The sequence below is a fragment of the Gobio gobio genome, assembly GCF_949357685.1.
Source record: "Gobio gobio genome assembly, chromosome: 14".
Lineage (NCBI taxonomy): Eukaryota > Metazoa > Chordata > Actinopteri > Cypriniformes > Gobionidae > Gobio > Gobio gobio.
Window position 1 is genome coordinate 42,301,887 of NC_137107.1, and position 60,948 is coordinate 42,362,834.

Here is a 60,948-nt window from a genome sequence, read left to right on the forward strand (position 1 = left end):
TGCCAGTTGGTGGCGCTATAACTTTGACTCACAAAAGTCATATCCATGTGATCGGCCTCTTACAACAAACACACAGCTGAAGTTTCATCCAAATCAGTCAATATTTGCACAAGTTAAAACACACTTCCTGTTTCCCTTTTCTCGCCATAAATTCGTTGCTTCGCCACAGCCAAACCATTTGACATATAAAAAATCCGCTCGCAATTTAGCATCCTGGATATGTTCACTTCATGCTGACCGAGTTTGGCAATGATCGAAACAATGGCCTCGGAGGAGTATATTAAATTCCAGAGCATGGGTTTTCCGAACAACCCATAATAGCTCACTTCCTGTTGGGCTGACGCATAACTATGAGCACGAAAGTTGTTCGGCCCGATAAGGTCTATATGTGTACCGAGTTTCATACATGTACGTGCAAGTGTGTTTGATATATGGACCAAGTTTCTGAACGTGTTCTAGGGGGCGCTGTCGAGTCCCCCTGCCACGCCCAGGTACCAGCTTCAGCCCGGCTCTGATGGCCGCGCATTCCGACGCCTGTGCGAAGTTTCAAGAGTTTTCGAGCATGTTAAGTTCCCCAAAAGTACCCGAGAAGTCGAAAAAAAAAATAAAAAAAAATAAAATAAAAAGAATTAAAGCTGCGAGCAGCGATGGCGGGCCCAAGCCGGTGGCACCGCCACCCCGGTGGCATCAGTTTAACTGTGCACGGCAGGCAATAGGCATTTAAAATGGGAAAACATAAAAGGACTATGTCAAAGTCATCTGAATTCACCACATTAACTGCAGCAGTTGGTGCTGCTATGACCACAAACCACAACAGCCACATCTATGAGATCAATTAAATTTATATGAATTTCATGTCAGATTATGTCAAAGGTCAAATTGGAATGAGTTCAGAATACCATTCGAATGCTGATGTTGTTTTATTCTAACACTTCTCTTCATGTGTTTTTGAGCTACCTTAGCTACCGTTTGTGCACCAATCTTATGCACCATAAAACATGCTTTCATTTCAATATGGGTGGTCCAATAAAATTTTTTTAATAAAAAATGTATAAATGGAGCCAAATCACAGAAACTGCAAAGATGATTTTAATATCAGTGTCAGGTAAGAGTAAGATGCGTGTCTACATTTTATGGAAGTTTATTATAAATAGCCACTTTTATAAAATCATGTGAAATTTATGTTTGAATACATTTATATTATATCAGTAAATAATTAATTTAAAGACATGTGCATCATACGTGATCTTGGCAAACACATCACATGACGTTTTTATTTCAAGTGATAGTTATTTGTGATAGCCTATATGAAAGGGTTAAATTATGATCAAGAGAGAAAGTCACACACACACACACACACACACACACACACAATGATAGAGTGAGAGTGAGGGGGAGGGGAAGGACTGAGAGAAAGGCACACACACAAACTCACAGGGTGAGAGAGACCCCCCACACACACACACACACACACACACACACACACACACACACACAGAGAGAGAGAGAGAGAGAGAAACAAGTTTTTTTTTATCCTGCTTCAAAACTAACACAATGCTGCCATCTTGTGTTCATTGAGGGAAGGGCAGCACACACGGGCACAATACATTATACAAAGAAATATTTATAAAATATATATATATTCATCTGAAAAATAGTACAGTCATTTTAAATTAATCTAAGTTCAATTACCAAACATACAATCTTAATTTAATTTAAATCAAAATATTATTTTACAAGATATGAGACAATTACTGTTCCCCTTTTTTTGTCCTTATTTAATCCCTCGCCATGGCAACACCGTTTGAGATATCCAATATTCGTTCGCATTTAAGCATCTTCCGTATCTTTGTTTCATGTTGACCGAGTTTGGTGGAGATTGAATAAATCGCCTACGAGGAGAACGTAAAAACTCAGACCCTGAATTACATAAATATTCACCTTCAAACCAAAATATCTGACTTCCTGTTGGTCGGAGCTAATGACTGTAAATTAGAAAGTTGTCCGGCTCGAAGAGAACAATATATGTACCGAGTTTGGTGACTCAAGATAAAACTAACCCCCCCACTTTTGTCAAAAGGTGGCGCTAGAGAGCCCCTCATCCCCGCCCGTTTCTGAGGCTTTGTCCATGTGTACTGACTGACATCTCTGATGTGTGTGTTGAGTTTCAAGCAGTTTCAAGCAATTTCAAGCATGCTAAGAGCCTCAGAACAACACTGCTACCTTTTAGTGAGGGGAGGGCAGACAGAGAATAAATATTCAGAAGAAATATATTAAATAAAATAAATATATTGATCTGAAAAATAGTATGATTATTTTAAAGCTATTTGGTTACATTTTAATAAAACATTGTTTTAGTATGTTTTTAAACACACACACATACACGTTGTAATACCAGTGTAATACCCATGTCATTATACAAATTTGTGTCCTCATAAATCACAAACAAGAGAGAGAGAGAGAGAGAGAGAGAGAAACAAGTTTTTTTTTTATCCTGCTTCAAAACTAATACAATGCTGCCATCTTGTGTTCATTGAGGGGAGAGCAGCAGACACAGAGAATTTCTGTTCCCCTTTTTTGTCCTTATTTAATCCCTTGCCATGGAAACACCGTTTGAGATATCCAATATCCGTTCACATTTTAGCATCTTCAGTATCTTTGTTTCATGTTGACCGAGTTTGGTGGAGATTGAATAAAACGCCTACGAGGAGAACGTAAAAACTCAGACCCCGATTTAACCAAAAATTTACCTTCAAACCAAAATATCTGACTTCCTGTTGGTCGGAGCTAATGACTGTAAATTAGAAAGTTGTCCGGCTCGATGAGGTCAATATATATACTGAGTTTGGTGATTGTAGATGAAACGAAGCCCTTCACTTTTGTCAAAAGGTGGCGCTAGAGAGCCCCTCATCCCCGCCCGTTTCTGCGGCTTTGCCCATGTGTACTGACTGACATCTCTGATGTGTGTGTTGAGTTTCAAGCAGTTTCAAGCAATTTCAAGCATGCTAAGAGCCTCAGAACAGCCAAAAGATTATTAAACTTTGACACGTTGCCATGGCAACAGTATTTGAAATTTCAGGAATCCATTTCATACGTCTCTATCTGTCATGTTTTCACATTATACTGATGAAGTTTGAAATAAATCTGGTGAAAATAAGATGGTGATTCAAAGCATTTTTGAAAGTGACACACTTCCTGCTGCCAGTTGGTGGCGCTATAACTTTGACTCACAAAAGTCATATCCATGTGATCGGCTTCTTACAACAAACACACAGCTGAAGTTTCATCCAAACCAGTCAATGTTTGCACAAGTTATAACACACTTCCTGTTTCCCTTTTCTCGCCATAAATTCGTTGCATCGCCACGGCCATACTTTTCGAGATATCAAAAATCCGCTCGCAATTTAGCATCCTGAATATGTTCACGTAATGCTGACCGAGTTTGGCAATGATCGAAACAATGGCCTCGGAGGAGTATATTAAATTCCAGAGCATGCGTTTTCCGAACAACCCATAATAGCTCACTTCCTGTTGGGCTGACACATAACTATGAGCACGAAAGTTGTTCGGCCCGATGAGATCTAAATGTGTACCAAGTTTCATACATGTACGTGCAAGTGTGTTTGATATATGGACCAAGTTTTCAGACCCCACTTTAGGGGGCGCTGTCGAGCCCCCCTGCCACGCCCGGGTACCAGCTTCAGCCCGGCTCTGATGGCCGCGCATTCCGACGCCCGTGCGAAGTTTCAAGAGTTTTCGAGCATGTTAAGTGCCCCAAAAGTACCCGAGAAGTCGAAAAAAAAAAAAAAAAAAAAAAAAAAATTAAAGCTGCGAGCAGCGATGACGGGCTCAAGCCGGTGGCACCGCCACGCCGGTGGCATCAGCTTAACTGTGCACTGCAGGCAATAGGCATTTAAAATGGGAAAACATAAAAGGACTATGTCAAAGTCATCTGAATTCACCACATTAACTGCAGCAGTTGGTGCTGCTATGACCACAACAGCCACATCTATGAGATCAAATAAATTTAAATTAATTTCATGTCAGATGATGTCAAAGGTCAAATTGGAATGAGTTCACAATACCATTCAAATGCTGATGTTGTATTATTGTAACACTTCTCTTCATATGCATATCAGGGTGTCCGCGGGGTCTTAAAAAGTATTAAAAGTTGATAAATTCATTTTTGGAAAATGAAGGCCCTTAAAAGGTATTAAAAAGTCTTAATCACGATTTTATGAGGTATTACATTTTGTTCAAGCTTTGTCAAAAGAGTTTGACTCCAAAAAGTATTCATGAATATATTTATTTTCATCCCCATAACTATATAAAAAAAAAAACCGGTTTGCTCGGTCAGTGAGATCAGCTCGGGGCGCGCGCACCGTCTACGGGTGACGTCACATATTTTGCGAAATGCGCGGTTAGGTGATGTGTCGCCCTCCACACATTGCGAAACAGACTCCGAAATGGGGAAATGTAAATTTGCGGACTCCTGGTTGGAGAAGGATGAGTTTAAACAATGACCGCAGGGTTTTTCTATGGTTTTTCCTGCATAGCGGCCGCATCCGTCAAATTTCGTGCCACCGCTGTCTGTCGACAAAACTCAAGACAGGCAGTCCCTTGCTCAGATTAGGCATGTCGTGGTAATTAAATAATCATCAGAAATATATATTGTCACATGATCTTTCAGCAATCATTATTATTATTTTATGATTTGCTAGTACAAAGTCATCTAAAGCCATTCCATAGCTGAATGTCTTTCCTCCGCTGTAGCTGTCCATCATTCTCCGTTCAGAATTCAAACTGCGCGTCGCGTTTGGTTACAGTCAGTCAGCTGTTCGGTAAAGCTCACTCCAAGATGATATATTCCCGTTATAATACTTGATATGTAGATAAAATAATTTATCTTCCTGGAGTTTATCTAGCGGTTTCTGAACGATGTTGTGCTCGCCACCCGGGTGACAACACAAGGCATCACACGCACAATAACCGGAATTTAAAACTGTGAAGAAACCGACCGATATACATAGTAGACTAGGATTTGTGCGCTCAACGCTCATCGTCTCTTTATGCCGTGAACTTTTCAATGTGCACTCGCGCTGCACTGCACCCTCTGACTCCATGTTGCTTTAAGCGCATCATTTTGCACCCGGGATGCGCATAAGCACATTGTGCCGCGCTTTAATATATTTTCATAGTTTTGATTCTTGTTCTCACGTATATATCATATATTTGTTGTCCCTTTACAGAGCTGCACATTATGTTTACAATAAACTATAAATCTTGAAATGTTATATTATTTGTGTAGGCCCATATAATTATTTACATTCATATATAAATTAAATATAAATAGTTTTTTTATAAATGTATTTAATAAGAACACAAAGTAATTTGTACCTTTTCATTAACATTAGAACATTAGATTTTATAAAAATTAGTCCAGAGATGTTTTTTCAAGAATTACTTTTTGTAATTGCAATTTCTTTTAACTATCCACTCACCTAATTTAATATATATTTTTGTCATAGCTTATGATTATATATTTTTATTTTATTGCTCAACAGTAGTTCTCATCGCCGATGAGGTCTTTACATATTTTGAGAAGGTCTTAAAAAAGTCTTAAAAAGGTATTAAAATTTACTTCAGGATTCCTGCATATACCCTGCATATGCATCATACGTGATCTTGGCAAACACAGCACATGACATTTTTATTTAAAGTGATAGTTATTTGTGAAAGCCTATATGAAAGGGTTAAATTATCATCATGAAGAGAGAAAGTCACACACACACAGAGAGAGAGAGAGAGAGAGAGAGAGAGAGAAAGAGAGAGAGAGTGTGAGAGAGAGAGTGAGGGGGAGGGGAGGAGAGGGGAAGGACAGAGAGAGTGAGATTCTGATTGAATAAAAACATTTTTAAAAAAAATCTAAACAGTGGGAGAGAGTTGGTATTTCATTGTCTGAAACTATTTTACTATAGGAATAAGTTTTATCTTCAAAATAGATTCTGCATTTACATTTTTAATAAAACATTGTTTAGTCTGGGTTTTTTTTGGACACATGAAATGTCATAAACCATGTAATACCAGTGTAATACCCATGTCATACAAATTTGTGTCCTCTTAAATCACATAAACAAGCACACACACACACACACACACACACACACACACACACACACACACACACACACACACACACACACACACACACACACACACACACACACACACACACACACACACACACACACATACACAGGCAGAGATGCATGCTTAAGCGGCCAACCCCCACCCCCCTTCAAACACACACAGTGAGAAAGTGAGAGTGAGGGGGGGAGGGGAAGGAAAGGCAGAGGACATTGCATAGACTTAATGGTTTTTATACTGTACAAACTGTACATTCTATCCCCCTACACTACCCCTACTCCTAAACCTACCATCACAGAAAACATTCTGCATTTTTACATTTTGAATAAAACATTGTTTAGAAAGCTAGACAGTGAATTAAAGCATTTTTGAAAGTGACACACTTCCTGCTGCCAGTTGGTGGCCACACACACACACACACACACACACACACACACACACACACACACACACACACACACACACACACACACACACACACACACACACACACACACACACACACACACACACACACACACACTCACACTCACACTCACACTCACACTCACACAGACAAACCCCTTAGAGAGAAAGAGAGATGGGATTTTTTTATCCTGTTTCAAAACTAACACAATGCTGCCATCTTGTGTACATTGAGTTCATATATATATATATATATATATATATATATATATATATATATATATATATATATATATATATATATATATATATATATATATATATATATATATATATATATATATATATATATATATATATTCATCTGAAAAATAGTATAGTCATTCCATTTCATGTTGACCGAGTTTGGTGGAGATTGAATAAATCGCCTACGAGGAGAACGTAAAAACTCAGACCCTGAATTATACAAATATTCATCTTCAAACCAAAATATCTGACTTCCTGTTGGTCGGAGCTAATGACTGTAAATTATAAAGTTGTCCGGCTCGAAGAGAACAATATATGTACGGGTACACATGAAATGTCTACAAATGTAGGTTCTCAGAAATCACAGAAGCACACACAGAGAGAGAGAGAGAGAGAGAGAGAGAGAGAGAAACAAGGTTTTTTTTAATCCTGCTTCAAAACTAACACAATGCTGCCATCTTGTGTTCATTGAGGGAAGGGCAGCACAGACAGGCACAATAGATTCAAAGAAATATTTATAAAATATGTATATATTCATCTGAAAAATAGTACAGTCATTTTAAATTAATCTAAGTTCAATTACCAAACATACAATCTTAATTTAATTGAAATCAAAATATGATTTTACAAGATATGAGACAATTTCTGTTCCCCTTATTTTGTCCTTATTTAATCCCTCACCATGGCAACACCGTTTGAGATATCCAATATTCGTTCGCATTTTAGCATCTTCCATATCTTTGTTTCATGTTGACCAAGTTTGGTGGAGATTGAATAAATCGCCTACGAGGAGAACGTAAAAACTCAGACCCTGAATTATATAAATTTTCACCTTCAAACCAAAATATCTGACTTCCTGTTGGTCGGAGCTAATGACTGTAAATTAGAAAGTTGTCCGGCTCGAAGAGAACAATATATCTACCGAGTTTGGTGACTGAAGATAAAACTAACCCCCCCACTTTTGTCAAAAGGTGGCGCTATAGAGCCCCTCATCCCCACCCGTTTCTGAGGCTTTGCCCATGTGTACTGACTAACATCTCTGATGTGTGTGTTAAGTTTCATGCAATTTCAAGCATGCTAAGAGTCTCAAAAACAGCCAAAGACATAATTAAACTTTGACACGTTGCCATGGCAACAGTATTGGAAATTTCAGAAATCCATTCATATGTCTATATCTGCCATGTTTTCACATTATACTGATGAAGTTTGAAGTCAATCGGGTCAAAATAAGACTGTGATTTAAAGCATTTTTTTAAAAAAGTGACACACTTCCTGCTGCCAGTTGGTGGCGCTATAACTTTGACTCACAAACGTCATATCCTTGCGATCGGCTTCCTACAACAAACACACAGCTGAAGTTTCATCCAAATCAGTCAATGTTTGCACAAGTTATAACACACTTCCTGTTTCCCTTTTCTCGCCATAAATTCGTTGCTTCGCCACGGCCAAACCGATTGAGATATCAAAAATCCGCTCGCAATTTAGCATCCTGAATATCTTGTCTTAATGCTGACCGAGTTTGGCAATGATCGAAACAATTGCCTCGGAGGAGTATATTAAATTCCAGAGCATGCGTTTTCCGAACAACCCAAAATAGCTCACTTCCTGTTGGGCGAAGTTTATGACTATGAGTGCGGAAGTTGTTCGCCCCGATGAGATCTATATGTGTACCGAGTTTCATACATATACGTGCAAGTGTGTTTGATATATAGACCAAATTTTAATAGGGGGCGCTGTTGAGCTCCCCTACCACGCCCGGGTATCAGCTTCAGCCCGGCTCTGATGGCCGCAGATTCCGATGTATCTGCAAAGTTTCAAGAGTTTTCGAGCATGGTAAGGGCCCCAAAAGTGCCCGAATAGTCGATAAGAAAAATAATTAAAGCTGCGAGCAGCGATGACGGGCCCAAGCCGGTGGCACCGCCACGCCGGTGGCATCAGCTTAACTGTGCACGGCAGGCAATATGCATTTAAACAGGAGAATATTTTAGAATCGCTCGAATATGCCACATTTACCGCAGCAACTGGTGCCACTATCACCACAAGCCACACCCATGATGTAATTTAAATCTAGATTAATTTTAATATCATAGGATAAAATAAATAAAAGTTATATTTTCCTGCTCAAAATTTTGTAAGTCCAGAAGGCCAGTATTTAATTCAAGGTGTTTGTAGTTCTTTTTTACTTATTCACACTAAAGTAGGGATGAAACGGTATGGAAATTTAACATCACGATTATAGTGACCCAAATTATCACGGTTATCAATATTATCACGGTTTTGTTCAAACAAGATGAAAGTGTTCAAAAAGAACAGATGCACACACTTAAAACATTTCAACAAGTTTTATATTTGAAATTAAACAAACAACAAATAACTAAAGCAGCTCTAAGCACTTTTTTAAGCTAGATTCTGTGGGATTTCTTTACTTAATGGCCGTCGTCAATAGCAACGCATAACGCATAAATAATAATAATTTGTCGTAAATATAATCTCTAATATTATCTCTGTAAATATATTCTCAATAAATATTCTCATCAGTGTTCAGCTACGATGCATTTAAATCAAGCATATTTTGTGTTAGAGCCCAAACAGTATCCAAGTGAAATAATGCATATCCATATTTCCATATGATTTGACAGTTTATTTTATTAAATATCAAAATGTGTGCATCATACCTGACACCTAGATGAACACTTTACAGTCAGTTTTATGACTGTCATTCTCTTTAAATGCTAGTGAAGTTTGGTAACGTTATACACGTTTCAATGTTGTATGTAACTTTGCAGACGGTCCCTAACTTCGCCAGCGTTATGCCAGTCATATCAGATGCGCTGTGGTTCTGCTGTGTTTTTTTAAAACCATTTTACCTAAATCACCAAAATAATAAATGTTATATTTACCCATGGCCTTCCCTGTTATACAGAAATGTAATAGTTATCAAACCTTCCTTAACTGCATAAATAATAAATGAAATATAGATGAATCATCATTAAAGCTACAATTTTCTCTGTTCCCGTTGTTCTTTGATGAACATTAATGACAGGCATCATCAGTGCTACTGTCACTTTAAGAACAGCCGTGGATCTCACGCGCTGTCCCGCGCATCTCATTTCCTCACAACTCTTTAAGTTCATTTAAGACGTTATTTAACTAATTTAAGACTCGAATATGAGAATACTCACAATCCTCTGTGTTATTGTTTGTTCAAGAGCAAAAGAGAACTCGATGTGAGCAGGAAACTGACGCGAGTCTATCTATGCGTCGAGTGTGTGTGTGTGTGTGTGTGTGTGTGTGTGTCAGTGTCCCTTGATTAGCTGACATGAGACGCATCCACACAGATAGGACACTGACACACACACACACACACACACACACACACACACACACACACACACACACACACACACACACACACACACACACACACACACACACACACACACACACACACACACACAGCATACCAGCATAGCCATACAGTTTAAGTTCACCTACACTTTATATTAATAAAAAGGTTTACAGTGCAAATACTGTTGTTGCATATACTGTGCATAAAATTTGAAAACATTTGCAAAAAACACCACTGTATCATTAAATTTTTTTTAAACCTTTAAGTAACCATTTTTTAAACATCTATAAACATTACTTTTACATAGATAGACGGACCAGATATTCCTAACACTTTGGGAATACTTAAGGGTTACTAGTTGTTTTGTAAACTGTCTATAAACATTATCTGGATGGTTATTATAAAGTTGCAACCGATGACTATAATACCTTGTTAAATAGTTAATAAACAGTACCAGTAAAACGTGGGCAGTACCAGTAAAACATGTAAACAGTACCAGTCAAACATGTGGGTTGTCCTGATACTGTACTTCAAAATGTAACAGTGTAAAAATTGCCACAGAATAAAGTCATTGTTCAAGATCTATTGGTAACTCATAAAAATAATGTCATATTTGCATAAACTGTCACTACCGTATATATCCCGACACTAGCACATTAAGATAAGCTATGAAAAAAATCATGTTCCTCTGCCTCTTTCTGGTTAAATAATGTTTATAATAATTGTTAATATAGCATGCTATATTAACTATTCCAGGTTATTTATGCATAGCATAAATAATAGTTAGTAGAGCATGCTATGCCACTTTCATCAAAACCTATTACAAAGCTATAGCAATCTCATGTCATTCCGTCTTTTCGAAAAAAAAGTTGCTCTAACTGTGTGTGTGTGTGTGTGTGTGTGTGTGTCAGTGTCCCTTGATTAGCTGACATGAGACGCATCCACACAGATAGGACACTGACAGACACACACACACACACACACACACACACACACACACACACACACACACACACACACACACACAGCATACCGCAGCATAGCCATACAGTTTAAGTTCACCCACACTATATATTAATAAAAAGGTTTACAGTGCAAATACTGTTGTTGCAAATACTGTGCATAAAATTTGAAAACATTTGCAAAAAACACCACTGTATCATTACATTTTTTTTTTAACCTTTAAGTAACCATTTTTTAAACATCTATAAACATTACATTTACATAGATAGACGGACCAGATATTCCTAACACTTTGGGAATACTTTAGGGTTACTAGTTGTTTTGTAAACTGTCTATAAACATTATCTGGATGGTTATTGTAAAGTTGCAACCGATGACTATAATACCTTGTTAAATAGTTTAATAAACAGTACCAGTAAAACGTGGGCAGTACCAGTAAAACATGTAAACAGTACCAGTCAAACATGTGGGTTGTCCTGATACTGTACTTCAAAATGTAATAGTGTAAAAATTGCCACAGAATAAAGTAATTGTTCAAGATCTATTGGTAACTCATAAAAATAATGTCATATTTGCATAAACTGTCACTACCGTATATATCCCGACACTAGCACACTAAGATAAGCTATGAAAAAAATAATGTTCCTCTGCCTCTTTCTGGTTAAATAATGTTTATAATAATTGTTAATATAGCATGCTATATTAACTATTCCAGGTTATTTATGCATAGCATGAATAATAGTTAGTATAGCATGCTATGCCACTTTCATCAAAACCTATTACAAAGCTATAGCAATCTCATGTCATTCCGTCTGTTCGAAAAAAAAGTTGCACTAACTGTTCGTTACAAGCAGCATTTGCCGTCAGGCAGGTAACGATAGCTAACATAAACATATTTTTGCTAGCCTACCTGCTGCAAACTTACACTTTTTTTGTACAAGACAAGTAGAGCTATTTTATCCAGTGTAATTTATCACATACCACTATCTTGTTTTTTCTTATCCTCCTCTTCCTTTCTCTTTTTTCTTTTCTGGCTTCCTGAAGCATAAAATTCCGCTTCAAATCCGAAGATTTTGTATTTTGCCGCTGCAGAGATCGCGTGGTTGGCTGGCTGCTGTCAGCGACTTCTGAGAGGGGCCCCTTAAGGGGGATCCCGATAACAGTGTCATTGCACTTTACTGCATTGACTATCAATGGGGCGCTCACACAGTTTGTCGTTTCATTTTATTCTTAACCTGTCGCTGTCTTGGGGCCCCAGGCCAGCTCGAGGCCCCAAGCAATTGCTTGGTTTGCCTGCCTTGTCGCGACGGGCCTGCACACACACACACACACACACACACACACACACACACACACACACACACACACACAGACAGGACACTGACACACACACACACACACACACACACACACACACACACAGGACATTGGCATACAGCGTGTTCTCTTGTGTCTTGTCGCGCTTGGAAGCATTTACATGAATAGGAGCGTGATCATGTAACGCTAAGCAAAAATGGATATAAAAACGGCTATTTGCGTTAAATATTTTTAATGCGTTAAGCTTCCGTTTCACGTTGACCGAGTTTGGTGGAGATTGAATAAATCGCCTACGAGGAGAACGTAAAAACTCAGAAACTGAATTATACAAATATTCACGTTCAAACAAACTTTCTGTGAAAAAAGACACTTATAAACAGACACTTGTAGAAAATAATGTGAATTTTTTTTTTTTTTATAAATTTGAACTATGTCAGTAAATAATGAATTTAAAGACAAATGTGTCAAAAGTGATCTTTGCAAACACAGCACATGACCCAAAAACAAAGGTAGTCCAAGGCACTCGATGGGTGTGTTGAAAAAGTTAAAAAGCCTTTATTTTTTCATGGCTTAAACATTTAAAATTGGTGACAGGTACACCTACGCGTTGCGGCTTTACATGCCTTCGTCAGGGTGTGTATCAGCACATGACCTTCTGTAAAGCACATGTATAGAAAACACACTCACACTCCTCTGTTTTAAAAAAAGAGTTCTGTCTGAATGAGTACATGAAATCACGGCTGTCAGGTGAAAAGAATTGTAACTCAAATGTAATTTAGAAAATTAGTCCTGTATGAGTAGTGATATAGTGTCATAGTTCATGTCCACATTAACCACTACGTTGTAATACCAGTGTATGTCATCATACACATTTGTGTCCTCATAAATCACAAAAACAAGCACAGAGAGAGAGAGAGAGAAAGGGAGTTTCAAAAATAATACAACACTGCCACCTTTTGGTGATAGAGGGGAGGGCACACAAACAGCCAAAAACATTATTAAACTTTGACATGTTGCCATGGCAACATTTTTTGAAATATTAGGAATCCATTCATATGTCTCTATCTGTCATGTTTTCACATTATACTGATGAAGTTTGAAGTCAATCGGTTGCAAATAAGATGGGGATTCAAAGCATTTTTGAAAGTGACACACTTCCTGCTGCCAGTTGGTGGCGCTATAACTTTGACTCACAAAAGTCATATCCATGTGATCGGCCTCTTACAACGAACACACAGCTGAAGTTTCATCCAAATCATTCAATGTTTGCACAAGTTATTACACACTTCCTGTTTCCCTTTTCTCGCCATAAATTCGTTGCTTCGCCACGGCCAAACCGTTTGAGTTATCAAAAATCCGCTCGCAATTTAGCATCCTCTGTGTCTTGACTTTATGCTGACCGAGTTTGGCACTGATTGAAACAATGGCCTCGGAGGAGTATATTAAATTCCAGAGCATGTGTTTTCAGAACAACCCATATTAGCTCACTTCCTGTTGGGCTGACACTTAACTTAGAGCACGAAAGTTGTTTGGCCCGATGAGGTCTATATGTGTACCGAGTTTCATACATGTACGTGCAAGTGTGTTTGATATATAGACCAAGTTTTCAGACACCACTTTAGGGGGCGCTGTCGAGTCCCCCTGCCACGCCCGGGTACCAGCTTCAGCCCGGCTCTGATGGCCGCACATTCCGACGTGTGTGCAAAGTTTCAAGAGTTTTCGAGCATGTTAAGTGCCCCAAAAGTACCCGAGAAGTCGAAAAAAAAAATAAAAAGAAAAATAATAATCCTTAGGGGAACAATAGGGCTCTGCGCCCTTTCAGGCTTGAGCCCTAATAATAAGAATCCTAAGGAAAACAATAGGGCTCTGCGCCCTTTCAGGCTTGAGCCCTAAAAACAAAGAATAATCTGAGGAAGAACAATAGGGCTCTGCGCCCTTTCAGGGCTTGGGCCCTAATGAGTTCACAATACCATTCAAATGCTGATGTTGTTTTATTCTAACACTTCTCTTCATGTGTTTTTGACCTACCTTAGCTACCGTTTGTGCACCAATCTTATGCACCATAAAGCGTGCTTTCATTTCAATATGGGTGGTCCAATAAAAATTTTTTTATAAAAATTTTTATAAATTGAGCCAAATCACAGTAAAATGCAAAGATGATTTTAATATCAGTGTCAGGTAAGAGTAAGATACGTGTCTACATTTTATGGGAGTTTATTATAAACAGCCACTTTTAGAAAACCATGTGAAATTTACTTTTAATACATTTAAATTATATCAGTAAATTATTCATTAAAAGACATCTGCATCATCCGTGATCTTGGCAAACACAGCACATGACGTTTTTATTTCAAGTGATAGTTATTTGTGAAAGCAGGGCTCCAGACTAACCTTTTTCAATAGGAGCACAGTGGCCCCCAACTGAAAATTTTAGGGGCACAACCAGAAATTTTAGGGGCGCACACCGTAAATCAACATGCTAACCAAATCTACTAATTTCCACTGTATTACTAATAGGGATCGGTATCGTTAAGGTTTTAATGGTATTACTACTCTTACCGATACTGCTTATCGATCCGGTACTTTAACAGTATTCTTACCAGTTCTTTTTATTATACTTAATTTTTTTTTTTTTATAAAAAAAAAAACATAATTAAGAACATAATTAACATGGATTTATAATCTGAAAAGTAAAATATCCATAGCAAAAGAAACCGCAAAGTTTGAACAAAATATAAAACATCTATTTGTAAATGGACCAGTGTGCAGGCATTCGGAAGGTCTGTTAACATTAATATTACAGTAAAGAACAAACCTGCAAAGAAATCTAATAAAGAAATGAAATGTAAAATAACACTGCATAGTTTTCACTGTATAAATTGATAGATTAATGCTTATAAAAGCTAAAGTTATTAATTCAAGAGATGTGAATATTTTCTATTTGCCTTTTGTTCGATTTGAATGAATGGCTCAATCGTCAGCAGGTTTATTAGACGCTGCCCCTTTAAGACCGATCGAATGTAGAACTAATAATATAATTTTCTCCGATTTCTCCAAACTATTTACCCCCATTTAAGATAAAAACTGTTCAAATAACTACTCTCCAATCCGGTAATTTTGACACCGGCTATTTGTTGTTTATTTGATGGTTTAGACGCGCACACGAAGCCTAAAATATTAAGTGCAAGTCTGTCCATTTCGCAGCACACACACATAAGCCGCCTTGAAGTTGGAAACAGCGTCTCATGCGCGAATTATTGTGCATTTAATAGCTCTTTATTATCAAACACATCCCGCGGTTTAGCAACAGTAGAGACTGCAGTTTACAACTATCACTGAATCTGATGTTTAGTTTAGGTTTAGGGAGGAATGACAGCAGCTGCGAAAGGGAAGGATGAGCTCGACGAACACGGCTATAGGAATAGTTTTACCTCATATCATCTTTTTATAATTCTTGGAAGCCAAAATCGAAAATAAAATTAGATTAATATCACAGCACATCCCTAAAGTTTAAGCAGACTAAACTTTTGTTTAGTTCTTGGCCATCGTCACTCATTAAGCTGACGGTGGTGTTGTGTTCGCTCCACGTGAGAGAGCGCTCTTTCTCTCTCTCTTCTGGATTGCGAATGGCAAAAATGCATCACGGACAAATGGTTTAATATTCTCTCATATAGAAACGGCTGGCAAAGATAGAAATTTGCCAGACATAACGTCTATCAATTATAATTAGTAAGTGTATTTTCTTAATTTCTCCAGTACCGACAGCAGGCAAATTTACTGGTCGCACATGTGCGACTGGATGTAAAATTCAGTCGCACAGTCTCAAATTTTAGTCGCAAAATGCGACCATTTGGTCGCACTCTGGAGCCCTGGAAAGCCTAAGAGAGAGTGGCAGAAAGAAAGACATGGAATGTTTTTTATATCCTGTTTCAAAACTAACACAATGCTGCCATCTTTTGTTCATTGAGAGAAGGGCAGCACACACAGGCACAATAGATTATTCAAAGAAATATTTATAATATATATATTAGTGCTGGGCATCGTTAACAAAAAAATTAACTAATTAATCACATTTTTTTCTGTAATTAATCGCGATTAATCGCAAGTTTTTAATATTTTAGGTTTTTAATATTTTTATATTGTAATAATTTCAGTTACTCTCCAAATTAATTTAGAAACAATTTAAAGACAGCATATTGTAAATATGTGTTGTGTTGTCATTTTTTATGAATGAAGGCCAGTATCACTGATACTAAAGTCTCTATGAAACATTAATGACGTTACATTACAGTATAACTGAAAGCTCCCAATTTCAACATTTATTAGGCTTTAAAAAACAACTTTTAATTTAAGTGAACTTAAAACAATCTTTACATAAACCCAAAATAATAAATGTTATATTTACCCATGGCCTTACCTGTTATACAGAAATGTAATAGTTATCAAACCTTCCTTAACTGCATAAATAATAAATCAAATATAGATGAATCATCATTAAAGCTACAATTTTCTCTGTTCCCGTTGTTCTTTGATGAACATTAATGACAGGCATCATCAGTGCTCCTGTCACTTTAAGAACAGCCGCGGGTCTCACGCGCTGTCCCGCGCATCTCATTTCCTCACAACTCTTTAAAGTTAATTTAAGACGTTATTTAACTAATTTAAGACTCTAATATGAGAATACTCAAAATCCTCTGTGTTATTGGTTGTTCAAGAGCAAAAGAGAACTCGATGTGAGCAGGAAACTAACGCGTGTCTATCTATGCGTCGAGTGTGTGTGTGTGTGTGTGTGTGTGTGTGTGTGTCAGTGTCCCTTGATTAGCTGACATGAGACGCATCCACACAGACAGGACACTGACACACACACAGACAGGACACTGGCACACACACACACACACACACACACACACACACACACACACACACACACACACAGACAGGACACTGACACACACACACACACACACACACACACACACAGACAGGACATTGGCATACAGCGCGCTCTCTTGTGTCTTGTTGCGCTTGGAAGCATGTACATGAATAGGAGCGTGATCATGTAACGCTAAGCAAAAATGGATATAAAAACGGACGCTGCGTTATTTGCGTTAAATATTTTTAATGCGTTAAGCTTCCGTTTCACGTTGACCGAGTTTGGTGGAGATTGAATAAATCGCCTACGAGGAAAACGTAAAAACTCAGACCCTGAATTATACAAATATTCACGTTCAAACAAAAACTTTCTGTGAAAAAAAGACACTTATAAACAGACACTTGTAGAAAACAATGTGAATTTTGTTTTAAAATAAATTTGAACTATGCCAGTAAATAATGAATTTAAAGACAATTGTGTCAAAAGTGATCTTTGCAAACACAGCACATGACCTTAAAGCACATGTATAGAAAACACACTCACACTCCTCTGTTTTAAAAAAGAGTTCTGTCTGAATGAGTACATGGAATCACGGCTGTCAGGTGATAAGATAATTAGTCCAGAGATGTGTTTTTCAAGAATTACTTTTTGTAATTGCAATTTTTTTTAACTATCCACTCACCTAATTTAATATATAGTTTGTTATAGCTTTATATATTTTTATTTTATTGCTCAACAGTAGTTCTCATCGCCGATGAGGTCTTTAAATATTTTGAGAAGGTCTTAAAAAAGTCTTAAAAAGGTATTAAAATTTACTTCAGGATTCCTGCATATACCCTGCATATGCATCATACGTGATCTTGGCAAACACAGCACATGACGTTTTTATTTAAAATTAGAAAGTTTTAAATTAGTTAAATTAGATTAGTTAAATTAGAAAGTTGAGTCATAATGAGTTCAGAATACCATATATTACATGTAGTAATTTACATGATTTATACTTTATTTGTGGGAACACTTGTATATATAATTTGTAGTTAGTTTAAATGTAATTAAACTATTACATTCTATGTAGTTGGTACAAAATAACAAGGACACAGTAGGGAATTGAACCCCATCCCAGTAAGCCAGGAGTACCATTACCAACGCCAGTGCTTGAAGTGGAAAAAATAAAGAGCCGGTACTCACCAGAGGGGGCGGGGCTTTGTTGGGGGCGTGGTTATGGGGGGATTGTTTATTCAATAATTCAAGAAGGTCCGTATTTTAAAGCTCTTTCTAACTTGTTCTCAGCCTTAGATCTAACATATAGTTCTTGTTATTGTTTAACTATATCATTTGTTACAATAAGGGTTTATTTCCAAAGCAAGACCATTGACGGCACCTCATTAGGCTACCATGCAGGCCAATGTTCACTTTTGTCTTTCTTTTTTCTAATCAAATAGCAACACAGTTAGAAACTATAGCTGGGTCATTCCTGGTATGCGGTAACATTTTGGCTTCATAAATGTTTGAAAAAAAAGTACATGATTTTCATGTTTTTAGCATTCTACCAAAATGGTGACATGTTTAACTAGTCGGAATACATATTGGTCAAGCTCAGGGACTAAAAAAATAATAATTATGGGTAGATTCATTGTTCAGACACGGGCCGTGAAGATGTTCCACCCTTTTAGGGACATATACATAGTTATCACAAAATGTTAATGTTAAACAATAACAAGTTTTTCTTGGATAGTATATGTCCCTTATGCCATCATGGTATTTTTTTAAATTCTTGAAACAATAACAAAACTATTATTGATGAATAGAATGTCTTGATTATTAAAAACAGGTACTTTTTGTACCCATTTTTGCCAACAGGATGGTAAATAATAAAAAAAAGTGTTCAAAAACATATATTGTATATGCTGTTAATGATCCTCACCTCCCAAAATAAAACATAAGTATGTCAAATTATTATTTAAAAATGACTCGCCTAACAGGGTGGAAGACCATAACAGTGGAGGAGTTTTCCCTCACTGTCCTGCATGATTTGCCATCAGTAATGTGTGGCACTGCACCTATAACATGGTTTTATAATATTTATATATGCATATATGTGTTTATAGAATTTGCAATATACACTAAATACGATTTATTCTATTAGAATGTCCACCCTGTTAGGTTTATAGAACACTAACAGGGCGGAATCAACAGGGTGGAAAATTTTAAGATAAGTTAGCCGTAGCTCTTTCACTTAAACTTAGCTCTATCAGACCATTCTTTCCTCTGAAGTGAAAACTTTACGGCCTCCTCCAGTGGCTTGAGCTTTCTCATTTCAGCCATTATCTGATGTGTCTGCTGTCATAGAGAAAAACACCAATAATTATGAGCATTGCATTTAATTTGACATTCTTCAGCAAGATTGTTTTCATAATAAACATTAATACTTACAGTTCTATTGGTACAGAGTATATTTTATTACATTCAGGAGGAATAAAAGCATATCTTGATCGCTTTGTTTCTTAATAATAATATAATAATAATAATAACTTTAAACCAAGCTAACGTTAAACTGCAGTAATATTTAACAGTAGCATGTCAGGATACTGTATCCCCTTCACAGACTGTAGTCATGACAATGCATTGTTACGATGGCTAGACTGATTTATGTGCTCAAAATAAGTTATTTACAATTATATTGGAATCTAAAACAAATTAAATCTTACAAGCATCTCTGATTCTCTCCTGACAGTCTGGGATCAGAATGACTATGCTAGCGCCGTTAGCATCAGGCGCTAGCTGCTTTCTTACTGCAAAACGAGCAGAAAAGAGCTTATAAAACACGCACAAACAAGCCAAACTTAGCCACAAGCGATTAAACTGCAGATTAACTTACCTTTCTTTTAATAGTTGCTGCAAACAGGTCCAAATCAGAGATGTTTTCTCAGGTGCTGTTTCTATCCTGAATAAACGCACTTGTACACAGTGGTCTGACAAAATCTGACATTACGATAAACGGGAGCGAATATTCATGAGGGGCGCAGTACCACACACACACACACACACACACACACACGTTCACATTTTAGCATCTTCCGTATCTTTGTTTCATGTTGACCGAGTTTGGTGGAGATTGAATAAATCGCCTACGAGGAGAACGTAAAAACTCAGACCCTGAATTACACAAAAATTCACCTTCAAACCAAAATATCTGACTTCCTGTTGGTCGGAGCTAATGACTGTAAATTAGAAAGTTGTCCGGCTCGAAGAGAACAATATATGTATGGGGACACATGAAATGTCTACAAATGTATGTCCTCAGAAACACACACACACACACACACACACACACACACACACACACACACACACACACACACACACACACACACACACACACACACACACACACACACACACACACACACACACACACACACACACAGAGAGAGAGAGAGAGAGAGAGAGAGAGAGAGAGAGAGAGAGAGAGAGAGAGAGAGAGAGAGAGAGAGAGAGAGAGAGAGAGAGAGAGAGAGAGAGAGAGAGAGAGAGATAGACAGACAGACAGAGAGAGAGAGAGAGAGAGAGAGAGAGAGAGAGAGAGAAACAAGGTTTTTTTATCCTGCTTCAAAACTAACACAATGCTGCCATCTTGTGTTCATTGAGGGAAGGGCAGCACACACATGCAGGCACATTAGACTATTCAAATAAATATTTATAAAAAATATATATATTCATCTGAAAAATAGTATAGTCATTTAAAATTAATCTAAGTTCAATTGCCAAACATACAATCTTAATTTAATTGAAATCAAAATATGATTTTACAAGATATGAGACAATTTCTGTTCCCCTTTTTTGTCCTTATTTAATCCCTCGCCATGGCAACACCGTTTGAGATATACAAAATCCGTTCACATTTTAGCATCTTCCGTATCTTTGTTTCATGTTGACCGAGTTTGGTGGAGATTGAATAAATCGCCTACGAGGAGAACGTAAAAACTCAGACCCCGATTTAACCAAAAATTCACCTTAAAACCAAAATATCTGACTTCCTGTTGGTCGGAGCTAATGACTGTAAATTAGAAAGTTGTCCGGCTCGAAGAGAACAATATATGTACCGAGTTTGGTGACTGAAGATAAAACTAACCCCCCCACTTTTGTCAAAAGGTGGCGCTAGAGAGGCCCTCATCCCTGCCCATTTCTGATGCTTTACCAATGTGTACTGACTGACATCTCTGATGTGTGTGTTGAGTTTCAAGCAGTTTCAAGCAATTTCAAGCATGCTAAGAGCCTCAAAACAGCCAAAAGATTATTAAACTTTGACACGTTGCCATGGCAACAGTATTTGAAATTTCAGGAATCCATTTCATACGTCTCTATCTGTCATGTTTTCACATTATACTGATGAAGTTTGAAGTAAATGGGGTGAAAATAAGATGGTGATTCAAAGCATTTTTGAAAGTGACACACTTCCTGCTGCCAGTTGGTGGCGCTATAACTTTGACTCACAAAAGTCATATCCATGTGATCGGCCTCTTACAACGAACACACAGCTGAAGTTTCATCCAAATCAGTCAATGTTTGCTGACGTTATAACACACTTCCTGTTTCCCTTTTCTCGCCATAAATTCGTTGCTTCGCCACGGCCAAACCATTTGAGATATCAAAAATCCGCTCGCAATTTAGCATCCTGGATATGTTCTCTTCATGCTGACCGAGTTTGGCGATGATCGAAACAATGGCCTCGGAGGAGTATATTAAATTCCAGAGCATGGGTTTTCCGAACAACCGATTATAGCTCACTTCCTGTTGGGCTGACGCATAACTATGAGCACGAAAGTTGTTCGGCCCGATAAGGTCTATATGTGTACCGAGTTTCATACATGTACGTGCAAGTGTGTTTGATATATGGACCAAGTTTTCAGACCCCACTTAAGGGGGCGCTGTCGAGCCCCCCTGCCACGCCCGGGTACCAGCTTCAGCCCGGCTCTGATGGCCGCGCATTCCGACGCCTGTGCGAAGTTTCAAGAGTTTTCGAGCATGTTAAGTGCCCCAAAAGTACCCGAGAAGTCGAAAAAAAAAAACAAAAAAACAAAACAAAAAAAAAACAAAGAATAATCTGAGGAAGAACAATAGGGCTCTGCGCCCTTTCAGGGCTTGGGCCCTAATAAGCACATCACCATCAGAAGTGGGTAACGGTATTTTGGATCAGATTGAAAGATCCAGAAATTACTCGCAAATCAGTTCCAATGTCAAGTCAGCGTAGCATCAGCCAATGTGGAATTCAGATCCGTTAACTTTTAAGCAGGAGGAAATATTTCCTTACCATCTACAAACGCTCGACCGCCGACGAAAAAGGCCCTTTTGTTTTCTTTTCGGGCCTTTTCAACTATGGGCCAAAGCGTCATTCTCCTCGCTCTATCGGCCGGTGACAAGTCTTCCGTAATTTTCAGTCGGTTCTCAATCAGAAACGCAGCATCCTTGGCCGCATGCCAGACAGCATCTCGGTAAAAACGCGAGGTGAATTGGAAGATGATTCCACGAGCTTTATCATTTGAATGAACACGGCCAAGTCGGTGTGCCACATCAACTACTTCAGGGAATTTATCTTTAAATTGTGGTAGAAGGCGTTGGCACACGTTGATAACTTCCTGACGGACGTTTTCTCTTTCTTTCTCTGGAATTCCGTGGATTCTCAGGTTCCATCTGCGTGTGTAAGCTTCTAAATGAGCAAAGCGATTTTCTCGCTCAGTGGCATTCATTTCTTCTTTCTTTGCGCGCGAGTCAATAGAATCAACTCTTTTTTTCAAGCTTTTAACTTCGCTGCAGACAAACTCAATGGTTTCCATCATTCCAGAGATTCGTTCCGTATTCCTGCAGATCTCCTCCTTCATGTCTTTAATCACCCGCGAGTTTTCGCCAATCAACTTTTCCAGACCGTCTGATCTGTTTTTCACCAACTGTGAGAGCTCGGAGAGTTGTGTTGAGATAACTGTGGCATTTACGTTATCAGTTATCCGAAGTTTAACGGCCGGGGAACTGCATGGGGTTTCAGGAAGCGGTGGAAACACCTCTTCAGCCAGCATAATCTCAGAATCATCATTTTGTTCACAATAATCATGCAAACTGTCCTTCAATACCCCGGTTGCAGGGGTGCTGCCATGTCGTTCGACTGCTTGTTTATCGTCACCTGTGCTAGCAGATCTAGCAGGAGTATCTGACACTGTTTTCCCTGACTTCTTCGCACCTTTCCTCTTTTCTGATCCTCCCATTATTGTTGTTCCAAAAAGTCAAGGCATTAATAAACGGAAATTCTCAAAAAAATCATCTAAAGTTTCGTTGTAACTACTATAAAACAATTTGGGATTGCTGAGCTCATAAACGCACGTGTGATCAGGGCGCCATCTTGCACGCCCCCCTTAATTGTTGTTTAACAGACACAGATAGTTTATTGCATTAATTTCTTGTGTAGGTATTGTTGACTGGAAGTCTGTCAGTCCAGATGTGAGGAAGATGTACAGAGTGGAGTTCGAGCTCACAAGGTGTGATGGCTGTGGGTGCATCTACAAAAACACCACTGGATACTGTGGCAATGGAAAGAAGGGGATCTTCAGAGCTTTCTATTCAGACAGAGATTTTGCTGGATTCTGTTCTATGGACTGCTACTACAGCATGAATGAATGAATGGATGGATGAAAAAAGAGATTTATGTGGGTTCTTTCTCTCTTTCTCTCTCTCTCTTTCTCTCTTTCTTTCTACTTTTGAACCCAAGCTTAAAATTAAATTGATTTAAAAACTGAATAAATGTTTTATTGGATAAAGCTGTCTGTGTTGCTAAATGTCACTCACTCACTCAGACTTTTTCTTTTTTATCAACCATATAATTTGTCTCGGAATCAGACAAAATTGTTTTTAGGGTAACGCTTAACAAGGTTTAATGTAACTGAGCAATACATTTGATACAGTAGCCTATTTATTCATCTTTGTTGGTATTAGGTAAAACAAATACAGCTGTTCATGTTCAGTAAATAATTTTAATGTGTATTAGTTCGTTGAATTTAACATTAACAAAGAACATTTTTTTTTCATCATTAATTTTGATGGTTAATGAACTTCGACCCAAACTCGCTTTGATGACGTCAGTAATCTGCGCCATATGATGACGTCAGTAATCCGCACCATGCAGAAGTTCCGATTGTACTGTTGAAAGTATATATATAATTTTTTTTTAATCGAATATTCTTCATATCATTAACGTTGTTTTTATTTTAAAAGAATGGAATTTGTTTTAATGGGATTCGGTTTGATTTATTGCTTCCTTTTAAGAGTATAAGAACAGGCAGTTTTCGCGACCAATGAGAAACCGTCTGGCACGCACAGTACTCCAAGCTGCAGTTACCCACACTTGGAGAAACTGGATGTAATTTAAGTTCTGTTACTTTTATATGAAAATAAAATATTATGAACAAGACACCCAAAGTTTTTGTTATTTATTTCCATTCGAAAGACGTGTTTATCAATCATTTTTACTTTAATTAGGCCTACATAGGCCTACATGTTTTTATATATATATTTTTATAAATATGACAACAATCACATAACCCACAGAGAGATCGCCTTTGTTAGAGAGTTTGGGAATATTCACACATAAAAACATGATATCAGAGTTTTAAAATCAAACATTTAAAAAAAAGAACCATACATCACGGTTGTTTAAACCAATAAGCATTAAGCTGTGTCGTCAGCAAGTCGTTTCCCATCATGCTTTTGCTCCGCGCAGTCTGTGGAGAGCAACTGCGCTCGACTGCAGAATCCGACACATCCGCCTTTCGCTCGCGAGAGTTTTTTGACATACGTCAGCATGACATCAGAGCAAGGCGGACCGCCCTCGGACACTTTTCTAACCGGAATGCATCTCGCGCTGATCACCGGTGATCGGTTCTGCGCAGATTTCGCTTATCTCAAACAAGCCTATGATCAGCCTGTCTGAAAGTGGCAAGTCTTCTAGTAGTTGTGCAACATAAATCTGAATCACCGAATCTTGCAGAGAGGGTGAGCAGGAGCAACTTTTGATAATGAAGCAGGATCTGCAACATCTCTATCGGCGTTTATGCCTCCACGTCCCCCCGTTTGCCTCATAGACAGTAAAAGATTGCCTATGAGCTTCTCCTCGGGTCTATACGGTAATTTGCTCAACAGAGCGAGACAGTCGCGTGGTTATGACGCAATTGTTAGCCTATATTTTACAAAAACAGCTTCAATGGGGCGATAGTGTAAGATACAAAGTAATGGAGCCTTTTATACATTGTCGTGTTTGTTTAGAAATAAACTATGGACCAATGGAGTCTTTAAACACCTCAGATGTAGTTCAGATGTGTTTTGATGCACCTCATCAAAAACATATTGCAATAATTATTTTATGGATACAAATGTCTCTCAACACTGTTAGTCACATTAGCTGTTCATAAGTTGGAAATTGCCATTTCTATTTTGAACACACATTAGTTAACATGGACTAATAATAAACAGTTCTGCTACAGCATTTATTATTTGTTAATGTTACTATTACTAATTTACTAATACACATTAAAATCCAAATAATTTACTTTGAACATGATCAGCTGTATTTTTTATAGGGGTGTGCATTGGGACTGCCCTCACAATTCGATTCGATTACGATTCACCAGGTAACGATTTGATTCAATTCGATTCTACGATGCATTGCGATGCATCAAAATTCTACTGCACACAACAAGGCACATTTTTTATCAGTCATGAGGCAATACAAGCAGTCAGATATTGAACAACAGATTTTATTGGCTGCTATGTGTGTATTATCACTCTCCTGTATCTTTGACATAAATGTCATTAAATAAAATTGAATGGTACAGGGTATTGGATATGGCATTTTCAAACCTGAAAAAGAAAACATAAATCACTGCTTTCAGTACTTTGAATGAGAAATGTTTCTCTTCTCTGCTTTAGAACCATTTGAAATTAAATAGAGCAATAATAACAGCCAACTTTTTCCAGCAGTGAACATAAGTGTTTTAATTCTTCAAACTTCACAACTTTATTGTCCAACTCAAGGCCAGAAAATAAACGATGACATAATCGATTATGGCACTTAGCCGCATAGATGCTGAATCGTGCATGCCCCGCATTGCGATGCATTGCCGAATCGATTATTCTTGACACCACTAGTTTTTTATTACCCAATACTAACAAAGATTAATAAATACTTAAAAAATGTTTTGCTCATAGTTAATACATTAAAGGTCCCATGGCATGAAATTTTCATTTTATGAGGTATTTCAACATTAATATGAGTTCCCCTAGCCTGAATATTGTCCCCAAGTGGATAGAAATGTTGATCGGTGTAAACCCGAGTTCTGGCTGTCTCTCTCTGCCTTTGAGAAAATGACAGGCCAGACGAGCCAATCCTGAAGTCTCCTGGTTTGACGTCCAAGCAGGAACGGTTACCTCCCATTCCTCCGCCCAGAGAATCTGCCACACCCATGCAAACACTCGAGATCATTAACGTTACTTGTGAACGAGTGAACACTGGCAGTTTCTCAGTGTTTGGATGTACAAATGAAAACAGAAGTCTTTCTTCAGTTCCTTCTGATCTGTGATCATTGATTTCTTATGTGTAGCTTATTATTTATTATTTGTGGACACGCAGCGGCTTCTCTCTCTCCCGACAGAACGGTGTTTTCGTGTTTTCTATCTTGTGAGTCAGTGTTTTTGTACGTCCTTGTCGCGTCTATCTGTTCTAAAATGTGCATACAGTCTTTTCTGTTTAACATCAGCAGTCACATCTTTAGAGATAAACTTCACGCACGCCGAAGCTCGGCCTCCAACATCCCCGACCCCCAGTACTGCATCTGGCCCACAGCGGAGGCACCAAACGCGGCGTGAGATTAAGCAGAAGGAGGGTAAGCGTGAGGGTATCCGGCTAGGCTAGCCAGCTTTCCCCACAATAAACTGGATTACATTCGATTACAGCTGTTGTGTCTTTGTTTGCGCTGTGTAACGTTTCTCAATGCGCGTCAATGACGCTATTCATATGATTGGAACATATCTAGAAATAATGCTATACTCAACACTTACTAACTCGTTCATCTCGCTGTAATGGTACATTGCATGTGTTACAAAGTTGGTAGAATAATGATGAAGAGGACTCGGTGTGACTGGGACTCGTGTTTATTCAGAACTCTCAGATACAAACACAATAAACTCGCTCTGACTGACAGCGCTCTCATAACTCAGTAGTTACTATAAATATCTTTGTTAGCAATCGCTTCGTCTCCGTGATGTCCGGTTCGCGAACGAATCATTCTTTTGAATCGGTTATTTTTAGTGAACCGAACCAGTTCACCAAATCAGACTGAATCGTTCTAAACGGTTCGCGTCTCGAGTCAGCGCTGATCCATAATTTACTAAAGTTACTAACTTTCTGACATGAGTGACAGCCCCTCCGACTAGAAATAAACTAATAACCTGAAGTATATGCTAGTAACTACAACAGTTCACCCTGAACTGAGACATGCTGAGAGAACTGATAAGAAGTGAACACAGGTCCATCCGTCTCTCTGGCAGACTCGTGCCTGCTCGTGCCTCGTTAAACCACGCCCCCTCCGCTCATTTAAAATGCAAGGATGTCAGCCAATCACAACAGTGGGCGTTTTTACTGAAGTCTCACAGCAGACACGCCTCTTGAAGCAGGGCATTCAGCCACAGGGCAAACAGCAGTATAGAAAAAATGCCTTTTATTTCTAAATTATGACATTTTATGATGTAAAAATCATACTAATAATATAAGTACACCTCAGAAAACACTATAAAATAATAGAAAAATGCCATGCCATGGGACCTTTAATGTTAACCTAAAAACAATGTTTTGCCTGAGAGACAAATATTGATAAACTGTTGATAAAAGTCACAAAAAAAGAGATAAGAATTGTTTAGTAACCTTCTGTTGAGGGACAGACACAGACACAGCTTTATCCATTAAAACATGTATTTGGGTTTCAATTCAATTTCCATTTAATTTCTTTTTAATTTCATTCTTTCACATTCATTCATTCAGTCACATTAATTAATTAATTCACTCATTCATTCACTCTTCATTCGTTAACTCTTCATTCATTCAGTCATTCTGTAGTAGCAGTCCGTGGAACAGAACCCATCAAAATCTTTGTCTGAATTGAAAGCTCCACAACGCAGAACGCACCTTCATAAAATATGAAATACAAGCTGCAGCTATTGGGAATAAAAGATTACTACTCAACAGAGCGTTCTCTGAAAACAGGAAATTATCCAAAATTGATTATTTAAGCACATATTCAAGGGAGTAAGATGTAAACTAAAAGCAGTCTTTAGTGAATCAAAGTAAATCACTGTAATGACCACATTAATAGTGCTAATAATATAGTGTAATGTAGTAGAAGACAAATATAATTTTTTTTAACTTAGAATTTGTATTAGAAATGAACAGTACTTTTGAAAACTGTTATAAATCATGTGTACACACAGGATACACTCCAGTCTGGGAAAGTAACAAAAGTAGCTTTATTCTATATGCCAACAAGAATGTGATCACAGAAAGAAAAAAACGTACAGAATATAAAATATTTTGCTTGGGAACATACATTTTCCTTTACAATGAATACAAACTCATATATACACATACGACATAAGAATACTGACCTAATCCAATAACGAAAAGAAAATTCAAAGCTACAAACAGGTAACAGATCCTTAGTCTGATTATTTACACTATAGTGCCAAAAGTTTTGGGACTTCTGCCTTTACCTGCACATGAATTTTAAGGACATCCCATTCTTAATCCGTAGGCATAGGGTTTAATGTGGAGTTGGCCCAGCCTTTGCAGCTATAACAGCTTTAACTCTTCTGGGAAGGCTTTCCACAAGGTTTAGGAGTGTGTTTATGGGAATTTTGACCATTCGTCTAGAAGCGCATTTGTGGGGTCAGGCACTGATGTTGGACGAGAAGGCCTGGCTCGCAGTTTCCGCTCTGATTCATCCCAAAGGTGTTCTATCGGGTTGAGGTCAGGACTCAAGGCCAGTCAAGTTCCTCCACAACACTCGCTCATACATGTCTTTATGGACCGACGCTTTGTGCACTTGTGTGCAGTCATGTTGGAACAAAAAGGGGCCATCCCCAAATGTTCCCACAAAGTTGGGAGCATGAAATTGTCCAAAATGTCTTGGTATGCGAAGCATTAAGAGTTTATTTCATTGGAACTAAGGGCTAAGCCCAACCCCTGAAAAACAACCCCACACCATAATCCCCCCCCCCTCCACCAAACACTTGAGGTGTATCTGAAACTCTTGGCACAATGCAGTCAGGCAAGTCCCGTTCTCCTTGCGCTGTCTATTGACTCTATTGACTGTTGATTTATCATTTGTGAGGCACCATTTAAGCACTGAATGAAGGAATGACAGGCGCTCCTCACGCTCCTTTGTAACATCGCGCAAGGCCAATAAGAGGGTGACATCTTGTGGAGAAGACTAGTAATTAGATTTACGTTAATTTTATGTTCAATTTTTACGAAATAAATATGGGGGAAAAATAGATTCTTGGCCTTTGAAAATAAATTTTGAATCGACCACATTTTAAAAAACGATTAATCGGGGGGTTTTTTGCCCAGCTCTAGTGGTTTATGTAACTTCAAAGGGTTTCCAGTAAAATTACACCAAAATTGTGTATTTAGAGACCACTGTATGTGGGAATGGGAAGCTTTTCAATTTGGGTAGGCCAAATCCAGGCGGAAATCACCCAGAGCATAAGAGGTTAAACGTTTCCAAAAAAGAAATGGATGGACTTCTGTCAGTTTGTTGAACACATACTATATATATGATGCAGCAGCGAGCGTCTAACGCACAATGAACATTTTAAACAAAATTCTACAAAACTTAAATAAAATTATCATGCGATAAAATAGCTTCTCTTCCTTGCCAACGATACCATGAAGAATGTGAAGATTTAACTTCAAGGCAAAAACAAAAAGTAAGCTATCAACATTCATTTCAGTACAAGTAGCAGAGAGCGATCCTCCCAGAATGCAACGTGTTGTGACCGTGACGTAGATTCACATTCTCTATAATAGTTTATCTGGTGTTTAAAAGGGTGGGGAAAATGCAATTATAATGTTTTAACCAGTGGGGCACACTTTCATAATTTTGCAAAGCTCCACAAACTACCCGATTGAGTTTTATAACCATTTTCCTTTCAAGTACATCAGCCCAGTGATAACATGGCTGATATCTGATGAAATACCAAAAAGAATACCAGATTTTAAGGTATGACCACAGTGCCTTCATAAAAGTATGCTATAGTATAAAAAAGTAGTCAAAGTTAAATCACTTGTGAATCCTGTTCTAAAACCACAATCACAGATCTTCCACAAAAAAAGCACTTCTAGTATTAGCATCTGCATGACCCAAGAAAGACAAATGAATGGTGGGAAATGTCAAGGTTTTATTGGTGTATCATACTTAAAAGTAACTTAAACACCAAAAACCAAAACACATGATCTTACAAATAAAAACCATCTTTAAAAATAACAGTAACGTAAATTAACAATAAAATCTCAACAGAGAAGTTAACCTGGGGTTTAAATAAATGTCAAACTGTCTCCTACACATAAAGCAGTGCAGCTTTTCAATACAAAATCATCTTATCAGGAGACTTACAAACAACACTAGACTGAATCCGTGCATGAAAACAGAAACCTGATCATGAACACACTAAGTACACTTTTTTTCTCTCCCACAATGCACTGGCAGCATAATATAAGAAACTCATATCTCAGCGCTGAAGCTGTTCCTGGATCAGCTCTGGTAGTGAAGCATTGAGTCATATCAACTGAGCTCATCTCATCCTCGATCAGTATTTAGTATTTTTTGTAATCTTAATAAAGGGCAAACACTAAACAACAGGAACTGTATCTGCCTACGTCATAGATGTCCAACACAACGCTATGAGGAAGCAATAACTCAAGAGATATGTGGAAAAGTCTTACATTTCATAATTGAGTGAGACCACTAAAGTTTCAGTCCGAAGTCTCTCTCTTCTTGACCAATGACAACCTGAGTGCCTCAATCAAAAGACCCTGTCAAACTCTGATTGGCTGGTGGTGGCAGGGTTTCTGTTCTGATTGGCTGGCTGCTGGGGCATGTGACCTCTCCTGCGTGGCGGTGCCAGGTACTCAAACATGGAGGTGTTGTGCGTGGAGAGCATGTTTTTGAGGTCAGAGGGCATGGGGTCGGACCAGAAGAAGTCGTGGTTGAGAGCGTCGTCGCTGTCTATTCTCTGAGCCGGATCCAGAACCAGCAGTTTGTCGATGAGATCCAGAGCGTACGGGTCTTTCACATACGCCTTGAGTCTGTCCTTCACCTTCCGCTTCTGACCTTTAGGAAGCTCCATCTTCTGATAGAGTTCATACTTCTTATCCACACTGGGCCAAACCTGAGATGGCACAGAACACGTTAGAAATATGCAAATACATAAATTAACATGGATTCAAGTTTTATGCACAAATTTTATATTAATATATGCAAATAAATACATGGATCACTTATAGCTCAATAGGAATGAACTGACAACGCTCGCTCTGCACCAGTAGACACGCACCGTTATGAAGGCCCGTGCCCATTTTACTTTTACTATTAGTGGCAATACGGAGGCAACAATTGCTTGAATGGTGGGTTCATTGTTATTCTTAATAAAAAACACAACAAAACTGACAAACTTGCTTAAAAGGTGCAGTGTGTAATATTAAGGATCTATTGACAGAAATTAGGGCTGTGCGATATTGAAGAAAAATGTGATATGCAATACCTTGTTAAATAATGCAATATGCGATACGATATTGCTTTAAGTGTGTGAAATCTATTTAAATTATATTAAAAAAAATTATTTAAAAACTGAGAATGATACCATTTATGTATTTCACATTCTTTCTGGGGAAAGAAAGCATCACTACAATTTATGAAAGTGACCAGCAGAGATTTAGTAAAAGTTAAATGTCACAAATCTGACAATATAAAAATATAATTTTAATATCAATGTAAACAAACAAAATATGTAATGCCAATATTTAAATACCAAAAACTCTTTGCTTGACCTGGTGATATATAGGTATATCAACCTAAAACTTAACATCAATAACATCCAGATAAACAAAGAAATCTGAACTAGGGGTGGATGATTATTTTTTGTAATTTTAATTTATCTTTGTTATTAAAAATAAGAACTAAAAACAGTAGTCTTCACATTAATTAAATATACATAATAAAGCTACAAAGGTTATTCAGCGGAAACACGGATCCTATTGACACGCATTCCGTTTCTTTCCCCAACTGATATCGCTCACTTAAAGTATAACTGACTGTGTTTACATGAATACTCATCAAGACATTTTGACATAACTGTGTGTATTTGACAGTTTGAGTGTGTAATAAGACACGAAACAGAACTGAAGGGATCACACGCTTTCAGAGAGGCGGCTTGTGCACATGTTTCGGTGTGTGTGTCAGACAGCGCGAGACTGCAAGGAGTTGTTTTTCGCAAGTTATTGCGTTTAATAACTCTTTTAATGTCAAGCAACTCGCATAAGTAACAGTTGTGTGCCCAGTCTATTCTCTGCTATATGTGTCGACCTAAAACGTACACTTTTCACAATGTTGAAGTAGCATATTAAAATCATTCAGATATTGTGTGCCGTTGCGATATGCATATCGCGATATGTACATTTACGATATTGCGAAGGTCCCCTTACAGTGAAATCGCCATTTTGCTGAACACTGGTAACACTGAATATCGCAGCAAGCCTACTTCATAAATATGGCCCCATATCACAAATGGACACTTTTGAAACATGTGAATATCAGATAAAACTAAGTTGACTATTTGTGATCTGATCATCCACAATAGATGTTAATGAATTTCTAATGTTGTGTGTGTGTGTGTTACCTCAGGAGTAATGGAGCCACACAGCTGGCTTATGAGGGTGAGCTGATGTTGTTCTGTGTTGCCCTGCATGATGGGGCTTCTGGTCCACATCTCAGCCATGATACACCCTCCACCCCACAGATCTATAGGAGGCCCGTAGTCTCTTTCCCCTAAAAAAACAAAATACTCAAATTGAGAAACCATCAACTTAATCCTGTCGCGTTTGATAAACAGTGGAAAGTTCACCTGTCAACTCTCTTTTTAATTGTCTTTATTTGGTACATAGACCTCTCTTCTTCACACACATGAGTATGTGACAGAAACAGACACAGCCAGACAGACAGAGCCAAGGGATATTGAGCGTGCCCCTGGCTCGATTTTTTGGTGCTTTTAATATGCACATGACACATTTCTGAGTAGGGTTGGGCATCGAGAACCGGTTCCAACTTGGAACCGTTTAAAAAATAACGATGCCACTGGAATCGTTTAGAAATTTTGTTTTCGATTCCGATCATCGGTTCCAAACGCGCAAGTCTTCGGAAGTGCTTGCTGCGCCCGTTTGTTCTGTTGCAGCCATGGAGCACGGTAAGCGGCGCTCAAAAGTGTGGCTTTATTTCACTTAAAAAAAAAAAAGCCTGGGTCGGCACAGTGCAACACATATGACAAACTTATTTCTTGCACGGGAGGATGTACTACAAATATGTGGTGTATAAATTAACGAGTGTAGCGTGTTTGAAATGCTGCGCAGGTCCACTGTCCTCCTCGGGCAACCCTGCGCTAACCAACGTTATTAAAGGGATAGTTCACCCTGAAATGAAAATAAAGCCTTCTTTAACTTACCCTGATGTTGTCCCAGTGCCCTATGTCCTATGACATTTAAAATACTGTTCCTGCACGCGCTCCTTCCTATTATGGCAGTGAATGGCGATCAGTTAAAACATTACAAAAAATAAACAAATGTATCACGCAACGATACAGAGAGACACGCGCCATATGGAAAGTGTTCTGGGGGCACACTATAAGGTTTTGCGAGAAAGAAACCGTATTATTCAGTCAAAACACTGAGCTCGGCCGTTATTCTGAGCGCACTCCTCTGTGTACACTATGAGCTGTCAGCAGCCGCCAGAGCTCATGCCTACTATAATAACTCGCAGTGTTGTCATTGCAAACAGGATAAACACACACACACACACGCACCATTTTGAGAAATCAAGCTCAATAGAAAAAAAACGCGATTCTCGTCTTTTCTATAACGTATATGATAACAAATAATACTAATAATATAACCTCCTTAAGTGAATATTGTGTACCGGTAGTCATGACAATATTGCACGAGGCTACTGCGGCTTGAAGTGCGCACACACAGGAACACGCGCATTTGAACAACAGCTGGGTGAGTAAAAGATGGCTTTATTTTCATTTCAGGGTGAACTAACATTATCCCACCTCGTCATAATCAGGTAAGTGATTGTAGTGTAATAACAAAGCCCTTGACCAAATTGCGAATTATGGCGAACAACAACGTTACTGGAATTATTTTTCCCCCTCGTAGATAAATGTAGCTACACGCAAATTGCCCACGCTAGTAGCAGTCCTAATGTGACTGCTGTTAATGCTATTGTTAAACCGGGACACGGTGTGAAACTCCATTCACCAATTTGCAGCAAAGCAAGTGAAAATGCCAGCGGAGAAAGTCCCAAAACTAAAACTCATTATTGAATCAAAATACAATTTTCCTCTGTGAAATGAGCCTGTGACATGTTGTGACTCCACCCCTCAAAGAATCGGAATCGAGAATCGAAAAGAACCGTAATCGAAACTAAGAATCGGAATCAGAATCGTTCAAATCAAAACGATGCCCAACCCTATTTCTGAGCGTGACTTAAAGAGAATGACACATTTAATATTTTAAAAATGATTTTATTTACAACACAGAAATGCCTGGAACTCAAGGAAGTGTTGTGATGCATAACACAAATAATAAAAGACTGACAGTAGGGGTGTAACGGCACAAAACTGACGGTTCGGTACGTACCTCGGTTTTGAAATCACGGTTCGGTACGAGTTTTACAAAATTGCTTTTTATTTATTTTTTATATTTAACAGTGGTTTACTGAAGAAGAAAAAAAAGTGTCTGTCCTTGAATGAATTAAATTATATTTCAAATAACACATTGTATGCAAGCATGTAAACTTCGCAGTTTTTGCATTAACTTCTAAATCTAATTATAAAATAGTTTTTTTTCTCCAATTCGTTGTTGAAATATAATCATTTATACACGGTGTCTGTCATTTTCATGACAGGTTTATTTAACATGCATGAAATAATCAAGACATCACTAACAGGATCAGTAGAATATAATGTGTGTGTGTGTATTTATATACATACATATATATATATATATATATATATATATATATATATATATATATAGGCTAATATAGAGCATATATTTAGTGAAAGAGTTGATTTCTCTAGTGAATAAAATTCTGTGGACACTGAATGACTGCCTGAGGTAAATGTGATCCTACATGACATTGTTTAGTTTACAAGCATATTGAGGTCTTTCCGCCGTTGAAACACTGATTTAGCGATTACACCACATATATACATGACAGTAAGTTGTAATGTATCCTCAGCATACCTTCAAATGGTCATTCATGTTTATTCTTTAATAAGAGATGAATGATGAGTGTGCGTCGCGCGGCAGCTTGAACTGTGATCAGTCACGCCACATACAGCGTCAAAACAGCATTTATAATTAGAATTTCGTGATAAAATGGACTGAATACTTAATATGTTCGTGTGGGAACTCGGATTGAAGTGTGTTCTGCGCTTAAAACAAGCCGACTGTGAACTGTTAAAGATTGCACTCGGAAATCGTTCTGTAACGTTACACGCGTGCACCGACCCCCATCCCCCACACACACACACACAAAAGAAAATCTCCAGTTCTACACGATTCATGTAAATGACCCAATTGACCAAGCGATTGTCGCCGAAAAGCGACAAGTTTTCAGGGGTGTCTAATACTTAAATTCTCAGTGAGCAGGTAATATCTGCTAATTAACTTTTTTCTCATTATATTTTTGTCAACAGGATCTGGCTTCCATTTACCATTCAGAAAGGAATAAGTCAAAGGTTTAGCTTCACTTACCCAGCAGTAGTTCAGGCGGTCGGTACCACAGTGTGACGACCCGGTTTGTGTAGCGGTTCCCCTGACTGTTCTTGGCCAAACTAAACGCTCTGGCCAAACCAAAATCAGCCAGCTTCAGAACGCCATCTCTGGTGATCAGAACATTGGCAGCCTTCATGTCTCTGTGGAGGATCTGACACAAATACACAAAACACTTCAGTCTGAGCCTGTAAACGTCATGGGCCCTGTTTACACCTGGTATTAAGATGCGTTTTGATCGACCAGATTCACAAGTGGATGACACTAAATGCAGGTGTAAGCAGGGTCTAAAACGGTTTGAGTTTGATCACTTTCGACCACTTCCATAGGTAGATGAAAATGCATTCGACCGGATTGCTTCTGTAGTGTAAATGGTGGTTGAATGTATTTGAATAGCCACAAAAGACAGTCTACTCTCTGTCTACTGACCAAATGCGTAAACATAATGGGAAGCGCGCTAGCCCGACGGGCAGAAGACCCAAGTTTGGTTTGAAGATGAAAACATACCAAGCACAATGTTCTCTCTCCATTCCTGATTTCTAACACACACTCAGTGTTTGGCGAGAAACAAAGGCTGATGTTCTCTGTATGTTTTTCCATCATCTCAGTTGCGTTCATATGTAAATTGTGTGAGCTTATTTTGTCTATTAAATCAAAAGATCTGAAAGGCCCATACCTTTACCCACCCATAGACCCTCCCCTTGAAGAAATCAGGACAGAAGTGTTTAAAAGAGACGGAATAAAACACCAGGCGTAACCGGGAACGTGTCTCCCTCATCCACTTGTGATCCGATTGACCAAAACACATCTTATGCTGCCTTCACGTGCTCTCGGAATTATCGTAAATACGAGTTTCCCGTAAATATTGCACATGAACGCCCTCACATTTTGAAACTTGAATGCAATGAGCTCGTAATCACGACTTCAGAAGTCGGAATGACCAAATTTCCGATAGCACGTGAAGGCAGCATTAATACCAGGTGTAAACCGGGCCATGGTGACAATCCTGTGCTTGTTTCCTACAATATCAGGTAATGTGGGAATACTGCCATATCTTACCTTGTTTCTGTGTATGTAGTAAAGTCCGTTCAGCAGCATCTGCATGACCTTCTTAATCTCCGCCAGGGTGAATTTAACATTAGCGTTGCTCAGCAGCCCAGCGAGGTCATGCTCACAGAAATCAAACACCAGATAGATGCTGCCCTTATAGCGGTTAAACTGGGTGGCTGGAGAGAAAGAAACAAGTTCGTTGAGAATAGAGACTTTCACACTACATCTACAGGGAGTGCAGAATTATTAGGCACGTTGATTTTCTGATCATTTATTTTTTATTTTTTACTTTTTTTAGGCTCTTGAAGGACCAGCACCACATCCTCTAGTACCACTGTTTGAAGAATTCATCTTCCAGAATCTGGCAGTACGTTTTGGGAGTTAATTTTAGTCCATCCTGAAGTCCGTTTTGCAGAGATGGACTAAAAATGAACTCCCAAAACGTACTGCCAGATTCTGGAAGATGAATTCTTCAAACAGTGGTACTAGAGGATGAGGAGCTGGTCCTTCAAGAGTCACTCTCAACCTATCTGTCCATAAAGCCTATAAAAAAACCTTCTTCATGTATTTTACAACACTTCAGCTTGTGATTCTTATTTAGTGGGGGTCATTTTTTAGGATTCTTTACCTAACTGAAGTCTCTGAGATCCTGACACCTTGCACTTCTGGAGACTCCAGGTAGGTTGCAGCTTTGGAAAATGGTGGCGCTGGAGACTAAAGGGTTCCTGATGGTTTCACCCTTAATTCTTCACCTTAATTCTTAATTCTTTTGCGGTTAACAGGTGTCTTTTCTTCACCACATGTTTTTGTCTGACCCTGCTGACCCAACGAGCATTTCACTGTCCAATGGTCATGCCTTAACTGCAATGTCTAGTATTGCATTAGTATTGCATCCTTCTCATGGGCATTTAATACTTTTTGACTTTTCAGTCTGAGTTAAATCTCTTTTTTGGCTCAATTTATCTGTAAAAGAAAACATGCCTAATAATTCTGCACACCTGAATATAAGGTGTTTTTCATTTCCAGCCTTCATGAACAATTATATATCACTTATACATTATTAAATACTAAATCAATAGTAGTTATTAGGATTACTGTGGTTTGGAATTGGTCAAATGTGCCTGGAAAAAAAATATGATCAGAAAATCAACGTGCCTAATAATTCTGCACTCCCTGTATAATAATAAAGCCACAGGTGAAAGATATCGTTGGAATCACTTTCAGAACGATTCATCCAGCAGATAAACGATAAAAACATTGACAGCCAATCAGAATCCACCTGAATTTAAAGAGTTTGAGCATTTAAAGCAGCAGACGATTAAACTGCAGCAAACGTTTATAATAAACACAATGTTTTCAACCATTGCTGTGGACGCTAATGTAGTTGATATTATAGTTATCTTTACAGTTATTCTCGGTGTGAACGGGCCTTAAGGGTTAGTTCACCCCAAAATGAAAATTACTCACCCTCAAGCCATCCTAAGTGTATATGACAGCCAAACACAATCAGAGTTATTTTTAAAATATCCTGGCTCTTCCAAGCTTTATAATGTGAGTGAACAGTGTTTTTAAAGCTCAAAAAAGCACATCCATCCATTATAAAAGTAATCCATACAGCTCTGGGGGTTAAATAAAGACCTTCTGAAGCAAAGCGATGCGTTTGTGTGAGAAAAATATCCATAATTAGAACTTTATATACGATTATCACTGTTTTCCAGAAATGGCCGTACACGAGTCTAGTTCCGGCTGAAAAGTGATCTCTTACCCGACACATGTAGGAGTAGCGTAAGCTCAGGTGAGAGTAGATGCCTCTTGCGGTTCAAACAAATAGGACTGGGCAACAGACTCAAGCGCCTCTTCTCTTATTTTTTTAATATAGGTTATTTTTTAATATAACTTTGATTGTATTCATCTGAAAGAAGAATGTCATATACACCTAGGATGGCTTGAGTGCAAGTAAATCATGGGGTAATTTTCATTTTTGGGTGAACTAGTCCTTTAAGGATTTCATAAATAAATGTGTAGAAAATGCTGGGCTGGGTTTAATGTATGGTAGGTAAAAAAATCTCATAAAAAAATATTTAAACAATACTTATTAGTGTACAAATGTCTTCAGTCTGTCCATTGAGGGTCTTATTGATATTAATCACACCAGCTTGTCTAGACAAAGAAATATTTCAGTAGAACAAAACAAAAAACATTATATTCACTAAAATACCCACGACTTTTAAGATTTTACTCATTTCAATTACTTTTCCGGGTCCTTGACATTTCCAGTTTTTCTATGACTCTCTATGGATTTATATATATTAGCACACTAATGTGGCATTTGCATAATATTATTTGTGACAGCACCACGGAAAGACCATTAAACAGACTTTCACCTTTTGTTCTGCAGATCTCAATGAGGTTCACCACATTCTCGTGTTTCAGAAGCTGTAAGATCTTGATCTCCCTCAGAGCTGTGATGGGAAACTGAAGAGAAAAGCTTTTTTTAATATAGAAACATATTTTTAATATAATAAGTGTGTATATACACATGTAGGTGCATGTTCTCACCCCTTCTTTCTCATTCTCCATCAGTACTTTCTTCAACGCCACCTTCTTCCCCGTCTGTCTGTGTTTGGCCTTGAACACCTCCCTACAAAGAGGAAACCCATCAGAGATCCACTAAACCTCACCGATAATCCAGCCAGCAAACACATATAGCATGAGGTTTAATGACAATGACCCACATAACTTAGTCATTATATCAGCCATTGTTTTCCTGACACAATCATCAAATACTCACCCGAAAGTCCCCTGGCCGATCTTCGCCAGCTTCTCATATTTAGAGAACTCATCACAGAAGGGAAACTCGACCCCATCATAGTATTTAGACATGATGGCGGTCTCTCTGTCCGGCCTGACACAAACAAGACGGTTTTTAAACACGGTAAGGAGCTCTCATTGACTTGTGGCGTTCTTACATTGAGATAATTATAAATACAATACTCTTATAGACGCATTCAGGCATAAATATGATTTAATTAAGACTATAATTAGTCTTTTAAGAGGCTGTTTTGGTAGTGTGGGTGATTTCATGTTGTTCATTCGGGCCTGACAGACACAAGACCATACCCACCCACATACACAATATCCGATTTACAGCCTCGTTTAAAAGACTAAATATATTTAACCAGTACAACTGGGTGCTTGACATGTTCAAGATAAACAAAAGTGATGTTTTAACACTTAAAATGACTTATAAGAGATATAAATTTATTAAAATATTCGTACTTCTCCCCGCCGGCGGAGCTTCCGGTTTTGTCGCGCTGCATCCTTGCTGTTCCTCTGCGGTCCGCACGACGGATTCAACCACGTCAAGAAAAACTCTACCGCCACCTGCCGTCCGGAAGATACGCAGCCTTACGTAAAACTACAATTGAACGCATTTCAAAAACATAGTTATTGTACTGTGCATTCATTTCGACTCTTATGCATTATTTCTCATTAGCTCAACTGGGAATTAAAAAACGTACATTTAAAAATATATAGGAAAACATATGATTTAATACAATACACACAAAATTCTTCACATTGTTTTATTCAATTTCCATCTGGTGTGTACAGTACTTTAAGAATTTGTAATAGCACCCAATGGCACTTTAAGACAAGAGTGGTATAATCTTATAAATAGTAACATTATTGGTATAATTATCAAATCTTTCACAGAAAACAAAGATATTCCAAAATCAAGCTACCAAACTCAAACATTTTCCATTTGAAGAAAGCAGTTCATCTGTAGACTACACACTCTCCAGTCTTAACTACATTACATAAAATGCGACAAAAAAATTAAATTACACTAATATTCGGATTTGATGGAAAACAGTCCGTTTTTATACACCTCCAGTCCTCTGATGTATACACACAAACAAAACGTTTAACATATTTATTTACTAATATGAACAGATGTGGGTACCTCAGTGTTGACATGCTTTCAACATTGTTATGCATCCACTTGTGTGTATGAATGCAAACTTTCCCATGCATGTGTTAGACATTACACATTATTAGTTACTAATTATTAGTGTTTATATATGGCACAACTCTTTCAGTGCAATAAAAAGTAACAAACACTGAACGATAAGTAACCTGACTTTCTATTTCATGAACTGAAAGGTCAAAATTGTGAAGTAAATCAAAGCAGCATACACAGAAAATAAACTGAATGCACTTTAAGTACTTTGAATCAATGTAAACATGAGCAGCTCAAGTATTATTGAATTTATGTGCTCTTTACATAAACTGATGAATGCTCAATGAACTGGTCCAATGTTCAGAATGAAGAATGCATGGATTCAAGAACAAGCGGTCATGATTTCAATGCAGGTTTTAGGCACTAGGTGGCGCACTTGCAATTTGTCTGACGCTGCAGACACAATATGTCCATTACGAGTTCAAAGCAGGGTCCAAGTGTTTTAAAGCCCCTCCCACCAGGTGTAAGCTCCCCGTGATGAGGACGTGTATGTTCACAGCTTCTCGTAACGGTGCGGCTTTCGCGTTTATGCTCGGTTTGACGGGTATGATGCATTTGTTCGGGTCTGACAGAACCGAGTCCCTTCCCTGACTGATCCACTGCAGGGCGCTGAGGATGCAGGGAAACACCAGTGTGTCGCTGTGCCTTTCTGCCACTAAAGGCAAACCGGCCCCGATCAGCAGCTCCGCCTCTGGCTTCTCCTCCAGGCCATTCATAACGCGCCAGCTCTGCTGGTTGTCCAGGCAACGTGTGAGCATGTTCTCCACAGAAACGTTGAAGTTCTGTTGATCTGAAGGACAGAGTATGTTAGTAAAATACACTGCACTTTCCACACTGGCACAGAAATGACTTTGTAAAGCTAACTGAAATGAAACCTCTCAAATGACTGATTTGATATATTAATGGCCACTTACAAACAGCACGACAGACTAAAACTCACAAGTTGATTCTAATGGTCTGATGTTGACATTTTGCCAAGTAAATAACTCAATACTCTAAAAAGCAAGAAGCTAAAATAAAATACAAATATTGGGAAAAAAGTACACCTAAATTAGACCGAAATATAATAATACTTTTCTATGGAAGCTCGTTTCTAGTGCTGGGTGGTATGACCAAAAATGTATATCACGGTATTTTTCAAAATTATATCGGTTTCACGGTATATGATGGTATTTTTCTCCCCTATGCATGACCAGGTGCTGTTAACCACATTTTCTACTGATTGAGAGAGGAAATACTGCAGTAGATTGACTAGAATGAAGAACATGCATCCCGTTTTTTTTCTTTATTTAGCAAAAAGCACATTTAGTTTTTATTTTGATTGTATATAAATAAAAGTAGACTCTTTAAGCTTTGAAAAGACATATTTCATGTCTGAGTGAGTATTTTAAGTTGTTTTACACTGTCATGGGGAAAAATGCAGCAGACCACATGGGCGCGTTCGTCGGGTTCAGAGGGTTAAAATCACAATTCTGTTAATTAAAACTGCACTGTGTAAATTTTAGTGGCATAGCGGTGAGATTGCGAACTGCAACTTTGACACAGGACAAAGATGTCGTCGTCTGAGACAGCAGAGAGTTAGCGCTCATAGAGCAGTTTGTCCATATTGCATTTCTGTTAATAGATCCTAAAATATTATAAATATTGCACACTGCACCTTTAAAGTCGCAATTCTGAGAATTAAAGTCGCAATTCTGACTTCTCACAGTTGTATGTTTATAATACAATAAAATAATACAAAATAAAATGTATATAAAGTTTATTATTATTTCATAAATCTTTTTTAGAATATATTATATATTAAATAATATATTATAATATTAATAAAATCTTCAATATCATTGCAATGCATTATGGGATTGCCTGATTGTGCTGCACATTTTGGGCTTTAAAAAGGCATGCTTTTTGATCCTCACTATTTGAATTAGGAATTAAAAAATCATGCCTAAAATGTTGCCTAGGTAGACAGCATACTTGAATTTAAAAGAGTGCTTAAGCTGTGGTGGTTAAAACACACAAACACAGTTCTTTAAGCGGTCCTGATTAAAGGTCCTAAATGGTTCTGATCTAATTATAACATTTATAGTAATCACCTGTCTTTCTGATTGACTAGATCAGGGGTGTCCAATCCCACTACTGGAGGGCCATTGTCCTGTATAGTTCAGCTCCAACCACAATTAAACACACCTGAACCAGATACTAGGCACACTAAAAACTTCCAAGGGCCAGTTGGAGCCAAACTCTGCAGGACAGTGGCTCTCCCGGACCGAGTTTGGACACCCCTAAACTAGATCTCATATCATCTTCTGTCTCTGGATCTCTTACACAGGTCTGTGGCTGGAAGCATCTCTTACCTGCATTACAGGTCGCTATGGCCTCTGTGATGTTCGGACAGAACACGGCAAAGTCGAAATGACAGGGCTAAAACACACAGCATCCAAAAATGAGTCTCTGGGATACTTTAGAAGAGAAACATGATTACAAGGCATGAACTGATAACTCACCGTGAGCAGTTTGAGCATGGCAGCACAGTCTCTCTCTCCTGTAGCGTTGAATAAGAGAACCCTCACCACCGAACCCCTACAAACACACACAGCATTAAACACCAGCACATTTACCAACTATCTGCGGATATGCAACGTTTAAGAACCACTGCATGGCTGACTGTAGGTCAGTGTTATTTTAGTATAATTTATATACTATCATAGCATTAAGAATGTGTAATTTTGTTGTTTCTGTCACTTTTATTTGTTTAACGATAACACCACTGCTGTAGGTTCTTTGTTCTACTGCATGTGTAAAGATTTCAGTCTTGAAGCCATCAATCATAAAAGGTATTTTAATAAAATGCAAATAAAAAAGTAAGGCCTTCTGACCCTGCATTTCTCTCATGTTGTGTTGCGATCTCATTAAACCAGCGGACACAGGCCAGCATGCTGCGTGTGGTGTGAGCTCCGTCCAGGAAATACGTCACAGGGCCGTGTTTTAGAGTCTGATTTCGCCCAGGCCACTCGGTCTCTGCAAGACCTGTCAAAACATAATTTATATTGTATATTGAATACAATTTCTAGATGCACTCAGACCTTTCCATTTAGTAGGGGTGTTGAAATTAATCGATGAAGAATTGTCCACGTCCGCATCGCGATACGTCGATGCAGGAATAGACCATAATCGTCATTTTTCAGACATTATTCGTCACATACACGGTAGTGTAAAATGGCGAAGGGAGCCAAAACACAAAAGCGAGTATTAAAAAAAAATGCAACCACTATTTTAACATTTACAGCATGTTCCCGTGTGTGTTTGTGTGCAGGTTGCATGCGTGTTTTCTGACTAGTATTCATTGACAAAAATGTGGACATGTGCAGTAATATTGAAAATTGAGTATGCAAAGAATTGTGATGTATCGTGATATCGAATCGTTGACATGATAATGGTAATCGAATTGAATCGTGAGACCAGTGACGATTCACCCCCTAGCAATTAGTAATTTTGTAACATTGTAGTTAAATATCTGAAGTATATTTGTTTGGTGTTTCAGAAAGTTTGAAACAGCTTGCCAAAGCAAACTTTCCAGAAAAGGCTGTCTTTTTTGGCTGTCATCTTCGGTTTCTTTTTTTCAGTCAGTTGAGGTCAGACACAAGTAAAAACATGAACACACTGAAGAGCTGCTTTATAGTAAAAACTGAAGCTCTATTTAAAAGTGACACTGATACCGTCTTATCATGTTTAATACTGCACAGCGGCATGCTTTAAAGGTGCACTGTGTAACATTTTTTTTTGTAAAATATCCAAAAACCACTAGGCCAGTGTTATATATTTTGTTCAGATGAGTACTTAAAAATATTCCCCAATTGTTTTCAACTATTTGTAAATCGTTAGAAAATTGCTATTTTAACCAAGGAACCAGGACGTGTGAAGGAGTCGCCTGTCAATTGTGCATTACCCTCCTGTTCCGGTTTGATTTTGCAGAAACGCTTTACTCTTACTGCAGTGTGCAACAAGTGTCATAGCAGCCGCGGAGCAAACACACAGAGTAACGTCATAACGTCATTATCAACACATTCAGATGTATCTAATATAATAAACAGAGCTGCGTTACCTCAAAAGCAGAAGTGGCGCAGACGACTGTCATAATAAAAGTCCTGCTGCTCGTGAGGCGTGTGTTGCGTTAATCTTATTAACAATCACAACACTCGTTCCTGCTCTGCTTCATACTACAGTAACGTTAATAATCACATCCATGAACATGATTTCTTTTCCACCGGCTGTGGTGAAGATGTCCCAAGATTCTGCGCTCAAGCGTGGCGTCATCAAACTACGCCTTTGTTTTGAATACAGGGTACCCCCAGGATCCTCCAAATGAAATTCAAGGCTTTTTAAGGCCTTTTTAATGCCATTTTAAATGAAATTCAATGCCAACTTCGTACCCATTCTGACAGAAGTATGAGGGGAAAATGTCAAATCTGTATAAATTTTGAACCCTAGAAAATAATTATGTACAAGTAGGCTACTTGAATTAAATACAACATTTTATTTAAATTATCAGTTATATTTAATACATACACAACAGCGTAACACATTTGATTTGTAATAAACAAATAGATTTGATCTTGGTGTTGAACACTACAGCCTTCGCAGCTCTGCTGCCTTGGTTGCAATTTTTTCGCCCAGGCTCTCAAGTTCTGTCAACTTCTGCTTGTAGCTTCTTCTCAACGCGTTTGACTTTGACTAGGAGGACGTCCCAGGGTTAGGAAGCTTTTTGGTGCTAACAGCCTCAACATACTTCATCATGTCTGGCCAGATGACAAGGGCGATGACCACAAAAAGGCAAAGCGAAGATTTTGGACTTTGTGAGATTACAGAAATCCTCCCTTCTTGCTGGCACATTGTGAAAAATTGTATGCAGAGCTCTTAGGAACTTCTCCATATGCCAGTCGGTGAATCTACATTTGACAGCATTATGGAGAGTATGCAGGCCACAACTCCCCACCACTGCCAGCTGAGCACCCCCAAAATGCTCTGCATGCTCCTGCTGCAACATCTCAAAAAAACGCCAATTAACATTGGGTCCATCCATAGACACAGAGACCATCTTCCTCAAGTCAAGGTCACATACACACTCCTAAAAGACATGAAAAGCACATTTTAAACAAAGACATTATATAGCCTACATAATAGCTAGTGTGATGGAGGTTGGGGCCTCAAGGTTAAAGGGTTCTGTCTGAGTGGTGAGATACAGGTTCAGACATGCAAACTCACAACTGGTGAAAATGGTGACATGTTTACGAAGTAATTTGTTGTAGGGGGGTCTGGGGAATTATCCCCCATGAGACAATTTTTATGATTTAAACATGTAAATGAAGCATTCTGGTGCTTTCTGGCAAGAAAACATTGTGCTTCAAGATATTTCCTTCAAGTAAAAAAATAAACAATAAAACCAATAATTAAAATTTTTTGATATCCTATTAATTAAGTTGGGGCCTATCAAGTACAGTACATAACAAGAAAAAAATCTCTCACTGTAAAGTAAACCATAAGGAACCCCAGATGGTACATCATTCTAATATTAAAGGTTAAAAAATATTTATTTGTAAGCTACTTCCATTTAATCACACATAAGGAAGTTTTTATAATAATGTTACAATACATTTTTAATGACATAATATTTCTACTTTTTAAATAATGTCTGTCATAAATAAATCAAATTTATTTTGAAGCAATATTCTTCAGACTGTCAATCCTTCAAGACTGTTCAATGTAACATTTGCAATCGTGATATTATAGAACAGCTCACTTGCTCGTGTTATGTTACTTTACTATATCATATATTATTTATAAATTAAAAAAACTCAACATTTTTAAAATTCATAATAAAAACTTACTTTGAAATGTTTGAGCAAGTCCACCGCCGTTGCATGCCCCATGAACTGCGAGCCGAAGTATCGTGACTGGACGTGGTCTTCCACCCAGTAGCGAATATGAAGGTCCAACTGTTTACTTTTCGTCATCTTATTGAGTCGGCCACGGGTCCCACACACGAGCACACCGACGGGCACGGGTCCGGTTCACCGGGAGCCGCTTTAAACCCCGTGAGGTGAAGCACGAGCAGCGCGAGGCTCACAGCGCGAGCGGGCTGCGGCATTCTCACCCGCAACAACAAAAAATAATTTAAAAAAAGTAACCATAGTAACGGGTGCACGAGCTTTCGCGCTTACTGCTATGACGTTGAGCGCGATGTGCACTCAACATTACGCTGCATGAATTTTTAATTATCCCACACTAGTAACAGTTCATTTTGTTACGGTATGAACTTAATCCTAGGAAGAGTTAAAAAAATAAAATAAAAAATAAGACCTTTGTAACGAAATCCAAGACTTTGTATACCAAATTCAAGGCTATTAAGGCCTTAATTTTAGATTATCAAATTTAAGACTTTTTCAATGCTTTTAAGACCCCGCGGGTACCCTGGGGCGACCTCAAGTGGACGGAAAAGTTACATAGTGCACCTTTAAAGTAATCTATTGTATAAAGTACTACATACATAAATGTGACCTGACTGGAGAGCCCAATTGCAGAGCTTGTGGAAATGTATCCACATTGCTATAATCAGATGCTTTCTTTACTGCCTTTTCCTCACCGCTGTCAATTTTGTTGTGTTTATTTTGTTACTGAAAGGAAAGCATGTAGCACATATTTACATATTCATCTAAACGCAACTCTCAGCAGTGTGGACGGTGTCTGGATGTTTGCTAACTGTACACCCCTGCGAATGTATTTCAAACTTCTTTTTACCCCTAAGCAAAGAAAGTAAAGTAAAGGCTCGAGAAGCAGCTTCCTATGTAGACAATACACATCAATGCTTACTATGTTTTGGATTAGGTTGTATTGTGTGTTTTTACAGACCTTTGATCATTGCAGGACTAGGCTGGAACACAGGAGCTGGACTCACACCACTGAACTCTACTAGAGATGACGACGCAGGATCTGAGGAATAAACAGTTGATTAAAGACACAATGAAAGAGATGTGAACTAATCCAGAGACAGAAACACACACCTGTGAGGAAGTGTTTCTGCAGCCAGGTGTGTGAGAGCTGGAGAGCCAGAGAAGCGTTACTGCGCTGATGGTGACCAGCTAAACCCAACCTGAGTGAGCCCTCGCCCTCGCTCTCATACTCCTCCAGATCAGGACACACAGACAACGGACACTGAGAGAGAAAAACAGAGAACAATGTCAGCAAATGAACTGCATTTTGAATTGTTTATCTGCAGTATGTTCGTATTTCTTACCCCGATTTCTTCTGCTCTCTCTTGAAGCACCTTCATCGGGCCATCAGGCTGTTTGACTGTGAATGCAGGAACCCCCGGCTGCAATAAACACACATTCACTGAATACCTTCAAACACACTCAGTTTTTATAGCCACAACACACAAATATTCACCTTAAAAATCCCTCCTTTTTGCCAGGCAATTTTCTCAATGCTGTCTCCCAGTATGCTGGTGTGATCTATGCCCAAAGAGGAGATCCCACACACCCAGGGATGGCTAGGAAACACAAGAGACATTTCAATAAATTAAATCTTTAAAATGAAGCGAGTCATTTATTGTAAGGATTTAAAGTGCCCTTATTATGCTATTTTAAAGGTTTCTAATTTTGTTTAGGAGGCTCCTACAATAGGTTTACATAGATCCAAGATCAAAAATTTCATTTTCTCATAATATGCATTGCAGAATCAACTCTTTTCTCAATGTCTCAAACGATTCGATAAAGGATTCAGTCTCTTTAAAATGCTCCTTTCCGAGAGCCTGCTCTGCTCTGATTGGTCAGACAGCCCAGTCTGTTGTGATCGGTCTACTCTGCTCTGATTGGTCAGACAGCCCAGTCTGTTGTGATCGGTCTACTCTGCTCTGATTGGTCAGATGGCTCAGTCTGTTGTGATCGGTCTACTCTGATTGGTCAGATGGCTCAGTCTGTTGTGATTGGTCTACTCTGCTTTGATTGGTCAGATGGCCCAGTCAGCACGCGCTTACAGCACATGTCCGAAAATTAACATCCATTACCATATCTAAATTTCAGCTCCAGAGGCTTCTCTGATACACAGTGATATGAACAGTAACGATGGCATAATTTTTACCGTATTGATTTAAGTCCGAGTCCTCATCTTTTGGAAGAGTATGCAAAGTGGATTTGCTTGGGCAGCAGAAAACAGCACCTCCTCTACATGTCGACAACACGAACCAAACTCTTCCAGGCCTCAGCTACAACTACAGTGTTTGAGGGTCAAAGTAGATGTTCGCAAGAAGCCAGTGAGACTGGAATTACTGAAGACTCGTTTCAAGAAGTTTAGAATCAGTTCTTTCTTTTAGGAGACAATAACTTTATTTGTGGTGCACTTGATCTGTGATTATCGGTTTGATATGGATAATGAGGAAACCCTAAAATTATGAAGAATGCAGATCAATGATTGGTTGATTTGAGAGAAACGTCATGCTTAAACTATGAAGCCAGACGAATGGAGATGAAATGGCTGAAACTAGGCTAACGCAGCACAAAGAGAGAATTAGACAGGCTACACTGAAGCAGATTAGAGAGACTAGAAAACAGTGCTCTGGTACCATATAATATTGGTGCAGTCATACGCACCACCGATCCCCACCTCAATGACAGCCAAATCAACCTGAGCAAGAGACGGAGAAATAGAGGATTTAGCTCAATTAATAATCAGCATCTATAATAAAAGGACAACTGTCATGATCTTTGAGACAGAATATTAAACTTTGGCATTGCTGTTAAAAGAGTGCTAAAAATTATCACTATCAAATGCCAGAGCTGTGATCTCTAAATATGTGGTAAAATATATAAATATACAAGTAATACTGATCAACAATATTCCTCACCTTCTCCTGCAGAAAGACGTGGAAGGCCAAAATTGTGAGAAAGCGAAAATAAGCAGGCATGCTGCCGCCATTTGCATCCTGAAAGATCAAACACAACTGTTATGACACAAAGTCCTTTGCACTTTTAGATATCACTCATATTATTGCTGTGCTTTGCCATCTATGAAGGATACAGTGATGTGAATGTTCAAAGATGTATTTTAGGTTCAAGTGTCTAAACAAACGGCACTGTTTTCTTCCTCACATGATTGACATGCTGTTGCGATTATGCAATTACACGACCAAGCGCCTCACATTTACACTTAACACAATTAACAGACACAAACCCAGAGGAACAGTCAACAGGAAACACACAATCCTTTCATAGGAATTACAGCATTAATGCTCAACATGTAGAGAAAAACCAACCGGATCATTGTATAAAGCTACTACGAAGTTCAAAAACGCACATGTTATTTTTTTTCAGAGAGAAAAGGCTCATACAATTGCACATTTTAACTCACAGTAGTGGATAAATCAATGCAAAGGGCTCATGTTCTATTATTTTGTATAATTTCTTGCACCAAAAGTGTTCATAACGCTATTATTCATGGCCATTTCCCACCCTCTCTCTGAGACAGAACCAACAGGCTCTTTTCACAACTGCACTTCTAATATTCATTTATGCAAATGCAAATATTTATACATGCAAATACCAATATGCAAACACAAACTGTGATTGGCTAATCTTCACCTATCAACATATTTCACACTGTCATCATATGTTAATGTGTTTGTGTCATAACCATGATGATTTTTTGACTAAGCCGTTTTTACCGTTAATTGAACCATTTGTTTTCATAAATGATCTGATGTATAAATGTAAACTGTGTACTTGGGATAGAGTTTGAGCTTGAGTTGTGAAAGTCTCCATTGCATAATGACTTTTATTTTAAAAGAGCGAGAAAAATAACATCCGGCTCACCTTTGTCTCCTCCAGTCGCCCGTACACCTGCCAGAAGTATTTGGTGAAAAGCTCTTTTCCTATTGGCTGCCCGTTGATTCTGATTCGCTCTCTCACTTGCACCAAATGAGGTGAACTAAAAATCAAGAAGACAGAAACTGATATAAGATAAAGCAGTAAATGTAACGACTTTACTACAGTGTTTGTTTAAGCCCTGTAAAAACCTCTGAAGTCTTACTGTGAGCAATGGTCAATGATTATGTAAATCATTAAGCTTGAGATAAAGTTCAACTAAACGAAACTCAGGAAAGATTGATTACATCATTTACATGGTAATACTGACGCAACACGGCTTTACTATTTACTCTGAGAGCTGGTTTATTTAGGAGGTCAGATCAAGCAAAGTTCAGCATGAACTTATATGTATGCGCATGCATGAATGAACAGAACCCTACCACTCCCACAATCACTACAGAATGACTAAACACACTTTCTCTCCAAACACTGAATTATTTTGACTGGTTATAATACCTGTAGAATCCAGTGCGGAAGCCATAGTTTCTCAAAATCTGTTCTGTAAAGGCACATGTTGAACCCTAAAAGGAAAAAAAAAAACTATTTCAGCATTTCATTGAACTTTTGTAACTTCATTCAGTGATTAATTCCCCAGTGATCTGATTTACCTTTCCTTTTGTTCCAGTTACATGAATAATATTGAGACGATCAAGTTCTTCTACCTGAACACACACAGAACACATCACTTGAATGGTTACTTACAAAATAAAATACAGATTTGAACATGTCTCGGCAAGTCAAGAGTAGGAAGAACTTGGTTTAATGATGCAAAGCAGAGTTGAGTTTTTTTATTTGCTGATATGCCATAACAGTTAGGCATATTTATAATTGGCTTTATTGTTTTTATTTTAAATTACATGCATAGCATGAAGCCGTTTTTGCACTGTTATATCAGACTCAACAATCATTTAAGAATTGTTTCTTTTGTTTCGTGTCCGTTAAAGCTGCTGTCCGTAACTTTTTTTGTGTTCAAAATTTACAAAAATGATATGAGAATGTACAACATGAATCCATTGTTTTTGTCTTACCCTGCTCATTATGGTACACTAATAATAAGTGTTTATATTGGGACTATTTCTGACCGGTCTGGTAGGAACCATAGAAGCCATAGACATAAACAGAGAGAAGTAGCTCCGGCTGCAATGTTCTTCCGCCAGACGCATGCAGTTCTGTTTATTAACCGCTAGAGCGCAAAATGTTACGGACTGCAGCTTTAAGTTGCAAATATAAAGAGACAAAAATTTAAGAAAATGAAGCACCTTTCATGTATAAAGTTTTTAATTCACTGTATTATTATCCACAAATTGGCTTTAACACTGTTATCTACTATACAAAAGCGAATGCAACGTAATACACTGAAATTTAATTAATAATTTATACAATATTGACTTAATTCACACAAAAAAAGAGTGAAAACAGAATTTGCATATCCACTTAAGATGTTAAACACATTTGTTAATCGGCTGAGGAGGAGTGGTTATTTGCCTAAACTGATACCAAAAAGGGCAAATAACAGCTGATCTATTTGCATAAATAGTGATCTACCATTTGCGTTAATACAGTTATCGTGATATAAAACGATTCATACTGTGATAAAAGGATTTGGGTCATGCCGAGTATTTTCGTGTAGTGTAGCTGTGGTACCTTGAGTCCTGCCCGCTGGAGAAAGCCTCTCATGGCCTGCAGCTGGAGCTGAGGATGACCTCTCTCTCTCTTCACCTGCTCCAGAGCGCTGGCGTTGGTCTGGAGTGTGTTGAGGGTGCACACCGCATCCTGGAAGACATTCATAATAACGCTACAGCTGGATCTCAAAGAGTTCATGCCATCTCAGCGCCTCAAACGCAGACCCATGGAGCAGGACCCCAGCACTCTGAAGATTGTGAACATTTTATGTTTACATCAAATCCAGATTTCTGACTCGCAATACATGCGCTGGAAGTAAATTCAGAGAACAGCTAGATATCCATGTTCTAGTCTCTACAAACGGAGGCTTTACTGTGGCTTGACTCACAACACTGACTGAACTTCTGAACTCGACTTTCATAATGTTTAGTCAATGTTTAGCCAGAATATGTGGTGTATGTACGACAATCATATTACAACTGACTAATGAAAACTCAATGTTTTGGTTGGTGAAAGGGATCAGATGAATATGAGCAACTGGCACATATAATCACATATTATGATAACATATATATATATATATATAAAAAATACACACACATACACAGGATGTCCAATTGATTAATCGCATTTAACATAAGTTTGTGTTTATATTAGTGCTGGGGAAAAATTAATCGTGATGAATCGCATCCAAAATAAAAGTTTGTTTCCATAATATATATGTGTGTGTGTGTGTACTGTGTATAATTATTATAATGTGTATATATAAATACACACACATGCATGTATTTTTTAAGATTTTTTTTATTTTTTTGTATAAAATATATATACATACATATACATATATATATATAAATAATAATTTATATTATATATAAATAATTTATATATATATATATATATATATATATATATATATATATATATATATATATATATATGAATTTATACAGTATATACATGCAAATATTTCTGAAATATATATATACACACATGCATGTGTGTGCATTTATATATACATAATAATTATACACACGTAAGTACACACACACACATATATTATGTAAACACAAAGATTTATTTTGAATGCGATTAATCACAATTAATTTTTCCCCAGCACTAGTTTAAATAAAAAGTGAATGTGTGCGCATGTATATGTATATACATATATATATATGTGTGTGTGTGTGTGTGTGTGTGTGTGTGTGTGTGTGTGTGTGTGTATTTATTATATAAACACATTATATAAAAACAAACATTAGTTAGATGTGATTGATTGTGACAGCACTAATGTGTATATATTCATTTATTCCTTACATTTTTCCACCTTATTTAACTACTACTGTTATATAATATTATATTTTATTATAAATAATAATATTATTTGTATTTTATTCATTGATCTATATAGACCAATGATTGTTATGTCAATATTACAAATGCAAACAATTATGCCAATAAAGCTTTGTTGACACTGACTAATAATAATCAGATTTGCCATTTGCGGTCTACTGTTTTAGACATCTAATTCTTTAATAAACCTAAATAACACATCTAGCTCAATTATGGATGAAATGAGATCTTTTCTTCACACACACACACATGTATTTAATCCTCAGTTATGGCTGCCTGCCTGCACACTGGGCACATGGCCTGAATGAAAGTATGCAGAATTTATGGCAAGCTATTAATACAAGCAAGATATTGCTTAAACTAACTAACTTGAATTCTAATATTGCTGCTAGTACCTTTAAGTTACTAGTAAATACTCCAATGAAAGTATGAATTACATATTAGTAACAACTCACTTTCTATCATCTAAATAGTAACAAGTTTCTACTTATTTGCTACTGGTAACTGAACTTGCACTTCGTAACCAACGTTACTAAGGAAGTCACTAGAAGCAAAGAAACAAGTATCTCATAAATAAGTACTAATAACACTATACATACATACCGGTAACTTACATACATAAAACACAATAACAATAGAGAGTAATTTATTATGAATAAATGTTATACGGCTTGCCATAAGTGCTCACCACGCGCACATTACGCGGAGACGGGAGACAAAACTTTGCCGCTCTTGGATTTTAAAAACTAACGGCTGATGTAACAACTGTCACGGGTGAATCATCCGCGTGCGCTGGATTTACAGAATTGTTTTTATTAACTAAACCCAAAGTCCAAGCAAAAGTGCACAAACTTACTATTTACTTTAAGTAATTTCCATAGATATGTATAACAAGGGAATTCGAAAGCTGTACCTGATAGTCCATTCTTCGGAACCGCGGAGCAGCTTTGGTGCTGGAGAACCTCAATGACAGTTCGGTAATGGAGCTGGTCCAGTGTCGGTTACGCGCCGAGACTTCGGTAAACGCGCGTAAACGCTCCAGCACGCGGAACAGGCGCATCGTGGTGACCGGAGTGCAGGAAGCAGCACCAAATTTGGGGAGTTTTCCTGTCAATAGCGTCACACCACGCCTCCCTTCTGCTCACCATACAGATTTCACTACTGTGTTTTGTTATTGCCAGTGCGAATCACAACAATTTGGTGCAATCGGATAAAAAGAGAAGACTTAAATGATGATTTGTGATTCGAGGAAGGCGGTTTACAAAGGCAAGAGGCTGTAAAAGCGGACAGTTGAATCAGCACAACATTTCCAGTTCGCTGTCGATTAAAACCACAGCAGACATCCTGTTTTAACCAGGTTGCGTGTTAATAATCTCAAAGAAACATGTCGCGCTGCACAGCTGCATATTAAATAGCTGGATTTCTCTGGTTTGCCATCTAATGTTCCTGAAACGCTTCTCACGTGTCAGCTGTCTTCTAGTGCAGAGCCAGCGCGCATATCGTACTGCGCATGCGCACTCTCACATATAACACGGTGCCGCCGCCTACTGGACATGCTGCATAAAAACAGTCTATGATAAAAACGCATCATAAATCAGCTCAGATTTATGGGTTGATTGAGCTTTATAGTTTTTTTATTTTTATTTTTTACATTATTATATTTCACATTGTCTAGAAGAACATTTATCTACGTAACTGTTTCATTACATGTTTTAAATTTAATTTATTAATTAAAAAAATATATATATATATATATTTTTGTGACATAGAAAGTTAATCAAATTAACATTTATGCTAATTAAATATCCACAATCAGGAAGCAAAGTGTAAAACAAGGGCTGTACTTCTGGAGATCGAGTTGTACTTCGAGTTCCTGCAGAATATAAGTCTAATTCTGATCAAATATTAAAATATATAAATGGCCAGTAGATGTCGTCAAAAGACAGTGGATGAGTCTGTGATGAATATGAATCAAGCTTGAAGACCCACATTATCGTTGACTGTCCTATTAACCACATACATGATTTATTTCTAAAGATTCAAATGTTTTTTAAAAATGTAACTTTATTAAATTATTTCAGAAAAGCTTTATGACGTTTCTAATAAGGTGGGTTGATAAGCTATTGATTCCTCAGAAGGTAACATGGAGTAAAATGACCCCCTCACCCAAACCCCACCAGCATTTTTGGTGACCATATGACACAAAATCTCATCTCAGCACTTTTGATTAATTTTGTCATTTCATCTGAACGTCAAAATTTGTGCAATTTACTCAGCCGAAACAGTTTTGAGGTTCATTGATCAAATTTTGTGTCTAGTGATACATGACATTGTATTATGTTGAATATCAAATATTTTTGTTTTTATTTGTTAATAAGGGATTTGTGGACATGTTAATGTTTTTAGATTTGTGGAGTAAAACCCAAAGTTTCTATTTTGAAGTAAAAAGTTAAAATTAGACCCTTGGTATAAGATGCCCCATAAGTTAATATTCATATGCATTTACTGTACATAGAATAATTCCACCCTTCAGATAAATTTAGCTTTATCTGTCTTTGGGTATTCAATTACCCAACTAAATTGTAAAAATGTAATTTGAAATAGAATAGTTGATTTAGTATTTTACATTGACTCTTTAAAAAATATATTAATACACTGTAAAAAGTGATCAGTTGACTTAACCCATTGCCTTAAAATGATAAAGTAAATAAACCTCATGCATAACTGAAATGTGGAATATGTCAAGTTTACATAACTTATTTTTTTTCAATTCCGCATGAAGTTTAATACTTAACTTCATGTCATGCAATGGCTCGTTGTTGATCACGGCTTTAATAACCTCTCCAAACCTGAAGGTTCTGACCAGATGCATCGAATGAAAGTATGATTAGTTAATAATTTTAAGGCAGTGGGTTTCCTCACTTTTTAAAAGTTAAGTCAATCACTTTTTACAGTGTAAGAATTGAAAAGTCATTTAGCCTATATTTATCCAGGTAGGGGGCCAACTTATCCCTGTTTATATTTTACATTTTGTTCAAAAACAACTAAATTAGCAAATGTTATTTCCTAAAATAACACATTGGCCGATGCATCATCATCTTGCACATGCTTAAGCTTCTGGAAAGTATTCACAGCACTTCACTTTTTCCACATTTTGTTATGATACAGTCTTATTCCATATTAAATTAATTATTTTCTTCCTCAATTGTACAAACAATACCCCATAATGTCAACGGGAAAGAAGTTTGTTTGAAATCTTTGCAACTTTATTAAAAATAAAAAATGAAAAAAAAATCACATGTACATTAGTATTCACAGCCTTTGCTCGATACTTTGTTGAAGCACCTTTTGCACCAATTACAGCCTCATGTCTTGTTGAGTATGATGCTAAAGTCCTGGCACACCTATTTTTGGGTAGTTTCTCCCATTCTTCTTTGCAGGACCTCTCAAGCTCCATCAGGTTGGATGGGGAGCATTGGCGCACAGCCATTTTCAGATCTCTTCAGAGATTTTCAATCGGGTTCAAGTCTGGGCTCTGGCTGGGCCACTCAAGGACATTCACAGAGTTGTCCCGTAGCCACTCTTTTGTTATCTTGGCTGTGCGCTTATGGTTGTTATCCTGTTGGAAGAGGAATCTTCGCCCTAGTCTGAGGTACAGGTTTTCATCAAGGATGTCTCTGTACATTGCTGCATTCATCTTTCCCTCGATCCTGACTTGTCTCCCAGTTCCTGCCCCTGAAAAACACCCCCACAGCATGATGCTGCCACCGTGCTTCACTGTTGGGATGGTTTTGGCCAGGTGATGAGCGGTGCCTAGTTTCCTCCAGACATGACGATTGCCATTCAGGTCAAAGAGTTCAATCTTTGTTTCATCAGACCAAAGAATTTTGCTTCTTGTGGTCTGAGAGTCCTTCAGGTGCCTTTTGGCAAACTCCAGATGGGCTGTCATGTGCCGTCTGGCCACTCTACCATACAGGCCTGATTGATGGAGAGCTGCAGAGATGGTTGTTCTTCTGGAAGGTTCTCCTCTCTCCACAGAGAAAAGCTGGAGCTCTGTCAGAGTGACCATCGGGTTCTTGGTCACCTCCCTGACTAAGGCTCTTCTCCCCCGATCGTTCAGTTTGGCCGGGCAGCTCTAGGAAGAGTCCTGGTGGTTCCAAACTTCCTCCATATACGGATGATGGGGGCCACTGTGCTCATTGGGACCTTCAATGCTGCAGAGATGTTTCTGTACCCTTCCCCAGATCTGTGCCTCGATACTATCCTGTCCCAGAGGTCTACTGACAATTCCATGGACTTCATGGCTTGGTTCGTGTTCTGACATGCGCTGTTAACTGTGGGACCTTATATAGACAGGTGTGTGCCTTTCCAAATCATGTCCAATCAACTGAATTTACCACAGATGGACTTCAATTAAGTTGTAGAAACATATCAAGGATGATCAGTGGAAACAGGATGCACCTGAGCTCAATTTTAGTGTCATGGCAAAGGCTGTGAATATATGTACATGTGATGTTTTTAATTTTAATTTTTAATACATTTCCAAAGATTTCAAACAAACTTCTTTCACGTTGCCATTATGTGGTATTGTTTGTAGAATTGAGGGAAAAAATAATGAATTTAATCCATTTTGGAATAAGGCTGTAAAAAAACGAAATGTGGAAAAAAGGAAGTGCTGTGGATACTTCCCGGATGCACTGTATTTAAATATGTTATAGTTTAAAAGTAAATCCACATTGTTCTTACCCTGTAAAAAAAAAGATAAATATGTAACTGTAATGTTGCCACATGCAGTTTCTGTAAAGCTGCTTTGAACCGATATATTGTGTAACATGCTATAAATGTGAATTGAATTTAATGTTTTTACATTGCTTTAACTCATCAAAATAAGTTAAGCATTAATGTAAGTTAAGTTTAAAGGACTTAAACATCCAAGTTTATAGGTAAAGTAGCCTATCTTCCCCCATGTTACCCTACATCAAAATATATGTGTGGTAAAACTTAGTGGGGTTCTTAGTATTGAGAGTGGCATAGTGGTCGACAGCTCAAGGCTGATAAATATAAGTTTCCTCCTGACTCCATCACAGAGGTCTACCACACTCACTCCCTCATGTACTGTGACCCATGGGTTAATAGAGCAGACGTGCGTTTGCTTACATCCCATTATCAGTGCAGGACAGTGAAGGTGAAATTCCTGAGAAAAGCCACAGGAGATGATCAAAGTAACTACTAACATCTCCGTATTAGAGTTGTCCAACCATGTGATGACATTTAGTCCGGTGTCTTTTTGCTTCATTAGGCCTTGTGCTAAATCCATTCCCATGATGATATCCGTCGATTAGCCTACTGAAATGGAAAATATGTGGATCTCAGCCTTCTGGTTATCTTTTTGAAAGAGGCAATTTAAATAATGACCAGTCATTCTCCCGTTGATCTGCGTGCAAACACAGTTTATCTCAGCGAAACATGTGAGAAAAAACGATTACGACGAGACTAGATTTAAAGGATTTGGACAGAGAAGTGCAAGAAATGAGAATATTGTGTGCTACAGGGAATGTTTTCAGTACTTTTGCTAATGTTCTGACAAGATTTTCTCATGTAAACATTAGGTTACTCCTGTTGACGTTCGTTCAAAGTTAGCATGGTCTTTAATCATGCTCTCAAAACGTTAGCACAAAAACATACCGTTTGTGGAACGTTTTTTCCCCCTGAAACGTTAATAACACCTAAAAGGGAACAATCTCAAAACATTGGCTAACATCTGGCAAGGTTCTCTCAAAGTTATAAACAAACATTATTCCAGTATTGTCAATAGAAGTTATCTTCTCAAAACGTTAGCGCAAAAACGTTATTACATTGTTCATGGAACTTTTTTCTGAAACATTATTATCTTGAACGTTGTATAGCCTATATGTTTTTTCAGTTTCCTTACAAGCTGTTCACACATTGCAACAAAAGAGCAACCAAAAAAGATAATTCTTATATAAACATAAGCAAAACGTTGCATTATAATGCAAATTCAGGATTTTAGTAGGCCTAGCTACAAAACATTGAACTTTTCATTCAAAGTTGTTAAGTTTGTTTTATTTCTCATATCTTTTTAGATAACTGGTATCTCAGACAGGGTTGTTTAGTAGTTTGCCAGGTCCTTTTAGGTAAATGGAAAACATACGGTTGTTCCACATAAGCAAGTCACAGTTCTTCTCATGCAATGTGGAAGAAGAATGATCTTTCTGAAGAAGAAAAGCATGAAATGGACTAGCAAAAGGCACGAAAAGAACTAATATTTTGTGAAAACTGAATAGAGATGGTCAAACAGTCAAAAGATGTGCGAGTAATATAAACCACAGAAGAACCCAGTCAGATAAAGGCTTATAGAGTTGTGCAGGTATGACGTCCCTTTGTAGGCCAACCGGCAGTTAGCATTGCACTGGTTCCCCCGAGAAAAACCCAATAGGATTTTCCCATAGGCTTTTGGATTAATGTGAAAAACAAGCTCTTTAAATCAAGTTTATGATACTTACAATTTAGTCTATATATACT

The 60,948-nt window shown here is 37.9% G+C and overlaps 2 protein-coding genes across 2 annotated transcripts; both read right to left on the reverse strand.

Annotated features, from left to right (window-relative positions):
- Nucleotides 1–28,838: 28,838 nt before the first annotated feature.
- cdk9 (cyclin-dependent kinase 9 (CDC2-related kinase)) lies at nucleotides 28,839–40,855 on the reverse strand. Its single transcript, XM_079834727.1, has 8 exons — nucleotides 40,771–40,855; nucleotides 40,283–40,396; nucleotides 40,051–40,132; nucleotides 39,876–39,966; nucleotides 37,501–37,667; nucleotides 36,424–36,595; nucleotides 33,288–33,436; nucleotides 28,839–31,781 (listed from the first exon to the last, which is right to left on the reverse strand). The coding sequence occupies exons 1-8, from the start codon at nucleotides 40,809–40,811 to the stop codon at nucleotides 31,416–31,418; spliced, it is 1,182 nt and encodes a 393-aa protein (XP_079690853.1). The 5' UTR covers nucleotides 40,812–40,855; the 3' UTR covers nucleotides 28,839–31,415.
- A 170-nt stretch (nucleotides 40,856–41,025) lies between these two features.
- Nucleotides 41,026–55,921, reverse strand: fpgs (folylpolyglutamate synthase). The gene is made up of 15 exons (XM_079835005.1): nucleotides 55,319–55,921; nucleotides 53,074–53,202; nucleotides 52,038–52,091; nucleotides 51,886–51,950; nucleotides 51,376–51,490; nucleotides 50,412–50,489; nucleotides 50,130–50,191; nucleotides 48,956–49,058; nucleotides 48,804–48,881; nucleotides 48,571–48,721; nucleotides 48,419–48,499; nucleotides 44,389–44,539; nucleotides 44,017–44,092; nucleotides 43,867–43,933; nucleotides 41,026–42,302 (listed from the first exon to the last, which is right to left on the reverse strand). Exons 1-15 carry the CDS (start codon nucleotides 55,463–55,465, stop codon nucleotides 41,926–41,928), a joined length of 1,734 nt encoding a protein of 577 aa, XP_079691131.1. The 5' UTR covers nucleotides 55,466–55,921; the 3' UTR covers nucleotides 41,026–41,925.
- Between the last annotated feature and the right edge of the window lie 5,027 nt (nucleotides 55,922–60,948).

What these genes read in the sequence shown, in the direction of transcription:
- fpgs (XM_079835005.1), bottom strand. Translation starts at nt 55,465, where the DNA reads ATGCGCCTGTTCCGCGTGCTGGAGCGTTTACGCGCGTTTACCGAAGTC. An exon ending in TAACTGGAACAAAAGGAAAG is followed by an intron (nt 51,951 to 52,037) that starts GTAAATCAGATC and finishes TTTTCCTTTTAG; the next exon opens with GGTTCAACATGTGCCTTTAC. An exon ending in AGAGAGCAGAAGAAATCGGG is followed by an intron (nt 48,722 to 48,803) that starts GTAAGAAATACG and finishes TTTCTCTCTCAG; the next exon opens with TGTCCGTTGTCTGTGTGTCC.
- cdk9 (XM_079834727.1), bottom strand. Translation starts at nt 40,811, where the DNA reads ATGCAGCGCGACAAAACCGGAAGCTCCGCCGGCGGGGAGAA. An exon ending in AGCTCCGCCGGCGGGGAGAA is followed by an intron (nt 40,397 to 40,770) that starts GTACGAATATTT and finishes TGTTTGTGTCAG; the next exon opens with GCCGGACAGAGAGACCGCCA. An exon ending in ACTACATACACAGAAACAAG is followed by an intron (nt 36,596 to 37,500) that starts GTAAGATATGGC and finishes TATTTGTGTCAG; the next exon opens with ATCCTCCACAGAGACATGAA.